Here is a 72,089-nt window from a genome sequence, read left to right on the forward strand (position 1 = left end):
TGGCTCTTACGTTCTGTGGACAGTGAAATTGACACACCTGGGAAGATAAACTCCTTTACTGTCAGCATTGTCAAACGGGAGGTGTGAAAAGACCTTGCTCAAGCAAAGATTTCAATCTGAATGAAAACAGAAAGGTGGCTGATAAGCCACTGTGCCATATGATTTCTTAATCTGATGCCCTCCAGCCAGCACATCAGCTGTGTTTTAAGACAGAGCCTTTCTGAACACAGGACAATTTCTTGTAACAAATATGTGTTGCCAACATAAATTCATCTACAGAACTTGGCATGCTAAGATAAGGCTGATATTCCTAGCCACTGAGCAGCCATGAGAGGAAAAAATGACGATGCTGTTTTTCAGGCATGCTGGCAGAGATGAGACGAGCTGGTGACCCAGACACTGGCTTCCTGGCTGCTGGAGCTGAATTACCACCAGATGTGTCACTGCGGGAACAACTGGACCAGATTCTGCTCTTGCCTACAGCCCTGTGAATTGGTGCAGTTACTTTAGGTTTACAGCAATGTACGTGAGAGCAGAAGCTGTTGCATTGTGTACAATGTATCCTGCAGGAGTTGTGAACTCCTCTGTTTTCTCTACTGTATATAGTGGGTGAATTTAGACTGGGATTCTCAAAAAGCCTAGGGAATTTAGGTACCCAAATCCAAATGGATTTCAATGGGCACTTAGACTCCTGCCACAGAGAGATGGATTTTAAAGCCAGAAGGGACCCTGGTGAACATCTAGTCTGACCTTCTGCATAACAGAGATCTCAGAATTTCACCCGGTGATTCCTGCATCGAGCCCATATCTTGTAATTGAGCTAGAGCTTTTAGAAAGACATCCAATCTTCATTTAAAGGCTCCAAATGGTGGAAAATCCACACTATACCTTTGTAATTGCCCCAACGGTTAATCACCCTCACAATCAGTGCCTTATCTCTACTCTGAATTAGTCTAGCTTCAGCTTCCAGCCATTAGAGCTCATTATGCCTTTGTCTGATAGACTGAAGAGCCCTCTGCTCTCCAGTCATTCAGAATGTAAACTAGGGAATATAAACTAGGGAGAAAACCACAGCCAGAGTCAGCAAGGCCTTTTCCTTAACAGGGACAGCATGTTAATAGAAATTCTGAGTTACCATACACAGCAGGAAACACATACACACCATACACAGCAGGAAACAGGAAACCTTTGCCCAGCCCTATGATGCTATGTATAGAACCCAGCTTTTCCAAAGGCTTTCACGCCATAAATATGCCTTTCGCCTGCTGAGCGCCTTGAAGAGGAGGAGTACGTTGAGCTGAGGATAACCCCTCAGTCACTTGGGACCAGGTGCTACTGTTTCCCCATTTGACGCTGCCAGTGCATTCCTGCCATTCACCACCCCTGCTTTTCTAACCCAGAGCTGCCCTCCCCGCCCCACTGTTCTGCCATCACTCCGCAGCTGTGAGCTTGCATCTCTTTCCTGTGTCCCTGCCGTTCCACCACACCTGTACCAATGTCTGTAAAGTGCTTAGAGATCTCAGGAGCACAAAGTATTATCATTAAAATCCATCACTCTGTGGAAGGAGTAAAGGGACGGGCCTTACACACTGCATGCTGGAACCACTCATTTTGCTCTTTGTGCATGCATAATAGGCTGGTTCTGGGTAAGCAATGTTCCCCCAGAAAGATAAGAGACTTGTTAAAAACATTAAAGGAGATCTCCACTAGTTCAAGTGGAAGAGGCCTATCTGGAGCTGAATGAGTAGGGTTCTGGCCCAAGACCACAGCAGACTGTATAGTTTTTCTGTCATCTGGTGTACATGGAGGAGGCTGTTCTTCGCTCTTAGATGAGCTTTGTGACTGGAAGGTGACACAGTTCTCCAGGGTAAATGTGAAGACAAACTGAGAAAATCAATACTTCAATAAGGTAAATGTTTCCTTCTGAGTCACCAGCTGAAGGTCATGTAGTCTTTCCCCAGCTCCTGCCAGCAAAGGATAATACCATAGATAGTTAAATAGTTGTTCACTAATTCTGAATTAAAGTATACAGGGAAAGGTCTGACGAATTAAAGCTCTGACAAAGAGTTGCTGTGCTCCAGATGTTTGGGGCAGTTTCTTATGCCACAGGATGGTCTCTTGCACTCCATGCATCTGAAGAAGTGGGTTTTTTATCCATGAAAGCTTCTGCCCAAATAAATCTGTTCATCTTTAAGGTGCCACCAGACTTCTTGTTGTTTTTGTGGCTACAGACTAACATGGCTACCCCTCTGATACTTGATCTCTTACACAGGTTTCTCTTATATTTTAAAAACCTGGGTTCAGATATCTCTCTCATTGTTTCACCAGCCTTGTGACCGTGAGCAGAAGTAGGACTCTGGTCAGCTGCTAGGAGGAGCACAGCTCATAACTTAATTAACATCCAAGGCCTCAATGCTGCAAGGACTTGCAGATGTGCTTAACTCTGAATACCCCCAAATTTCCATTGAAATCAATAGGACTACTCTACTTGTGTGCTCAAAGTTAAGCACATTTGTAAGTCTCTGCAGGATTGGACCAGAGAAGGCAAATTTTGAGTTGCTATATGACATGCTCTATTATTCTTTAGGTGTAATACTGCTCTAAATGTCTCCGCCTTTATCATGTATTGGAATTAGGGGGCGGGCCTTTCCCAAAACCCTCAATCTAAACACCTTTCAAAATCAGTGAAAATTCAAATACAGTTGTGAATTTCACAGCTGGCCATTACCATGTAAAGTAGACACCAAAACCGAGACCCAAATGTACCTTTCAAACCACCCACCTCCCCAGCCCACTAAATGTAACGTTTAGATCTAAGTCTGAACTTCATGGCCACCGCTTAAATAATTCAAAAGAGCATTGAATTGCCATGTCATAATCCACGTTGATGGAGTATCATGATGGCAGTTTCCACTTTTTTTGTAACAATTAAAGGTAGGATTAGCACTAAAAATGTTTTTAGTGATTTACTCTTCTTTGTTAATTAAATGTCACAACTGGAAAATCTCTCATACCATGGTGAGGTTTCCCTTTAAATCAGGCTGGTTCCATCACCCCTGGCATTGACTGAGATGGTGAGGTCATTCCACATGGTGATTTGCGGCTGGAGAAACCATTTTCAGCAGCACACCTCCATTTTTCTTGGAGCATTTCTCCATTATATTTAGCAGCACGGCCGAGGCAAAGCACCATTTAACTTGTCACATTGCTCACCTCCTTGGTAAGGGGACATCAATAATGAACCTGCACCGGAATTAGTTAGCTCTAAACTCAGTGAGCTCTCTATTAACTAATGCAGCATTATGACAAAAAGTCATCCAGCAACATCATGCAATTCACCATGCTTTTGTGTCAGGTCATTTTTGTGGGAGTTCGTGCACAGTTAGGAAATACATTACAGCATCACTTATTAGGGAATGAGGAAACTCTGGGGCATTGCTTAATATGAGAGCGATAGTGTTGTATTTATTATTATTAATACAATGGTAAAGGTGGCATGTGGCTTTACAGACAAATGAAATACACTGTCCCTTCCCTGAAAGGCTTACAATCTAGAAATAATATAGGGAAACATGGCAACAGCTCTAGAGGAAACTTATGCCCTTAGACTCAAAAAACTACCACTTGAGCTAAAGAACCAGGTGCATTAGCAGACTCAAATGACTACACAGGGTCTAAAAGACACACTGTGTTGGCATAGGCTACACATGAACAACCCTGACCCTTCCTCTGTGTTCTCACTTGCTGAGCTTTGCATCACCTCCCTGGTGGCCCTACACTGCAACCCTCATCTGCTCTTTGTGAGCTTACACAATTGCCCCATCCCTCTTTCTGCACAATCCTCTATGCATAGCACCACCTCCCAGAGATCATCAGCAGAGCCCCTCTCCTGTCTACATTCAAGTCCCTCAAACCCACTTCTGCCATCGAGCTTGACCAGTCTGGAGCAGGCCAGGAACCAAAACCACACAGGCTGGTTCAGATTTGAAGGTTCAGTTCAAAGCACTCTGGAGGCCCTTTAGCGGTACTAGTCAAGTCAGGGATGTGCTGGCCCCATGTGGGTTTGGAATGCTGAAGTCATCCTGGCCTCTCAGGGAAAATTTAGAATCATGCTCAGTTAGGGGGAATAAATACAGGTCATTCACCAGATGGATAAAAAGGACAGTGGGGGATCTGCATTATGGAACAGGATGGCTGGGAAGATGGAGAGGGTGAGGGAAATCAGCATGGGTTGGGTATCTGTGCTTGGGGAATGAAGCTTTATTGACTCTGGCTTGTGCTTGTATCATGGCAAGTGACCAGCCAAGATGGTCCCTTCCCTCTGGTTGTTCTCCTTCTCTCATCTTTCTCCATGGTATTGTAGTTAGTAATGTATCAGAGCAGATACTTTCACTCTGGGGGAGGGGGTAGGGGGCGGGGAGGGTGCGTGTAACTTTGATACAGCAACTATTGAAACCAGGGCATTTCCAATGTGGTGAAATGACTGCAGAAAAAAAGTCACTGCAGGAGAGCTCCAGCTTCAGTGGCATGGCTTCCTGAGGAAACAGTATGCACAATCCACATGCACGGGGAGCATCTCCTTTGCTGGCAGGCCCGGCCCTGCTTAATTTACACAGCTACAAAGATCTAATGAGACGTTTTGGAAAGTCATTAATACTATGGGGCTTTCACATTGTCATAAGGCATTGGATTTGCTAACATGTGATGAGAGTGTGGATTAGCGGATGGTGCATCCCATTAACCATCTCACCGGAATAAGTGAGCCATATCTGGCTGACTGCCAGGGGCCTCTTCTCCCAGCCTGGGCTCTGCCACCCTAATTAATTGCTTTAGACAGGCTCCGAAGCCACAAGGAAGTTTTAACTTCTCTCAGAAGCAACTTAGAGTTTGAATGGCCATGAGAAGTTCAAGTAATGATTCCAAACCAACAAGCAGTAGATAGACCTTTCTCTTTCCCCTTTAGGGTCCTCCCCTTCCAGGCCTATTCTTGCCCCGCTCTTCTCCTGAAGTGACCCTGTCTGAAAAGTCCTCCCATGCCACCCTGCCTCCCCTTCTGCCAAGCAGGCAGAGAGCCCCTTGATTCCTACCCTATTCTCATTGCCTGCCTGCCACACCTGGTTCCATACCTGCCCTTCTTCCACATCCCCCTGTCTGCCATCTTGATGAAGGGATTAGGAGCTAGCCGTGGGAGGTGGGGAAAGATAAATCACTTAGATAGCATAGTCAGGGGTTGAAGGATAGAGCAGAGACAAGTTAGGATTAGCCCCTTTTAAGAGCATCTCCACGCTGCAGTCATGGGGTGTGACTGCAGCTCAGGCAGACATACCCCAACTAGCTTTAATCTAGCTTGCTCGGGTCCCGGAGGAGTGAAGCTGTAGCAGTATGCATGGTATTGTAATTACCCCTCCTCGTAATTACCAGGGTTATTGGTGGGCTTGTACAGCCCGTGCTGCCACAGCTTGACTCCTCTTGTACCTGAGCTAGTTCCTTCATGTACGTGTACCGGAGCTGCAATCACATCCCATGACTGTGGTGTCGACATGCCTTAAGACTCCCAACTTACTCCCACCACTTGAAAGCCAGAAACCTTGCCTTCTGCTCAGAACGATGCATCTATATGTCAGAGACAGACACTCGGGGGATAATTTGACTCTGAACAAAATACCATGATGCAGTCTTCCCTTGTAGAAGTGCAAAGTATTACCGTCTAGCACAGTGCACTGGTGGCTTACCTGCTTCCACTGGGCCTTACGGAGAATAAGGCAACGTTCAACAGTACTGCCTAGGACAGGTGTCCATTCTGACTGCTGCATTAGGGTTTCTAAAGTAAACAGGCTCCTTTGGGACAGGCTTCGTCACAATCACTGGGCTTATAAATGATAACTGACATGTCTCTGTAATACATCACAAATTACTGATTCCTATAGAAACATGTATGCAAACACACACAGCATGTATGCTATAAACATACTAAAGCTGGTTGAAATTTTCCACTGAAGTGTTTTTTGATGAAAAATGGCTCCCCCCCAAAAAAAAACCAAATAATTTGCTATTTTATTTCTGCATTTTCGACAAAAAATGTTCAGATTGTTATTTGAAAATATTGCCCCCAGTTTTGTCAACTGAAAACAATGTTTTGGTTTTCAGAACAATATTTCTAATGCTGAAACCCCCCCGTCCCCCTGCAAAAAAAAAAACGCATCAGTTTTTGGGATGCAGGGGATCTGCCATAAACAAAAATTTAAGAAAATTTTGACAAAAATGCAAATGTTTGTTTTCATTGCATTTTTTGTGGGTAAAAAATAATCCTACTGACCCGCTCCAAAACACAATACACCTTAATTAATGTTTTCACCACACATATGAGCCGTTGCTGGGACAAAAGGCAGCCACAAATTAATATCATTTAATCTTCATGCCACAACAAAAAGTGAAGACTACTCAACACAAATTCTCCCCCTTAACCATTGAAAATCCAGGGAACTGTAGGAGTTACAGTGTGTCTACATTCCTGCATGGACACTTGATTGGACTCACTTCCCATATCTTTTTTAAAAGTTCCATTTGATCTTTAATGAGCCAAATCTGAAGGATGACCCTTCCAGCAGCCTGCAACTTTGCACCTGGGACATCGGTTCCACAATGGAAGACCACTTACCTTTTGACTCACCAGGATCACTTTGTTTGGTATGCAGGTGTCCCGTTGAGGGCTTCCATCCAGTCTGAGGTGGCCTGATGCTGCTTAACGTGAATGAGGATGGAAAGCAATCAGAGCTCAAGGTGATATATCTACAAGTGAAATTCACCTTCCTAGAGGAAGTGTTGGATGTTCCACTATGTCTTCAAACTTCTTGCCTTCCTTCAAACACCAGGGGCGCAGATATTTCTAGTTACACTCTAAACTCCTTGCTGTGCTGCCTGCTGATTTACAAAGACAAAGCTTGATGTTAGGATTTAAGGAGACATTTGACATAAAGTTTCTAACTTAATTAAGCCATTAAGATTTTTTTAGGGGGTTTTAAGTACAGGCAATTTGAATGTATAATTCAGCTTGCACACTAGCTCGCCTTGTGCTTCGCTCATTCTGTTGTGAAACAGATTGTGAGGGGGGGGAAGACAGCTGCGACGGCACCCTGTAGCGTCTGACTGAGCCTGTTCCTCATTTACATTGTGGCCTTCGAGATGAATTAATGAGGCTTTCCCAGCTTGAAGCTGGCATTAAACTCACAGCCCCATGCTGGGCAGGTGCACCTCCTTTGTCCAAGGACTGGCCCTAGAGGTCATGATCTATCCATAGGCTTGCTCAGGATTGCCCTGATTACAGAGGGATTGGACAATATTGCCTGCAATTAACTGATCCACTGGGACGCGCTATGATGTTTGGGCTGTTTTTTAATTTTTTAACTGAAGTTCTCTTTGTTTAGGAAAAACCAGATCAGCAGAACCTACAGAATGCTTGACTCATCATTACTTTAAGTAAAGGTCAGATGGGAGATTGAATGACTAGGGGATCAAGAACTGAATATGAAGCTTGCATTTTACCATGTCATCAATCTGAAACCAGCCCAGGCTTGCAATGCTCAAAAGTAGGTTTTCCGACGGCTATTTGGTGGCTTTCAATTAACTATGCAAGTGGTCTCAGTGCAGTTGCAGATCCCATAACAACCAGTGAATGCTGACATTCTGCTGAGACTAAGGAGTGGAAGCATATGGGGAAAATTTCCTTTTCACTGCTAGAACCATCTCCTGAAATTAAGAGAGGAGGCAAATGGGTAGTTGGAATTAGACCAAAAATGTACACAGATGTTTTTCCCTTTAAAAAACAAAGGAAACAAAAAAATGTTTTTTGATTAAATGGAATTTTTTGCTGAAATCTCTTGCACTGTTCATTGTCAGAGACAGGCCATTGGGGTTTGGGTCGGGGCCTGTGTTCCTACATAAAACAATCTCCATGTTCAGCTTGCAGAAGAAAAAAAAAGGAAAACAAAAATTTCAGGTGCTGAAAACGGGTTTTGCTTTGTTTGACAAAAATCACACACATTTAAAATAATACAGGGTGACAATGAATTCTGTTTTGTTTTTGTTGAAAAGGGAAAAAATATATTTGCCCAGTCACTCGTGGGGTGTTGTGATGCCTGAGAAGTTTGTCCATCTGGTGCCTACATTGTGGATAAAGGTGTTTGGTTGTCAGGGCTGTAATGTCGGCACATTTCATCAACACTAAACAACGAAATGCTTTCACTCCTGCTTCAGTGCATCATCAGATGCATTTAAGTAGGTCTAAAAATGATAGTGTCCTTTAAAAGACTAACAGACATTTCTTCAAATCTTTTAAAAACAAGAAGAGATTTGCCAATTCTGTTCTGCTTCCCATCAGTCAAACCCTGACCTGCCTCATCTCTGTCTTCTGTGCCGGCCTCACAAAGTACAGAAATAAGGGCAAATATTCACTCCAAAGTTCGTCTTGCTCACCAAAAGAAGTTGGTCCATTAAAAGATATACCTCACCCACCTTGTCTCTCTAATACACACACATTATTGGGCTCCATGCAGGAGTAAACTGGATGAAATTCTCTGCCCTGTGTTGTACAGGAGGTCAGACTAGATTATCATAATGGTCTTTTCTGGCCTTAAACTCTAAAGCTCTGAGCCAGCATGTCACACAAGGGATGGGCAAACCAGCCTAGATAGAGCAAGCTTCCTAGCTGCTTTCTGCTCCAAACTTCACCATGATCCTTCAGCCAAAGTCAGCATTCCAGTTCTGTGCGGCCAAAAAAGTTTATTTTATTTCATTCTTTCTATTTTTTATTTTTATTTATTATTGGTATTTATTTTATTTTAATTTTATTTTTCTAATGTATTTAATTTATGTATTATTTTTATTTATTTTATTTATTTTATTTGTTTCATTTGTTTCATGGCCAGTAACAAAATTAGTTCCTTTTTAAAAGGACACCCTCTACCAATTTTTTGTTCTAAGGTAATTGCTGAACTCATCAGGGGCTTCAACCCTTGGGAAGCGCCCAGGCTGGTGTGCTCAGTGATGGATAGCAACAGCAACTGGTTGTTCTGAGGCATCTGGCCAAATGGTTTCCATTCACAAGCTTAGAGATACTCAACTCTAATTATTTTGCCACACACATCTCTCAGAAATAGCTGTGTGGGTGAGGCATGCGGTGTGTGTGTGTGGGGGGGGGAGAATATTGAAGGAGAAGAGGTTATAAAGTCAAGCATATTAGATTTCCACTGTTTTCCTTTGAAGAAATCTATGAATGCCAGCAGTTGGACTGGAGCTCAGGGAGCCAGACTGAAGTGGCCTCCTAGGGCATTCTGGTGGCTGGGGAGGTCATTAAGCTTTTAAAGCTTGATGTCCGTTGCCTTGAAGATGTAATGCTAACAGACTCTGGTTGTCGGTGAGCAGCATTGAACCTGCAACTTCTGGAGCTAAGTGCATGAGCCTCTATTGCATGAGCTAAAAGCCATCCGGCTCTTAGCCAAGGCTGCTGCAGACTCATCAATTGCTAGCTGAATTAGATGCCACTAGAAGGGGACATTGCACCACACTGCACAGGCCTGGGTTACAAAAGCAGAATTCAAATGACCAAGCTGCTTGAGATGAAAAGAACATCAGCCTCTTCATTTCCTCCAGTCAGCGCTGTCCAGAAGCTTTGAATATGCTGGATGTAACCAGGTCTCAGCATGAGGGAAGAATTCTGCAGCTCTCAATATAATAAGCTGGCGGGTTCACTATATCTAGGAGAATAGGATCCCAAGGGCAGGGGAAGTTCTTCTGGTTAAAGTATTTGCCATTCCAACCCTGAGCATAACCCTCCAAAACCTCTTCAACCAAAAGGAAAGTGATGTGATCAATGCAATTATTAGTATAAATATATTGCACTTCTGCAGTACAGTTAGTGAGGCAGGATGGGCTTGGCATTAATAACCTAGATCAGGGCTCAGGTGATCTGGGAGTCAATTCCTGGCTCTGCCATGAATGCCATATGTGACCTTGGGCAAGTTACTTCATTTCACCATGCCTGAATACCCATCTGTAAAATGCATAGAATACTTTCTTTCTCATACCCTTTATCTTGTGTATTTAGAATGTAAACTCTCCAAGGAAAGGATTGTCAATGTCTATGTGTCTATACACTGCCTAGGGCCACAGAGTCCTGATCATGGTGGGGTACCTCCAGATGCTGCACTTCTCCTAATGCCAGCTAGTGAATAGACTGTGCTCCTCAGATGAGGACCTTGTGTCAGGAGACGGGCTGTAGGCAGTCACACCTAGTGGTCAGAGCAAGTGTCAGGCCTTGTGGTGGAGTCCGAATGCCAGAGCCCAAGGTCAAGGCAGAGTCAGAACCAGGGATCAGAGCTAAAGGTCCGAACTGAAGACAGCGTCAGAACCAGGAGCCAAGGCTGAGTGGCAGAACCCTCGTCAGAGTCCGAATGCTCCAGCCAAGGGTCAAGACAGAGTCAGAGCAGGAATCAGGGCCAGAGATCAGAACCAGATTACCTGGAGTCAGAGAAGGCAGCAGCAATGCTGGTTCCAAAGCAGGAGCGAGGCTGGCATGGGACTGGAACAAGAGAATCCCTGAATGAGTGCATTGAACAACCACTGATCCACTGCAGCTGCTGCGCTTAAGAGTGAGCTACCTAATTGCTGTAGCCAATCAGGTGGCTCTGCTGTGGCCCAGCTGCACTCATTGGCTGCCTGACGAGTGGGAAGCTGCAGCTGCAGGCCCTCAGTCCTGACACCTTGCCATCTTCACAACCAGACTAGACCCATGAAAGATCTCCTATCTGGGCGTGTGTGAGAGCACCACGCAAAAGCTATAACTTATTCAGCACACACCTGCCTGCTTTTTAAACAAGAGTGAATGTGTATCACGTGTCACTGCTCCAGGCACGCCACTAAATCCCTCTTCACTTCCAGAGGAAATCCAACATCCTGATACTAATCTTCAAGGTCCTAAACAGGTTAGGACCAGACTGTTTTAGAAGATGTATTGCCAGCCATGACTCATCCCCTCTACTCTTCATGAGGAGAGACCATGGTGCATCACAGGAGATGTAGTCTAACTTGGGAGACTAACCAATGAAGGAGCATGGAAGCATAAGGCATGCAAATTGCAACTTCCCAGAGGCGCCGCAATATTTCAGTCTAGTTTTGGGCTGAAATATTTAAGGTTTTCATTTTTTTACCGAAAAGTCAAAACTTTCTATGGGGGAAAAAAAATCCAATTTTCTGATCAGCTCTGTTTTTTAGGCTGGGATTTCCAAAGGCAATGGAGGGAGATGATGAGAAATTCAATAAGATTTGGGGAAATAAAAGCTGTAGGCTCTTTGAAAATCCCACCCAAAATGTCTAAAATTCCCTGATCCTCCTTGTCTGCTTTGTCTTTCTCAACTGCTGCTCCTCCCTCGGGTAGTTAAACCAATTTTAACTCATCTCACTGCTGGGACACTGCATCCAGAGTACAAAACACTCACAGCAAACTGCTCATGCTCAAGTCATAAAACACAAATGCACTAGCAAAAGAAAGAAAGAAATGAATTGTCTACATTTGAAATAAGAAATCTGAGAAAAATGCAATCTGCCCAAGGCTATTTTGAAATCAAGGAAACATATTCGCTGGTTGAAATTGCGAAACATAGCAAGAATTTTTTTTTAAGTACAAAAATATTGGTTTTTGACCAGCTCTAGTTAAATTTATTTGCTAAATAACTAGGCTCTATTTAGAAGTCTAGAGGCCAAATTGCATCAGCCACGATTTGAACTTGTATTTCCATTATAGTCCAGCTATTATAAACGTAGAGTGAAATCCTGGCTTTATTAAAATATACAGAAGTTTTGCCATCGGCTTCCATAGGGCCATGATTTCACCCCTGTTGCTTAGTTATGCATAGAAACAGCAACTGTGTGTTAATATAATATTTGTTTTCTTTAACAAGAAAATAAAAAAAAATTCTTTCATGAAGCCGGAGCATGAAATGCCACTTGTTAAATATAACAAATTAGACATAGAAGACCATCCATCATTGTGAAGGCTGCCAGTGGCTTGCTGGGCATAAAGAAACTCTACACTTTTTGGCTTTGTTTGTCTCCATACTTATTGAATTTTATTTTCTTAATAATCAAGTTACAGCTGCTGCAAACAAAGCTCCCCAGTGGCCACTCTGAAGCTATATTGCCACTCAACGACATATTGTACATAAATACTCATCTTCTGAATGATCTTTTATGGAAATGGGAATCTTACTCTGAGCACGAGCCAGGGAGCATGTGGACTCTTGGGAGTTTTTTAAACCAAAGTGTTGCAGGTTAATGATCCAGGGATTTCTGAGGTGGACAGTGCTGCTTTCTTTGAAGTCCCGGGTACGCGGGGATTGCACGCTTCCCCCTGGAGTCATATACCACGACTAGATTGGCCAATGGTCTGATCTAGATATGTGATTACACCTGTCATATGTCAGAATGTGGCCTCCTTAGAAAAGGAGTGAATTCTGGAAGACACTTCACATGGGGTAATATTAACTTTCCAGGGTAAACTGAAATCCTTTAATCATGATTTGAGGACTTCGGTAACTCAGGCAGACGTTAGGGGGTCTATACAGGAGTGGGTAGGGGAGGTTCTGTTGCCTGCAATGTGCAGGAGGTCAGACTAGGTGATCATGGTGATCCTTTCTATCCTTAAAGTCTAAGAGACATTTTACAAAATCAGGGATGGTTTAAAGCCATCAAAAGCAATTCTGGCACATTGCAAAGGAATGTAGTAGATAGCATGTGAGAGGTTCCTCCCAACTTACAGACAGGATTCGGATACTCTTACTCGAGTTGAATAGTATCTTTCTGCACAAGCAGCTCACCAAAGTCAGCGGGCTACTTGGAAAATAAGGTGCAATTCCATCGGAATAAGGAGTTCAGAATCTGGCCCTAAGTGGTCTCATGCTTCATTTCCTTTCTGGTTGATTTTAAATGATCCAACAACAAAGGACAGATGTATTTATTGGAAAGTATAACATGGGGTTTGAACCTTAACCCGATCAAGAAGCATTTAGTTGCTCCAAAATGAATCCTCGGTATGGAGCATGACTCTGGTTGCTGATTGTCCAAAGCCACATTCATAGATTCATAGATATTTAGGTCAGAAGGGACCATTATGATCATCTAGTCTGACCTCCTGAACAATGCAGTCCACCGAATTTCACCCACCACTCCTGGGAAAAACCTCTCACCTATGTCTCACCTAACTTGCTGCTTGGGGGTATTTTGTTGATGGCACATTCATGCACCAACACTTGCTACTGCACACCTGGGACCTCACCACTTACCTAAACATACAAAGTCTCACTGTCATTGTGCCAGGCTCTGATCTCTGGTGCCCTCCCAGCTGTAAATGCAGAATATCACTAGTGTCTTTAACAGAGTTTCCTTGGATTTAAGCCCATGAGACTGAGATCAAAAATTGTCCTGTAACCCTTTATAGGTGTGGGAAAGAGAAAACTCTCTCCATGCTCCCCTTTTTCCTCTGAGCCCTCGACTTCCTCTTTGCCCCCTCCTCTCCTCTCCTCTTTTACTCTTATTCAGTAAGCCTTAAACAGCTCTTAACATACGCCAGATTAAGTCAATGGAAGGACTCCCACTAAGTGTCCTGGGCTTTGGATCAGATCCATAGGGTTGGATCCTGCAAAGTACTGATCGCCCTCAGCTCTCACTGCCTTTGATAGGAATTGCAGATGCTCAGCAGCACCTTGCCGTGTCAGACTCTCATTTGAATCAGAAGGAGCCAAGCTCCTGGAAAGCAGGCTATAGAAAGCAACGGGAGCTAGAGAAAATAAGAGGTGGGTCAGGAGACCTGAGTGCTTGCTACTGAAGACAGAAGCGGCTCAATGCTAGATCATCCTAGTGAATATATCTCTCCAGGCTGTAATGCCTCCAAGGTCTTCAGCAGTTCAGGTATCAGTCATGTAGATTATACCTCCCCAGGACAAGTACGACACTGTGACTTGTACACTTGATGATGCAAATTGTATTATGGGTTCTTTGCCCAGACTGGCTTATTCTTAGCTAGTTTCATTCCGTTTCCTTCATCCCTGGTTCCCATTTGTTTGTAAGTTTCCCCTCCATCTCCACTCTTCATCCTTATCTCAACACTAAAAGAGGAAGGCTGGCCTGGAATTCAGGGCTTTAGTTTAGCACTTGGGAGACCTGCTCCACCCCAGACTTCCTCTCTTATGAAGGGGACTGCAGATAGACTGCCATAGGAGTTGGCTGTACCAACTCTAGTCTCAGTGGAGAACCTCTGAGATGCAGTAAACCGCCAGCAGGGAACATGCATTTTGGAAAGGAGCTTTGTAAAGTTTAAGTAGGGTGCGATAGAGAAATCTGACACAGTTCCAGTTATTTTGGCAGAGGTTCTATGTTGAGCTTCTCAAAAAATGATCCCCATAATAAGGAACTGATTTATGTGGTGCCAGTCTATTGTAAATTAAAGCAAACTCACGAGGAAGCGGTTGTGCTTTGGATAGCTAAGAGAGTTTGCTAAGCCCATAAAACATGTAAATCTTTGCTTAAGTCTTGCGTATGTCCATTAATTAAACATTTTTATTGTGTGGCTGATAAAAATCTTCCATTAAGTTAACATAGCAATAAATAATGAATGGAGCATCCAGTTTCAGTGTGACATCAACAAATCTTCTAGTCAACTCTTACAGAAATACAGTGTATTGTTTTACTGCCTCTCATTAGAGCTACTTGCCAGAAACGGTGCTTTTGCACTGCAGTTTCAGCTTCAACATACTGAAAACAGGCAGGAAGTAATGATTCCAGCAGGTTATGGTAAAGTCAGCTATTGCCTTGGTTTGAGTCTTAGCAGACAGACCTCCAGCTGGGGTAAATCAGTATCACTCCATTGCTTTGTGGTCATGAAAGTGAGGCATTAAAAGCATTTGCTAGAGCACGATCTGAGAGGAAGGTCTTGGGAAAACCTTTCTTTCACACTTATAGCAACACCTGTCAGTCTCCAAACTTCAGCAAACACATATTGCATTTAAAAAAAACAAACAAGCATCAGAAGCAGGAAGCTTGCCAAACAGGCAGTGGAGCCATTGGCCGATCAAGGCTAAGGGAGCACTCAAGGAAGACAAGGCCATTGCAGAGAAGCTAAATTAATTTTTTGCATTTGTCTCTACTAAAGAAGATGCGGGGGAGATCCTCACACCCCAGCCATACTTGTGAAGTGATATTTTGAGGAACTGTCCCAGGTGAGGTGGCTGTCAAGGAGGTTTTGAAACAAATTGATAAATGAAACAGTAAGAAGTCATCCAAGAGTTATGAAGGAACTCAAATATTCAACTGCAGAATAACTAACTGGTACATAACCTATCCCCTAAATCAGCCTCTGCACCAGAAGACTGGAGGGTAGCTAATGCAACTAAGGTTTTTTTTAAAAAGGCTCCAGAGTCAATCCTGGCAATTACATGCTAGTAAACCTATCCTCAATACTAGGAAAAATGGTTGAAACTATAGTGAAGAACAGAATTATCAGACGCATAGATGAACACAATATGTTGGGGAAGAGTCAACACGGCTTTTGTAAAGGAAAATCATGCCTCACCAATCTACTAGAATTCTTTGAGGGTGTCAACAGGCGTGTAGACAAGGGTGATCCAGCTGATGTAGTGTATTTGGAATTTCAGAAGGCCTTTGACAAGATCCCTCACCAAAGGCTCTTAAGCGAAGTAAGCTTAAATAAGAAGGAAGGTCCTCTCCTGGATCTGTAACTGGTTAAAAGATAGGGAAAAAGGGATAGGAATACATGGTCAGTTTTCACAATGGAGACAACTAAATAGTGGGATTCCCCCAGTAATCTGTACTGGGTCCTGTGCTGTTCAACATATTCATAAATGATCTGGAAAAGGATGTGAACAGAAAGGCAGCAAAATTTGCTGACAATATAAAATTTATCAAAATAGTTAAGTCCAAAGGTGACTGCGAAGAGTTACAAAGTGATCTCACTAAACTGAGTTATTGGGAAAGAAGATGACAGATGAAATTCAATGTTAATAAGTGCAAAGTAATGAACATTGGAAAAAATCATGTCAATTATACATGGGAAATGATGGGATCTAAATTAGCTGCTGCCACTCAAGAAAGAGATCTTGGAGTCCTTGTGGATTGTTCTCTGGAAAAACAAATTAAAAGCCATTAGGAAAAGGATAGATCATAAGACAGAAAATATCATAATGCCACTGTATAAATCCATGGTATGCCCACACTTTGGATACTGTGTGCAGTTCTGGTCAACCCATCTCAAAAAATCTATGTTAGAATTGGAAAAGGTACAGAGAGGGGCCAAAACAATGATTAGGAGTCTGGAGCAGCTTCCAGATGAAGAGAAATTAAAAAGACTAGGACAGTTCAGCTTGGAAAAGCAATAACTAAAGAGAGAGATGATAGAGTCCTGAGCAGCGTGGAGAAAGCGAGTAGGGGAGTGTTATTTACCCCTTCGCATTACACAAGAACGAGAGGGCACCCGATAAAAGTAATAGGCAGCAGATTTCAAACAAACAAAAGGAAGCACTTCTTTATACAATGCACAATCAACCTGTGGAATTCATTTCCATGGGATGTTGTGAAGGCCAAAAATATAACTGGGTTAGAAAAGAATTAGATAAATTCATGGAGAATAGGTTCATCAATGACTATTAGCCAAAATGGTCAGGGACACAACCCCCATGATGCTGGTGTCCCTAAACCTCCACCTGCCAAAAACTGGGACAGGATGATGGGACAGATTACTCAAAATTGCCCTGTTCTGATCATTCCTTCTGAAACATCTGGCACTAGCCACTGCTGGAAGACAGGATACTGGGCTAGATGGACCATTGGTCTGATCCAGTATGGCCGTTCTTATGTGTATGTTTTTATTGGGGAAAATATTTAGCGGTCACAGAATACTTTTGGATATCTGGATACTGTGATGAGTTGTTTATCCCACACAAGTAACCAAAGGGTTAACAGGAGTCAGAAAGTTCAATTGCCTTGTCTGATTGGACCTGAAGGATGTGCCACATCGAATTGATGATGGAACCCAGCTGGGAAAGGGCTGGGTGGTGTTGCAAACAGAGGAAGTTTGGAGCAGAAGCCATCTGCAGGGAGAAGCTCTGTAGCCACTCTTCTAATAGCTGGAGTAAAGGAGCTTGTAGGGAACAGGAAAGCTCTTGCACTGTGAGGAGAAAGCCCAGGAGAAGGGTTTGGTCAGAAGTATTCCAGGGAGGTGGCTGCAAAGAATTGAGTGGAGTGAACCTTGACTGCCTGAGCTAGGGTCCCTGGACTGGAACCCAGTGTAGAGGGTAGGCCTGGGTTCTCCTACCAGCCACTGGAAAGGTGAAGCCCTTTAGAAGGTGACGTGGACCACTAGAAACCCTGAGAAAAGGTATGTGAATCTCTGGGCCAAGAACTGAGAGCAGCAGGCTGGCCAGATGCATCAGACATTTGTGGCTGTTGTGTTTTTGGTTACTTCCGCCTGGACTTTCTGTTACCCTGGAAGGGGTGAAGACTAAAACACAGCCTGGCTGGAGGGCTGAGTCATAGGGGAAATGACAAAAGGCAAAACTACCATGGCACTGGAGCAACCATGAGCAGAGGGCACTACACTGGAAAGAACTGCGATGCCCACTCGTAAGGGGGCACTCTAGGCATTCTTCTATAGATGCTATGGTGATAGACACTGTGGAAGTATCTTAGACATACAAATAGACACAACTGTCATAACAAGGGCCTGATCTTGTTCCCATAGAAGCTAATGCCTAACCCCACCATTCCTTCCAGTAGTTACAGGATCAATCTTGAAATGAGCAATGTATATTCAGTGGTGGAGATCCTTATGTATTGTTGGTTCAGTGACTTGCAGATAGAACTGGTTGCAAGAGGAGGTGGTGGGGTTTTTTTTTTAATTGTAACAAAATTTCCTTTTTATTTTGCACTGAAATTTTGTTTTTACTGAAATCCTCAACTTGCTTTATTCATAAACTTGCAAAATGCAGCTGTTCTTTTAGCTCTAGGTGAAAATTAACAAAGTTCTTATATCATTTTGAGTCCCTCCATTCTTCCTGATTCACCTTTGATGTGTTCTGCCATATCTAAAGAATATTTCTCCCTTTAGGGATAGTAGTGATGCTTAATATTATGCAACATTAAACTCATATTGTTTTCCAAACATACCATCTGCAGAATAATAATTTCCTATATGTGAAGCATGGAAGCCGATGCAGTGAGTTAAACAAATTGCTGAGGAAGTAGAATTGAACTGATCTCTTTATGTCTATTTGCTTCTTTCTATTATGGCCCCCCATGACTATTAAAATGTTTACTATATATGAACTGTAGCTGTTCCTCCTTTGACCTTGTTCAAAGTCAAGTGTCTGCAGCTGGACCAGGATGTGTGTGATAAGCTTTGTGATCACAACACAATTGATCTTGCCTCAACCAATATTGTTCTTGTGTAGCTCAAACTCGAATAAAAAAAATCTAAATATTGTAGTACTTCAAGGGCTATGTCTCATTTCTTTTAGAATGTATTAAAAGTAGGGTAGTTGACAGACCAAACTATGAGATCAGGGCCTAGAATGAGGTGAGTTTTCATAGTTTTTACATCTAATATGCAACAATGGCAGGCACCTTAGAAATACTGGACTCCACTAAATTCAGTAGAGTTACCCAGATTTACACCAGATGAAGATCTGATGCTGTAGCTGCATAGAATGGATAAAGTGAACCAGAATCCACATAGTCAAGGCTTATCCTCCGCTCATATGCGGTGTAAGCTGGGTTTGCAATACCTCGGGCCTGATTCTCCTTTCACTTCCCCTGGTGTGAATCAGAAGTCACTCCACTGCAGCTGTCCCAGTGTACCGCCATTGTAAGGTGGAAGAGAATCAGGCTCATTAATAACTTTTAACACTTGTAACAGAACAGAAATAAGTGGAGTTCAGAAAAGACTGACAAACTTTTGTGCCCTGCGTTTGCTGTTGTTCTTAATTCCAGGACAATTTGTCTCTGTCCCTCTACAGGAGTCAGCCGCAAATGTCACTGCTTCAGCAGAACAGCAGGCACTCTGCACGATCCCAATTATCACATCCCAGCTTTGGCTTCTTGGTCCTTGATGCAACTCAATACCAGACTGGTTGGCTTGCAAACAGAGCCCTGGAGACCTTCATGACACCTTGTCAGTAAACCACCTTCTCACTTAAAACTCTTGTGCACCTTGCATTTTTATTGGCTGTTTGCTAATTGCTTCCTTTCCACGTAGCTTCTGACCATAAAATATTGACCCTCAAGTTGTTTTTCCAGTGTGTGTGAAATGACTGATAATGACCTGTTATTGTAAGTTGCACCCAGTGAGCAGCAGGTGTTTTTTGTTCCTGGTGGTGGGTTTTTTTGTTTTTGTTTCTTTGTTTTTTGGGTAGTCTAAAGGTTTAAATTGGTTTTGTCATCTTTAGCCTTGAATGCTGTGTATATTTCCAGGCCTCATGGTTTGCCTTCATATGGACCAAATCTTGCACATATTCTTATGTGAGGAGTCCCAAATGACTTCAGTGGTGTCGGGTTACAAATAAAGTCAGCAGGATTTTGCTCAACAGTGGACCACATCCCCTGCTGGTGTAAATTGGTGTTGTTCTGTGGACTTCACAGAGCTTTAGGAATATCTGTCCCATACTCTTGACAATTTCTGTTTCTTAGGGAAAACTTGAATGTTTTCTCCTTGATCATAAGTGAGATCCAGATTCCCCTCTCACTTCACACGAGTTTTCCACTTTGTAACTCTATTTACTTCAATTCAATTACTCCTGATTTGCAGGGGTATCAGAGGAGAATCGGCAATGAGTAGTTTTCCCTTGAAATAAGAGAACGAACCAAACCAAACTCCAGGGGGGAAAAAACACTCTGACATTGGGAAACCCTTGGATCCAGAGCTGGATTCAAGCTTTGTAGGTTAGGTTTATCCTCCACTAAAATAGCCCGTTGAAGTCTTTTAATTCTTTAGATGAGGCCAATCATGCATAGTTACCAAAAAATCTAGAGAATGAAACATTTAAATCTGGATTTAAACAATCCCAGATATTAAGTGTGGTTTGGGTCTTTTGTGGGTTAAGTGTGGGTTTTTTGGGGGTTAAGTGTGGGGTTTTTTGTTTCAGACCATTCTACAAGCAACACAATACTGTGGCTTTCCTACACAAGCTGTGATGGAGCCTACGGAAGCCACCTCAGTTGTCAAATATACTCCAAGCTGGATGGATACTCCAAAATAATTTCAGTGAATACTTGTGCACATTTAAAAACAACTTTCCATTTCCCCTGTTCATCCCCCTTCTGTGGGGACTTTTTGGGGCGTGTCACTCACATGAATGTTTAGGGTAAGTAGATTTTCAATTTGCTCATTTGAGTAAATGCCCCAGACATGGTATGTTTTTGATACTGGCTGGAACTGCATGATAAGAGTTCCCTTGCCTGAGCCCTCACTCCAGGTGAGGAGGTTTGGGATGTGTGGTTCAGAAATGAAAATCTTTACCATTTTCTAAGATTTCCTACTCAAGGTATCTTTCCCCAATTTTGTACAAGATTCTTGGGGTCAAATCTTCCTACCCTTACGGAGTAGTCCCTTAGTAGTCCCAATAGGCCAGATGTGAAATTTTACTCATCTTGGTGAGCACTTACTCATGAGGCAGTGCCATTGATTTCAGTATGGGAATGATGTTCACTAATGTAAGGATTATTGAGTCCGGCCCATGGATTCAGTGGGGCTGTTTGCAAAGCAAGATACTCTATTGCATGAGCAAGGGTTGCAGAATGTATCCCCAAATGAAGGCAATCCATACCCTGAAAAATGTACAATCAAGTCCCTGATTGTGGGGTCCTTATTCACACTGGCGAGCACCAACTTATGCATGAAGTGCCATTGAAATCAGTGGGACTGGAGTGCACAATCTGTCCCCTTAAGGAATACAAACTGCCAAGACAGGATGCACTGGAAAGCACAGAGGAAGGAGTAACTTGAGTCGTTTCTTGTAGGCAGATATTTTTTGGCTTGTTTTAGTGATATTTGGTTTGGATCAATTAATAACCATATGCACAAACATACTATACCACTGTATTTGTATTCCCTCCACGCCCCCAAAGACGGGCACTACATAACATTCAAAAATACCCAAGATAAAATACAAAACTGTGACTCCACTACCCAGCTCACAGACCCAATAAGGCACACATGAGAATGTATCATCATTTCTTATAGCCAGCATCTGTTTGTTCATGTTTCCCTCTGGATCACACGACACCACTGCTCTTGGGCCTGTCTGCAAATGGATCAGAACCCTTCTTCAGGATTGGCAGCCAAAACAGGTTTGTTCAGCAAAAGGGATTCTTCTCTCTGCTCCAAGAGTTGCAAGGACAAGAACCCATGAGAAGATAGTGATGTCTGACCAGTTCTACAAGTGCTCCACTCAGCTCTTTCTTTAGGCAGCATAAAAGGGTCACTTAGTTATTCTGTCCATTTAAATAAACAAAATGAAACACCTGCATGGCTGCTGTAAGAAAGCTATTTCCTCGGCATTCTCCATTAGCTGGGCAGCTTCTTTAGGATCCTGATCAGCGGCATGGGAGGTACTGAGACTGTAGTTAGCTGGATAGAAGGGGAGAAAAATTGTCCATGTCAAATGTAAGTCTTTCCCAATGTGCCTACTTAGCAGGACTTATATCCTTTAAGATTTATCCACAAGCCCCATCAAAGGAGACACCAGCTTAATAGTTTAAAAGGCCTCATTAGTACCAGCTGTTTACTAGCTGGTTGTGCTTGGCTGACATCCCAGCCCTTCCCCCTTCGCACACAAAAACTGGGATAAAAGATCTGGGTTGATGAAGAATAGCCCTAAACCAGAGACAGACTGTAACTGTTTGGGGAGCATCAATCAAGCACTGACTTAAAAACTATATACAACTAATAGGTAAGCAGTTTTACCCACCCCCTCCCAACAAAAAATAGCAGAAAGAATACAAGGAAGAGACTCCGGGGCAGATATCAGAGCTTCGCTGCCTGAGCTCCCCTCCTTTTGCTACTTTCCTTTCTACATTAACCTTCATGGGCTGCGGTGTTCAGCAGGGAGTATTTAATTGAATGACCTTCCACTGAACTATAGAACAATTTATTAATGAAAGTTGTTTTCCCAAAGACATGCCATATGTAGGAAGACACTACAGTAGTTTAAAGGCAGGAGACACAACCAAGTTGGGATGTGGGTTTTCTTTTTTTCCTTTTTAACTTTCTCTGCTGACATGAAATTAATTTATTATTTAAACAAGGCTTTTTAAAAAATGCCCCCTTTCATCCTCACTAACTGTAATCTTTCCCAGGGATCTGAATGCCTTGTCAATTGCCATTTAGCTCTCTGTAATGACTCCCTGTTTAACAGCAAGGCCCCCTCCTTTGCCAGCAACTTGGTGAACAAAGTACTGTTTCAGAGTAGCAGCCGTGTTAGTCTGTATCCGCAAAAAGAAAAGGCACCTTAGAGACTAATAAATTTATTTGAGCATAAGTTTTTGTGAGCTACAGCTCACTTCATCGGACGCATGCAGTTGAAAATACAGGGAGGAGATTTTATATTCACAGAGAACATGAAACAATGGGTGTTGCCATACACACTGTAAGGAGAGTGATCAGGTAAGGTGAGCTATTACCAGCAGGAGAGAGAAAAAAAAAAAAACTTTTGTAGTGATAATCAAGGTGGGCCATTTCCAGCAGTTGACAAGAACTTCTGAGGAACAGTGGTGGGAGGAGGAATAAACATGGGGAAATATTTTGTGTAATGACACATCCACTCCCAATCTTTATTCAAGCCTAAGTTAATGGTGTCCAGTTTGCAAATTAATTCCAATTCAGCAGTCTCTCATTGGAGTCTGTTTCTGAAGTTTTTTTTCTTGAAGAATTGCCACTTTCAGGTCTGTAATCGAGTGACCAGAGAGATTGAAGTGTTCTCCGACTGGTTTTTGAATGTTATAATTCTTGACATCTGATTTGTATCCATTTATTCTTTTACGTAGAGACTGTCTGGTTTGGCCAATGTACAGAGGGGCATTGCAGAGGGGCATTGCTGGCACATGATGGCATATAACACATTGGTAGATGTTGAACAAGGTGAACAAGGCTCTGGTGCCCCAAATTCAAACTAAATTTTTCAGGTTGGATTTAAGTAGCTAGATCTCCACCTGTCCTCACCATTTTGCCTCTGGGGCTGATGTGTAACACACAGAGGTTCAATTCTGGACCTGGTTCAGATCCCAGTCACTAGGAGAGAAGCGGCAACCAGCCCTTCCTCCTGCCCAACAAGTTCCCCCAAATTCCCCTCTCACTTCCCCAGTGGACAGGCACTAAGGGAAGGTCTACACTTAAAGATGCCGTGCACCACTGTAGTGCTTCAGTGAAGACACTACTATGCTGACGGGAGAGCTTCTCCTGTCAACGTAGTTAATCTACCTCCATGAGAGGCAGTAGCTACATTGACAGGAGAAGCTCCCCCATGGACCTAGCGCTGTCTAAACCGGGGGTTAGGTCGGTATAACTGCATCGCGCACAGGTGTGGATTTTTCACACCCCTGAGAGACGTAGTTATACTGATGTACGTTTGTAGTGTAAACCTAAAAAATCCCCCCAGATCCCTCAGCACCTCTGTTGTTACCCAGAAGAGGACTTCCTTACGGCAACAAGGTGAAGTGTATATATCTGTGACTACTTCGGGAGTCTTGGGCCATGCCTACACTGGAGAGCTTGCAGCGTCACAGCCGCACCGCTGTAAGATCGCTCGTGTAGCCGCTCTATGCCGATGGGAGAGAGCTCTCCCATCGACATAATAAAACCACCTCCATGAGTGGCGGTAGCTCTCCTACCACCATAGCGCTGCCCACACTGGCTCTTGTGTCAGCACACCTTATGTTGCTCAGAGATGTGTGTGTGGGGGGGGTTTACACCCCTGAGTGACATAAGTTATATCAGCAAAAGAGGCAGCATACACATGGCCTGGTGTACAATGTGCCAAAGGGCTAGCACTGAGGCTGAACAAGTTCTCTGGGGCAGCCTGTTGTGCTGGCCTACTTGGGAAAAGTGTTAGACACCTCACTGAAAGACCATAATGGAGAGCAATCAAGACCTTCGTCTGAGGGACTCTGAATGATTGTTAACTACTGGTCCCATCTCCATGGAACAATGGACTCTCTATACACGGGCCTCAGGCCTGCAAGGGAGGGAGAGGCAAGCAGGACCATTTGGGATGGGAAATGACAATGCGGATTTGGCGTTTGAGTACATGGCACAGAGACAGGGGGCGAATTTAGGAGGGGGACCCTGCTTTGTCTGTGCTGAGTTGGCTAACCATTGTAAGAAGCACTTGCAGGAGGGATTCTACCCAGTCTGAAATCCTGACGAAGTTCAGACTGGAGGAAAGGGATGAGCTCAGATGAGGGGAGAGGGTGCCTCAGGTCTTCTGTTATTTTCAATGATCTGTAACTCTCAAGTGCTTGAATGCAAAGCCAGTGCTGTTAAGAATATCCTCTCCTGAGCCTCTGTTCCTTGCTTTCTTGTGTCTCTGAAAGGGTTAAACAAGAAGCCCAGAGTGACCACGGCAGGGATGGAGCTCTGACTGAGTGCGTTTAGAAGGAGGGGTCTCAGACGCTGTTTTCAGGGTCTACGGCAGGTGGATAGCAGCATCCCATGTCCCAAGGAAGGGTGTCAGGCAAGAGGTCTGCACCCAGACATGTACCTAAGGGTACGTCTACTCTGTGATAAAAAATCCATGTCTCTGCGCTTGATCAGTTGACTCAGGCTCATGGGGCTTGGGCTGTGGGGCTATAAAATTGCAGTGTAGATGTGTGGGATCCGGCTGGAGCTCCGGCTCTGGGACCCTTCCTTATCACAGGGTCTCACAGTCATGGCTCCAGCCTGAGCCCAACCATCTACTCTGAAATTCATAGAATCATAGAATCATAGAATATCAGGGTTGGAAGGGACCTCAGGAGGTCATCTAGTCCAACCCCCTGCTCAAAAGCAGGACCCATACCCAATTAAATCATCCCAGCCAGGGCTTTGTCAAGCCTGACCTTAAAAATGTCTAAGGAAGGAGATTCCACCACCTCCCTAGGCAACGCATTCCAGTGTTTCACCACCCTCCTAGTGAAAAAGTTTTTCCTAATATCCAACCTGAACCTCCCCCACTGCAACTTGAGACCATTACTCCTTGTCCTGTCCTCTTCCACCACTGATAATAGTCTAGAACCATCCTCTCTGGAACCACCTCTCAGGTAGTTGAAAGCAGCTATCAAATCCCCCCTCATTCTTCTCTTCTGCAGACTAAACAATCCCAGTTCCCTCAGCCTCTCCTCATAAGTCATGTGTTCCAGACCCCTAATCATTCTTGTTGCCCTTCGCTGGACTCTCTCCAATTTATCCACATCCTTCTTGTAGTGTGGGGCCCAAAACTGGACACAGTACTCCAGATGAGGCCTCACCAATGTCGTATAGAGGGGGACGATCACGTCCCTCGATCTGCTCGCTATGCCCCTACTTATACATCCCAAAATGCCATTGGCCTTCTCGGCAACAAGGGCACACTGCTGGCTTATATCCAGCTTCTCGTCCACTGTCACCCCTAGGTCCTTTTCCACAGAACTGCTGCCTAGCCATTCGGTCCCTAGTCTGTAGCTGTGCATTGGGTTCTTCCGTCCTAAGTGCAGGACCCTGCACTTATCCTTATTGAACCTCATCAGATTTCTTTTGGCCCAATCCTCCAATTTGTCTAGGTCCCTCTGTATCCTATCCCTGCCCTCCAGTGTATCTACCACTCCTCCCAGTTTAGTATCATCCGCAAATTTGCTGAGAGTGCAATCCACACCATCCTCCAGATCATTTATGAAGATATTGAACAAAACCGACCCCAGGACCGACCCCTGGGCCACTCCACTTGACACCGGCTGCCAACTAGACATGGAGCCATTGATCACTACCCGTTGAGCCCGACAATCTAGCCAACTTTCTACCCACCTTATGGTGCATTCATCCAGCCCATACTTCCTTAACTTGCTGACAAGAATACTGTGGGAGACCGTGTCAAAAGCTTTGCTAAAGTCAAGATACAATACATCCACTGCTTTCCCTTCATCCACAGAACCAGTAATCTCATCATAAAAGGCGATTAGATTAGTCAGGCATGACCTTCCCTTGGTGAATCCATGCTGGCTGTTCCTGATCACTTTCCTCTCATGCAAGTGCTTCAGGATTGATTCTTTGAGGACCTGCTCCATGATTTTTCCAGGGACTGAGGTGAGGCTGACTGGCCTGTAGTTCCCAGGATCTTCCTTCTTCCCTTTTTTAAAGATTGGCACTACATTAGCCTTTTTCCAGTCATCCGGGACTTCCCCGGTTCGCCACGAGTTTTCAAAGATAATGGCCAATGGCTCTGCAATCACAGCCGCCAGTTCCTTTAGCACTCTCAGATGCAACTCATCTGGCCCCATGGACTTGTGCACGTCCAGTTTTTCTAAATTGTATAGCCCCTGCAGCCTGAGCCCTAGTCAGCTGACCCAGGCCAGCCACAGGCCTGTTACTGCAGTGTACGCATACCCACAGAGACCCAGAGCTGCAAACTTTAGACTAGACCAGTGGTGTCCAATACGTTCACCACGAGCCACATGTGCCTAATAGGCTATTGAATTGTGGCTAACGCATGTGGCTTTTTTATAATGTGGCTTAATGTGGCTTTTTTATAATGTGGTTAATAAGAAAAATTCAAAACCACAAGTGTGGCTAGCAGTGTGGCTAGCATCGAATTTCTATTGGACAGCTCTGGACTAGACACTGCCCAAGCTCAGTTGGCTATGTGAGACTCTGCGATTGAGTCTGCTCACATCACACAGGTGACCATACAGAGGGATACCAGCCCAGTTTCCAAGGCTACCACAAAGTGCATTCCTAGCATTCCCCAACCCACCCTGGTTCCCCCTTAGCACTAAGTCCCTAACCCTACAGTATCATCCCCTGGCTCCTCCAACCTCTTTCGACTCCCCATGCTTGTCCAGTCTCTCCAGCTACCCCATGAACCTTGGAGTCCCCTTTTCCCCTAATCACCCCTGACCTGAGCTACATATTTGCACTGCTATCGGCTTTCCCAGTCCTCTTCCTCCCGCTAGCACTGAGGTCCTCACCCCTTAGATCTGTGACATATTCCGCTGGATTAAAGGCTTCATATGACCACAAGGCACCATTATTATTAGGTAACTCCTATTTGTTGAGCCCCATTATGTACAAAGAAGCATGTGGTGCCATCCCTAATGCATGACTTGGCTGCACCCCCAAACTTTCTGGCGCGCCCAAGTTCAGCCCTGGAAAAGTTCCTTAATGGCCTTAAGTGGTGGAGAAACATTCTTTTGTTTACATTTTGTTGTTTCTGTCACCTCCTCCTGCTCCAACAATGCTAAGCAGTTCAGCGTCTTGCCAAGAAATGGAATGGCAACGCTCCTATATTGAATATGCAGAAAATGCCCCGTTCTTACAAATCTCAATGGGAAATAAGATTTATCATGAGCCTTTTTAAGCCCAGTCAGTTTCATCAGCGACGGTCTTTATACAATATTTGTTTCACTGATGCTGTAGAATATGGATTTTCTGAACACTGATGATGCTGGAACTAGGACCCAGGTCAGAGTCCTATCTCACTTTCTGGAGTGCAGTTGATTGTGAAGGTAGAAAATCAATATACAATAAAGGTGGTCCATGTTGAAACTAAATTGGAATGATTGATTTTTTTTTTCCTCAGGATCACTTAGATTCCTCTCCAAAATCTCTGTCTGGTTATAGAGCAATGCTTACTCTTCATTTAAGGTTTTACAGTGTAGTAAAAAGAGATAAAAATCCAAATTTTATCTGAGGGGAAAAAAACAAAATGCATCAAAACACTGCATTTTAGATGCACTTTAAGGGATCATTGCAGATACAATGTAATAAACTAAGGGTATTATTCTCTGCCCTTGTAACAACTAGAAGTCAATGTAAATCTCTAAAGACACTGGGCCAGATCCTCAGCTGGTGTAAATCAGCACAAACCCAGTCTGGCCCACGGAGGCTAAGCAACACAGCAGACTAGTGCAGCAACCTTTGACTTCAGGAAACCTGGGTGAAAATCCTTCCTTGAGTCTGTCAGACTGACCGTCTGGGAGAGTGAGATATTCTCTATACACAGGACAAGTAGAGCACAGGAAGCCACAATGCTGGGGATAAACAGCCTTTGCCACCCTGCCCTACTCATGTGCCTCAACATTCTGGTGGGGGGCCCCTCTTTTGGGGTAGGAGTGTAGTTAAATTTCCCATGATCCATGAGGGCTAGGTTATGAGCTGGACTATTTTCCCTCAATTACAGCGCACATCATCTGCCTGTGTCACAGAATCATAGAATCATAGAATATCAGGGTTGGAAGGGACCTCAGGAGGTCGTCTAGTCCAACCCCCTGCTCAAAGCAGGACCAATCCCCAAGTAAATCATCATTTCCAAGTGTGAATTTAATTTGACTTGTAGTTATAGTATACTTGTTTACCTCAGAAAATTAATCCACTTTGCTGCCTTTTCCTTATCTAGTTTCATACTTGTTTTTCAAGGTACAAAGACATCTGTACAATAACATTCTAAGTGTTAGTGGACCAAAGCGTACAAATAGCATTAGACTGCAGTGACATGAACTGTTCTGTGCTAAAGGTACCCAACAATTCATATCTCACACTCTTAAGAAGAATATACATCTCGTTTCTGACGGTAGCTACATGTGGATGGAACAGGAGTTACCGATAGTTTACCTATTAGTATATATCCACAGTAAAGCACAACATAAGTGCAAGGCATCCTGGGCATATGGTTCATAGTTATACAACTTAACATGCATACAAAGTCTTCAAAAAATATGATAGTGCCTTATGCCTTGATTGCCATAATCTTTGTCCTCTCTGGCCTCCCAGATTTGCCCTTCTTTATTCTATCCAAATCCATGCTCATGAAATCCTTTCTTTCACTAATTAAAACGAATCAGCCACTCTCAAATTAAGATTCCACAGACAACCTTAACTCTGGTCTCATTCAACACCCATCCTCTATCTAGTAAGTAACAATCCCATGGTACCAAAAATAACCCAACTTTCCATGCCTCATTCATTTTTTTCCATATAGGCCCTAAATCATCAACACAATACTGGAAATCAAACAGTCAATATTTTCTTATGACAAGGTTCTAATCATGTGGTTTTAATTTAACTAAAATCTATATGCAATCTTAATATTTTAAGTAACTTATGCTTTCCACCTACAAGTAAAAAAAAGTTACCAAGCCAAAGTCTGTAGTGGGTAAACCCTGTGTCACGCCATTGCAAAAGGTCCCGAGGCATCCCGCTGATAATCAGAGGCGGTTGAAATTTTACCAACAAAAAGTCTTCTAATCCAAAGACGGCCTTTTAAAAAAACCCAATTTTCAGAAAAGCTTGTTTTTCAAAATGTTTTTGTTTTCAGTGAAGCACACTTCTCTTTCCATTTCTCTCTTTCCCCCCTCCCCTTTCCCTTCCTTTTTCAGTGGTAAAATGTGGAGAGAAGAAGAAATAATTATGGCAGAGAAGTGGCAGCGGGAGTGAAAACTAACTCCCTGCTCAAAAAAAAAATGCCCAAACTAATTCTTGGGGGAGGGGGGATTTGGTATAAAAAAAAGTTGTGGGGGTGGCGGGGGGCAGGAATTAATGAACAAAAGTTTGACCATTTTCAAAACCTGCAGAATGGAAATTATGTTGAAAATGTCAACATTTTTCATGAAAAAGCTTTGATTTTTCCGCCCAGCCATCTCTATAGGTAGCAGCTGTCTTTGAAAACAAAAATGATGGATGGATACATGGATGTTTACCTCTTTTAGTAACTCCGCAAAGAAGTCAGTAGCGTTGCACTGTGGTAACACAGCACAGCTTTCCAGACCACTGCCTCTTTGGCATATGGGAAGATTGAAAATAGAGGTTAGATTATTTTTTTTAAACTCTTTGTGTGTGTATTTCTCTAAAGAAAAAGATGGTCTCACAGTCGGTACGATCACAGCATGACCTGCAAATAGGAAAAAATTGGAACAGGAGATGTTAACCCATTGAGCCAGATCCTTACCTGGTGTAACTCAGCATAGCTCTATTGAAATGCAGGTGAAGTCAACAGAGCTATGCAGATTTACACCAGTGAAGGATCTGGCTGTTGAAATGTAAAATGTTTGGAAATTTTCCATTTTATAGATTGGATGAAGTAAAAGGGCCTTCAAAAGTGCTCAGATGTAGTGTTTTGTTAGAATAACTTCTTGTTTAATGCCCTATAAATCATTTCAAGACAAACTTGACTGAGAATAATAACGTTATTTACTAAACAAAGTCCACCATGGCATCTCTCTTGCTGTGCTCTGTATTCCAAGAGATGTTTCAGGACAGTGGGGCCCAGTGGTTAGGGTACTAACAGGGGACTCAGAAGACCTGGATTCTATTCCCAGCTGTACATCTAACCTGCCATGTTATACCAGGCAAGTTACTCATTGTCTGTTTTCCTTTTTTCTGTCTTGTACATTAAGATTTGTCAGCTCTTTGGTACAAAATCTGTCTCTTACTATGTTTATACGACGTCTAGCAGAGTAGGGTCCTGATCTTGTTTTGTGATTCTAGCTGTAATTGTAAAATAAATAATATTTGATTCTGACTTCAGTTTGCCTAGAATATCAAGCATCTTTAGACACTGTTGTTTTATATTTGAGCAGTAGGAGGTAGTGTTCTCCAGTGATACTAACCTGGAACTGGGCATTGGTACCCATAGGTTCTCTCTTGGTCTGCCAGTGGCTCAGTGTATGACCCTGTACAAAGTCAGTAATCTCCCTCTGTTTCAGTGTATCCATCTTTGGAATGGGTATTTTAATACCTAACTACATCCTAAGGGTGTTATGATGCTGTGCTAATTAATGGTTGTAAAGTGCTTTCAGATTCCCAGAAGAAAGGAGCTTGATGACTTCCCAGCAGAATGCTAACAACCTACCACTGTGACAAAGCTCCCATGGTGTATGGCTTGGCAGAGAATGTATGATGATTATTTTAAGATAATTAGCTGATCAGATATCTAGCGCAGTTGGTAATTCTTATTTAACATGACCAATTTGCAAACATACACACTTCAGTGCGTGCACAGCTCTAATTGAAACATGTCTAGAAGGAAGACTTCTGAAGCAGGAACACGGTAGTGGTGCTGAGATCGCTATGAAACAAACGCTAATTGATTAGAAATTAAATGATCCTGGGAAATAGAAAATTATCATTTGTTCGGTCCCAGAATGGCCTGACCATGAACCAAGAGAGGCGGGTAAAAACATATGTTCCCAAGAACTATGATCTGGATGTACGAATATGCAGAAAAGCAATAAATAAACAGTCCCATTAATTCTAGAGAATGCCGTCACTCCTTCACGCCTGGTGATCCAGCTATATAGAGCATAGCGTAAGACGCAGTTCAGACAAAATTGGAAGTAACTTCTGCATTAGGGCTTTTTTGAGGCTGTTTTTCTCCCATGAGTAATTATTTCAAATACATCTTTTTCCATTAAAGAGACATTGCCAAGCAGTTAAATAATGTAGTTCTAGTTCTCTTAAACCAAAAACTGGGATTGGGATGTTAAAAAGCCAAATGGGACTAGGAAGACATGATTCAGAAAAATCAGGACCCTACACTTTCAAAAGTCCTGATGGGCTTTGTATGCTCAACCTCCTGCACCGTACAGGCACATGATTCTCAGAAGGTGTTGTACATCCTCTCTCTGAAAACCAGGCCTCTTTAAGGAGTCTTGAGCTAGGCACCCCAAACTCACTAGTAGCTTTTTTAAAAATTAGGTCAGGGTTTTTTTTATAATTATTGGTATAGTTTAAAACATCCCCATGGAGTTACAGAAAGCAAGGCTCAAAAGGAATCAAGCTAGTACATGAGAATGAGAAAATGAAAGTGACTAGAAATCAAAAGTGAAGCTGATCAATCTGATTTCATTGTGTAAACTGAGTGAAAGGCAAAAATGGTAAAAATTAAATTAGATTCTCAAAATTCTTCCAATAACCTAAGGGATAGTTTTGGTAACAGAAAAGAGAAATATTAGTCTATATAAATAAATCACTTTCGTATGGAGAGAATCCCTAATTAAAATAATAGTAAAAATCCCATGGCATTAATGTTGGTGGATGATCCTGGTAGGGGGTCAACGGGGAAACATGTGGTTGCTAACTCAGCTGGACCAGTTTCAAGCAGCCCAACTGGACCAGTGTCCGCTTTCCTTGGGCTGCTTACTACCAGCTCCTGCAGATGTTGTTCTGTCGCAGCTGGGCTCTGGCTCGCAGGCTCGCGGTCAGGTGGCCCTTCCTCCAGCCTCTCCTTGGAGTCTTCTGTTTCCTCAGGCAGTAGATTTTTGATCTTGTCTCTGTGGTGGGTTTCTGGACCTCCATGAGGGCTCAGCTCTCTGGGAGAGACATCTGCCTCCTTCCCCAGTCCACCCACAATGGATTAGCTGGGCCTTACTCTTAAACTTCCTGCCCACCCCTGCGCTTCATGTGAGGTGGGCAGGGTGGGGGTTAGCTGTGTCTCCCAAGGGAAGTTAACCCCCTCTCCACTGGAGGGAGGCCACTTTGCTTTACTACAATGTGACAAATCAAAGGGTAAGAGACTAATTTTTAGTTCCTAGCCCAATATTACCAAACCCAAATGTTCAAAAACCATGAGTCAGACCTGAAAAACTCAAGAGATTTTTCTGGGTAAAAATATAATACATGTGGGGTTCTTTTTATTAGTCTTTGAGTCTTTGGCCCTCATGTTTTCTCTGCAGTCATGAGGCTGGAAATGTCTTTTTGTTTAAATTAAAATTGTGATTCTCATGTAATTACATCATTCCAACAGCAGGGGTTTTAAGAAAACACCAAATATTGAAAGTCACAAGAGTTAGCAACTCTGCTTGCTCCAGCCACGTGATATGAATTAGGGTTAAAATACCCCCATCACACTGGAGTTTAGACCATTGTCAGCCCTTCTATTCACCTTTCGGGCAAGGATAACAAACACCTTATCTATCTATCTTAGGTACTTATATGGCCCCGATCACCACAGTATTTGAAGCACCTCATAATAAATAATGTATTTATCCTCCCAACATCCCTGTGAGGAAAGAAAGTGCATTATCCTCATTTTACAGATGGGGAACCAGGGAAGAGGGGGCAATTGTACTGGAGCCCCAAGCTCAGAAGCCCCCCCCCCACAATGTCTGTGTAAATACAATGAAATGAGCAGGGATGGGGCCCCAGCAAGCATGATGTACTCAAATGTCTCAAGAGGAACACAAAGGTTAAGAGACTCATGCAAGATGTCACATGCAGTCTGTGGTGGAGCAGGGAATTGATGTTGGGTTTCTCAAGTCCTCAGCTAATACACAAACCGCTGGGCCATTCTTCTACTTACAGTCAGTTATGAACTAAACCACATTGTGTTTTTTGCAGTAGGTAAGTCTTGTCTTGTGGCTCAGCTAGAGATTATGGCATATGACCAGGAATTGGAGATTTGGGTTCTGTTTCCAGCTCTACCTCTGATTTCCCTGGAGTCTGTGACAATGTCAGAATGGCTGGGGTCAATGAGATTCCCATCTACTGAGCTAATGCTATGCTTTTAAAAATAGACAGCATATTCGATGATTACCATTTTGACAGTGTCCGTACAAGTACCTTCACAGCGGCGACATACCAGGCTCTTCAATCTTGCAAACAAATGCATAACAAGAACCGATGGCTAGAAATTAAAGCCAGACCAATTCAAATGAGACATGAGGCACAAAGTTCTACCAGTGAGGGTGATTAATCATTGGAACAGGAAGTGGTGGATTCTCCATCTCATGAAGTCTTCATATCAAGGCTAGGTGCCGTTTTGGTTGATATATTTTAGCCAAACTCAAGTTTGGGGTAAATGGGTGAAATACTCTGGCCTGCATTACACAGGCAGTCAGACTAGATGATCTCATGGTTCCTTTTGGCCTTAGTGCCTCTCTGAGATTCATAGATTCTTTATGTGGTAGAGAAAAAAATAAATAATTTCTAAACAGTAAATATCCTTGTGGGCTGTGAATCAAAATAACACCTTCCTTTGTTTTCACAAGGGTCCTCCTCATGCAAAACCTTAATCGCGTGAACCCTTTCACTTACTTCAATGCGAGCACTCATGTGAGGAAAACCTGTTTCTATGAATTATGAGGATTAATTATTTAGGACTCTTTCCCCTTTTCGGTGGACAAAGATTATCCCCTTTAAAATGAAAGACGAGTGTTACGTGCTGATTACAAGTCCACATGGCTGCCATGTGTGTGTACTTTGCTGCCCTTAAAAAGAGTTCTGCTTTTGCCATTGAAGGCCCATCTTTATATTCAAGGCATGGACTCAGAAAAGAAACATCATTGCCTGTGATGAAGGACTTCCAAGAACACCAATTCTGTTTTGATTGGTAGAATCTGAGCTGCAATTATTGATCCTACCAAGCCTCAGAGCTCCATCAAGTACAATATGACTAGGATAAATGGAGCCAGAAGTAAGAAATCTTAGCTCTAAAACAATGGTAAGCTCTGTACTGATCAAATGGTCATTTAGCAGAGATTTGCTTGTATCCCCTGTAATGAGTCTGTCTTTAAGGTTCCCTTTCATTGATCTAGGCTATGTCTTTCCTTATCAGAAACACAGCAAGAGGGAGGGCTCACACATATATAGCACAATTTATCTAAGGAGGTATTTTTTTTTAATACAGGGAAGCAGAACAATCTGACTGATAGCCAGATAGGGCTTCTAATCTTTCTTTTATGTGACCTTGGACAAGTCACTTCACTGCTTGACTAAGAGATGACTAATGGGGGGTGGGGATATGATAGAGGTCTATAAAATCAGGAGTGGTGTGGAGAAAGTAAATTAAGGAAGTTACTTCTTCTCATAACACAACAACTAGGGGTCACCAAATGAAATTAATAGGCAGCAGGTTTAAAACAAACAAAAGGAAGTCTTTTTTCATAACGCCAAGTCAATCTGTGGAACTCCTTGCCAGAGGATGTTGTGAAGGCCAAGACTATAACAGGGTTCAAAAAAGAACTAGATAAATTCATGGAGGATAGCTATGGCTATTAGCCAAATGGACAGGGATGGTGCCCCTAGCCTCTGTTTGCCAGAAGCTGGAAATGGGTGAAGGGATGGATCACTTGATGAATACCTGTTCTGTTCATTGCCTCTGGGGCACGAGGCATTGGCCACTGTTGGAAGACAGGATACTGGGCTAGATGGACTTTTGGTCTGACCCAGTATGACTGTTCTTATGTTATCTCTCTACCTCTTTCCCCTTCACGCACTGAGTCTGTGCTGTCTATTTAGGCCTGGTCTACGCTCAGAAATTAGGTCAGTATAATCACGTTGCTCAGAGGTGTGAAAAATCCACCACACCTGAATGATGCCGTGAAACCAGCCTAACCGCCAGTGTAGACAGCGGTAGGTCAATGGGAGAATTCCGCTATTGATGTAGCAACTGCTCCTCAAGGAGGTGGATGACCTACGTCGACAGGAGAAATCTTCCTGTTGGCGTAGGTAATGTCGTCACTCAAGACAAGCCCTTACAGCTCTTAGCACAAAAACTCAATCTCAGCTGAGGCTTTTTTTGGTGCTACTACAATACAAATAACAAATATTTCACCCATTTTCATACTATTGTATAGTCACTTGCACCGGTGCAACGTGAGTATAAAGCAGGTGCAAAAGCATAAGCGTTTTGATATAGTGGCATTACCGCCCGCTTTGCACTGGTGTAAATAACACAGGTTATAGAGCAGCAGTGAAACAGTGGCAGAGAAGTTGTCATTTGCCCAAACTCATACAGAAAGGGATGGTAGAACAAGAAATAGAATCCATGTGTTTTGACTAGCGGGGGAGGGGTGTAAATTCTGTGAAATTCTTCAGCTAATAGTTGATTTGATGAAAAATGCAGTTTGCAGCCTGAAGCTATTTGTGAATTTGACAAACATAGTTTTGTCCATTCACAAAACAGAGGAGGAGATGCTGGTGGTTCTTTTTGCCTTCCTACATTTAACCTTTAGCCCAGTGGTTTGGCTATTCAGCTAGGCTATGAAGACCCAGGTTCAAATCACCGTCCTTGAACAGACCCAGAAGGACTTTTTTAATTCACCGAAAATTCAGATTTAGTTCAATCCAAACTATTTCCCCCCACCACCAAGTTATAGGAACTGCCACTGAACCAAAAAATCAATTATTCATCCAGCTGTAGTCTTGACTTCCATTCTGTTACTTTCTTACCACTAGAATCGACACCCATGTGCCATCTCTAATGGCAGAGTCCTCCAGGTATAGGACATTTTGGAATCTGACCATATGTGCAATCATAACAAGTGATTTAAGGCAGTTGGGAGCCAAACTGGACATGAAAAATGGTGCCTCCAAAGTTTAGAGGCTGCATGTGGAAAGGTGGTCCTTAACCTAGGCTAAACAATTATTTTCAAGATCATTTGACCTTTTTAGGTGCCATTATCCCTCACTGTTCATGGCTTTCATCCTCCTCTGTCCTTTGCTAAACAGCGAAGTGACATCTTATGAAAGTTCCAGCAGACCATGAAATATTAACTAACAGGAAAAGACACATGCCTGTAAAAGATGATATGGGAATTCAGCAGCTCCTGGAGAAGAACTAAGCATCGTTTGTCATCTTTTAAAGGCTGCTGAAAATCTCAGGCAGCCACCTGTTATTTTTGGAATTATCAGTGTACATTAGCAGGGCCAATTTTCAGTCTTTTAAAGTCATTTCACAGCTCTGACTTGTAGTGAATATTAATGCACTGACAGTAACTCATGAACATCAATGAGCTCTGAGCGTGGCAATGAAGGGTCAAAATTTGGAGTCCCTTTGAATTGTACCTGTTTCCGGGCTGGCTTTAGAGCATCCAGTGCACCATGAGAGAAAGGATTAATGGAATGAAGGGTGGAAGATGGTTTTTCAATGGGGATTTTCTACCTGAGATGGAAGAACATGTTCCATCTAACTTTGCACCCATTGGAACATCATGAGCCAGATTGTGTCGCATCTTACAGCTAGCATAGTAGGGGCAGCCTAGGTTGGGGAGAGCAAAGGATGGTTTCTGCCACCATTATGCCCTCCAAATTATGGGTCTTGCCGAGACCTTGTTTACTGTCCAAGTAGAATCTAGAGCAGCCCCACAGGCTCCTTTCCTCTAATCAGCCTTGCCCAATGATCTGGCCCAATGTAGGTAGGCAGAATGCAGAGGGGGAAGCCATGTGATCAACAGGACTTGTTTGGGAAGTGTGCGCATGTGCATGGGGGAGACTCGGAGTGAGATTCCTGCATCTTTGCAGCCATGCTCACAAATTGCCCCAAGTGGCTGGGACAACAATGCAGATGTACTTCCTGGAATTTGGCCACCAGCTCATGCATCATATCCCTTCTCTGCTGAAACATGCCCTGTGATCTTGATTAGCCACGCAGGGACAAGACAGCTTCTGCTTCATGCCTCATCCACATGACTGCACCCCAGCAGCCCAGTGCCCCTCAAGACATTATTTGATTCAGTACCAAAAAAAGGGAAAAGTGATATCCCGAGAACTACCACCACTATTTTCTAAAGTCCCTGGATGTACCCGGTAGAGCTTCTCAGCACTCAGCTGCCCTGGCCCTATTGGGCTTGTTTCACTATCAGAGGGGTGTCTAGTGACAGGAAAATTAAGTTTGCAGGCTTGACAAGCTGATGGACACAACACCTTGGTGCAAGCACCCCAGCAATGCAAAGTGATCCAATACATGTGGCACATGCTGTCACGACTGAACCAGGAACCCCTAGAACTAAAAGCATGAGCTGCCAATGCTCTATCACTGGACTCCTCCTCTCCAGATCAGCACAGAGGGGAACCCCCTAATGCCCACTTTCCAGTGGGTTACACACTTCCTCTGCTCAAAGGAAGCTCATCTCTAGCATCAGAGGCACACAGCAGTTTGAATTTCAACAGGGGATGGACCACGTGATGATTACCTTTTCTGTGGCAGTCATCTGATCATGGAGAAGCCTTAGGACCTTAATAAATTTTGGACAGCAGCCATATCTGGCCAGCACCCTTCACAGAGCTTCGTGACAAAAGACTTTGTCAAATCGATGAAAGCTATGTACAAGTCCTGATTTTGCTCCCAAGACTTTTCCTGGATTTGGCGGGCAATGAAGATCATGTTGGTTGTTCCGTGGGATGGTCTAAAACTGCACTGAGATTCCGGCATGGTTCTCTGTACACGTTTTTCTGTAATAGCCTTGAGACGGAACCTTTCATCATCAAAACTGAGGTTAAGCAAGGATGCTTTACTGCCCCAACCCTGTTTTCCATCTATTTATCAGTCATTTTGGTCCTTGTTAAAGATCATTTCCCCAGTGGAGTTGACATTCAATATAGAATGGATGAGTGGCTCTTTAATCTTCAACCGTGTCCGCTCAAAGTCAAAAGTCTTCAGGGTGTCCATTACTGATCTTCAGTATGCTGATGATTGTGTCATCCTCGCACACACTGAGAGTGACCTTCAGTCCAAACTGGATTTTCTTGCACAAGCTTACCGAAGCCTAGGACTTTCACTCAATATTGAGAAGACAAAAGTGCTCCAGCAATGTGCTTCCACAAGCCACCACAAATCACCATCAAGTGTCAGTCTTTGGAGATAGTTGAACACTTTTCCTACCTTGGTAGCCAACTTTCTCAAAATGCAAAAATCGACAATGAGATCCAGCAGAGGATTCAGTGTGCAAGTGCTTCCTTTGGGAAATTGCTCTGACACAGTTTCAAGGACTGTGACCTATGGCAGAACACCAAGATCCAGGTCTATAAGACAATTGTTGTTCCTACACTCCTCAATGGATGTGAAAGCTGGGTGACCTATCAACAGCACCGCAAGAGTTTGGAGAGGTATCACCAATGTTGCCTCCGGAAGATCCTTCGCATCAAGTGGCAAGATCACCGCACTAACGCCAGCATCCTCACTGAAGCCAATAACACCAGCATTGAAGCAATGATGCTCATGCACCAACTTCGCTGGGCTGCACATTGTGCATGGATGCCAGAGTTGTGCTATCACAAAACAAGTCCTCTACTCTCAGCTCACCCATGATCAGAGATCCCATGGTGGTCAGAGGAAACGCTACAAAGACAAACTGAAAGCGTATTTTAAGACAACTGATGTGGACATCGCAAGCTGGGAGGAGCAAGCCGTCAACTGCCCCGAATTGCGCCATATCCTCCATCAGGCAGTGGCCCACTTTGAGGAGAAGCGCCTTGCCCTCAAAGCTGAAAAGAGAGAGAGAAGGAAGGAAAAAGAAATAACTTTCTCCCAGCAGGCAGCTGGCCTGCCAAAAAATGTCTGTACCTACTGCAGGTGGATTTGTGGTTCCAGGATCCGACTCATGAGTCATCTCAGGACCCATATGTAAATCTGTGGTAGAGATCATCCTCGAATCGAGGGATCGCCAATCATCAATCACCTGTTCTGTTCATTCCCACTGAAGCACCTGGCACCAGCCACTGTCAGAAGACAGGATACTGAGCTAGATGGACCTTTGGTCTGACCCAGCATGGCTGTTCTTATGTTCCAGACAAGCTCCTGCTTGATGGATGTCTTTTTACCTGCCACACCAGGTATGGAACCAGAGAAGTTAGCAGCTAAAAGGACAAGGTGCTGCAGTTTGAGTTAAAGAGACAAACCTTTATAGGGGAGGTCTGTAACAACTTGTATCAGCTGTGGATTAGCACAGCAGGGGCCATGTCACACACTCCCAGTGGTAGCGTTCAACTCTTCAGGCCTCCTTCTGTCTCTGTGGCATTGGGTTCCTTTAGAATGCCTCCCCATCAAACCACCTGGCATTCTCCAAGGTATGCCCTAACTTCTTATCATTCATAATGTGGATTTATCTCCCGTCTCTTGTTTAATTTAACCTCTTGAAATAAACATAAAGTAAAACAATGATGTGCCAGGAAGAGGACATTATTAAGAGATACCATACGTAACTGACTCAGCAGGCTCTTTCCAGTGCTTAGAAAAAAGGCTTGGGGCACCAAAAACCCTCCAGGATAATTATCTCAAGATAATCCTTAGTGCTCAGATGGATTATTACAATTGACAGGAGATGTTAAAATAAATAGATTTCTGAAAACTAAGTAGCCACTTTTCCTGTGCTGCTCTCAACACCTGTGAGGCTTGTACAGGTTTCTTCACTTACACTGGTGAAAAAACGAGGGATGGTAGGTGAGAGGAGACTCAAGCCTGGCGGCTTTTAAAGATCCTGGGACCAGATCCATAAATCGTGCAAACAGGTGTAATTTCACCTATTTTTAAACACAGACTAAGGGGGGCAGATTCTGCTCTGATTTAGCCTGCTTTAAATCAGGAGTAACTCCGCTGAAAGGACTCCTGATTTACAGGGGGTGGCTCCGCTGATTTCAATGGAGCTATGCTGATTTGCACTTGTGGATGATTAAATGCCTAGACAAATCCTGCACTCATTTTCACAGTGGTAACTCTTTAAATCAGCAGGTAAATCAGGAATAAGTTCAGTGGAATTACTCCTGATTTACACCAGTGTAAATGAAAGCAGAATACAGCCCCTTTAGTCTGTTTTAAAAATAAGCAAAACAGCTGTAGTCCCCAAGCTGCATATCAAATCCCCTTCTTTCATTTTTAATCTCTCCTTTTAAAAAAAGAGTAAGAACATTGACAAGTAGTCAAATGTTCAAACACTGCTAGGGGAGAAAGGATCCTTCACTCATGGTGAGCTCACCCTGATAAGCCCTTTTTAATTAGCCTGAGTGCGAACATTGTATAAAGCACGGAGGGGTGCATGTCTCCACGCTGCACATGTGGGGAGGAAATGTAGGAAAGGCAACAGAAAGCAGGACCCCAAACACAGCTTCTTTCTACGGCAGAAGGCAGTATATGATTATGAATTGGCTACATCCACAATAAGTAAAACATAGGCTATGTTCCCCAGCACTTTATGACAATGTCTAAGCGGTAATAAACCGATACGGCAGGCATTTCCTGGCAGGCAATGACAGGGGCATTAGCAGTGATGGCCCTTCCATCAAAGCATTGCCTGACTCAGCAAAAGGAGAAAATAAAATCAGCGTATAACAAATGTACCTTCTTCTTCATTTGAGGTGCCATTCACAGCTGTTAAGTTAACAGAACAGCTCTTCCACAGGAGGGGCTGATGCAGAGAAAGCAGTTCGGGGCACCAAGCTTGTATTTTCCATTGAAGGGTTGCCTTAGTGTTTGGACTACAACAGCACTCACAGTGTGTGTGCAGTTCCCATACTAAGGGAAGGGGAGCCATAGATGTAGCTGGATAGACAGAGAGCCAGCAACTCCTCATGTCTTATCCCTACATTGGGTCACTTCACACATCTGTGGCTCAGTCTAGTTGCTTAATCTCTCTCTGATTCAGTTCCCCTATCACATACAGAGTTTAATTATACCAGTATTGCCACCCCAAAGTGTTCAAAATAATTAATTATGCCCCCATTCAAATCATAAGATTAGCTTAAAAAACATGCAATTTAAAAAAGAATAATGTATTTGGGGTTTTCATTTTCCTTCTGATTTTTAGCCTTTAAGGTTGGCATTTTCAAGCTTTCCTCCACAACCACAAGGACTAAAAGTGTATTTTTAAATGAAAACTGAGATTCTTAGAAAAAATAACATGACTCCAGAAGCTGAAACTTCAGAAAAACTACCAAATATCATGACACTCTTGATAAAATTGTGAGAGGTGGCAACACTGCAAGACCTCTTACACCTCACAGGGGTGGTGTTGTGATAACTGGGCTGACAAATGTACCCTAATTGTCAGCTCAGAGTCCGTAAGATATCAGAACAAATGTTGATGGGAAAAGGTACACAAATAAGACAAACTGAATTAGCCTAAACAAAAAGGTTTACTACTATACCTCCAGGATTGTGTTAATCTCATGCTTGGTAAATGAGAAAATGTGGGTCCAGAAATCCAATATTGGTGTGTTGGAAATTAGGCCCAATGGGTGGACAAAATAATGAGGGGATAGGCTATTTCACCCACCCTTCCATTTGTGGCTCCTTAAAGAGACTTTTGTGGAGAAAGAATGGAAGAACAGACAGAGGCTACTGGAACAAGCTTCATCATCATGGCTGCCACCCTGACTGTCTCCTGGGACCCTGGACCTTCTTTGGTAGAATCCTGAGAGATGCCTTGACCAGCTTGGGCCGGAGAGAGGGATCCAGATGACATTGCCTGGCTCCAGCTGAATCCCGAATAGCACCTGGGATGAAATGGGATTGGACTTTTGCAGCAGCAGCAGCAGCAGCTCCAACCCATCTCAGATATGTCTTCTCTTTCCCTTGAAAGGACACTTACTGCCATCTTTGCTGCCATCTAAGACTGTCAAACAAGGGAGGGTTTCCCTTCTAAATCTCTCTCCATCTAAAGAGAACAAGGGATGTTGTTAAAATGAACACCTTATTTAATACTTTAATTGTTTTCCCTTCTTTTCTGTATCTTTAACAAAAGGTTTAAAAGAGTTTTTAATGGTGTGTTTACCAGGGTACTAAGCAGATTGAGGTTTTGATATACCAAACCCCGAACCTTGTTTAACACTGTTTAATTTTGGACATATTCTGGGTTCTGATAACACCTTTGGCCCATATTTGCCGTCTAAATTAATACAAGAGTGGGCATAGGAACTAACAGGAGAAACAGCAGGATTCTTTGCTGGTGTAAATCTGCATAGCTCCATTGACTTTACTGGAGCTCCGCTGATTAACACAGCAGCTAAGGATGTGGCCAAGTTGTGTAATGGTCATAGGCATTGATGATAGGGGATCATGCTGTTTAGAAAGCTTTATCGTTTTTTAACATTAAATCCTTTCTACAGGGGTGAGGACATCAGTTGAATTGGTCCAGTCCATTATCTATCACTGAAGGTGGGACTTAGCATCACATCTTTTGGTTACTAATTAATGGTCTTGGTAGTGTCTTTCATCTCTAAAGAAATCAGTGTGTTTAAGTTCTTCTTATTATTTTATACACAGGTTGTGCCTTCCGGGGGAGGAGGGCAAAGCATTTCACAGCATTTATTTTCTGAGCCTCACTCACAAGCCTGGGAGGATGTTACAGCACATGTTATTAGAGCTGGAATGATACTTCCCAGGAAAGAATAATCTGAGCATTCACCCACATTTTAAAATGGAGGTTCTTTGGGGTGGGCTCATGACCCTTTCATATTTATTCCGTCACATGGTTGAGCTTTGCTCATGCATAGCCATTTTTAAAATGATGTACTTGAGTATTTGTTCCAGAAAGGGTCTATTTTATAGTATTCAGACCAGAGGGATGTTTTTTTTGGAATACTGCATCCAATTCTCATGACCCATGTTCCTGACAGAGGAATTTAAATTGGGACAGGTGCAAAGAAGTGCTGCTAGGGGGCTCAGGGGAACAGAGAGCCTGTCTTCTATGAGGAGATAAAAGAATGTGGGTTGTTTAGCCTAGCAAAATGGTGATCTGATTGCTTTCTGTAAGGACATGGGGTGTGTGTGTGTGGGGGGGGTAAACTCCAGGGAGAAGAGCTAACAAAGCAAAAGGACAGTGTTGGAACAAGGACAAATGGGTGTCAACTGGCCATGAATAAACTCTGGCTGACAATTAGAAGAAAAGCTTCTAATCATTACAGGAAAGAGGTTCTCGAACAACCTCCAGTCGGAGCAGTGCGGGCAAACAATCTAACAAGTTTCAACGTGGAGCTTGGTAAATTTCTGAATGGGATTATGTGACGGGTTGCCTGGGTTAGCAGGGGACTGGATTTGATGACCTAGGAGGACCCTTTGTGATGCCTACACTGTGTCCTATCCTTATGCTTTACCATGTCCCAAATTTTATATGGGATGGGAGAAAAGCTTGACACAGCCTAGCAAAGGAATTCTCCAACCCCTTTCTAGAGCCCTGACACACAGGCTGGTAAGCAAGCCAGACAAATAGCTGATTGCACCCTTCACAGACAGGATCAGATGCTTTAACTTTGTGTCAATGACACCAGTGATTACAGACCAGTAAATGCACATGGCACATTTTATATGGGATGGGACACTGATGTCGCAGGAGCATGGGGTTCTCCAAACCTCTCACCAGAAGCCAGGCAAAAAGACATTTACATGAACAAGACAAGGATTGGACTGTACCCTTCTCAGCTAGGACAAAGCACACACATGTGGTTATTTTGTGTGTAGATGTGTCAAGAGAAAAATTTAAACCCTGTACTCAGTCTATGAATCCTACAGGAGCCTAAATTCTTTAGTTGTGATGTCTTTTGCATGGGCCTATATGGCCCTGTAGTGAGGCGGTGTGGCTCCCTGCCACCCCAGAGAGGGATGAGCCCTTCCAGATGCCAGAGTGGGCAGAGCGAGGGAACTCTGAGCCCACCCCTCAGAGGGTCAAGCGGGGCCCCAGAAGTACAAAGGCTCAACCTCCAAACTCACTGGAGAGAGAGCCGCCGGGGAGGCCAGACGCCTCCGTCCTAGCCCGCAACTGAGAAGCCCCTGTGGCCCTAGTTGCACCCAAGGACTGGCCTGACCTGCCCCACGCCAGCTACCCGGAGGAGTTGCCGGGCCTGTCCCGCGCCAGCTACCCGGAGGAACCCGTGGTGCTGGACCCCCCAGAGGACACCACCGGGACCCAGGTACTACCCGAGGGAGAGTTAGGAAGTAGCTCGGGGGCAGCCGACCCTAGTCTGGCTGTAACACGGCCAGTGCCTATGTCAGTGTGTTGCGGTCTTCTGCCACTGCTAGGGCCCCGGGCTGGGATGCAGTGGAGTGGGTGGGCCTGCGTCCCCCCTGCCACCCGACTCGTGGGTGGCCATCTCCCCCTCTCCTAGGGCCTTTGGGGGCCTGGGTTTAGGGCTACATTCGCACTGCTGCTACTCACCCCTGCCTGAGGGGCCTGAGGGCTGACCCATTGTTGCCCCGCCCTGACCCAGGGCCTGGGCTTGTTTCTATTGCACTACTGCTGCTCAGCCCCTGCCTGAGGGCCTGAGCGCCTGATTCACTGTTGCCCCGCCCCGCCCTGGGGCCCAGGCTTACGGTGCTTATTTCAGTTACTGCAAGGGCTGCTGAGGGAGACTCCCGCGGCCGAACTAATTCCCCAAACCTCAACTGTGTGTAGGGAGTCGGTGTGGCTCCCCGCCGCCCCGGAGAGGGTCGAGCCGCGGCTCGCCCCTTTACAGGCCCAAAAAGAAAAAGCTTTAAAACCTGCTAAAATTCCCTAATCCTTTGTATCCTTTACCTCCCACCGAATGCTTCCTCTCTCTGAGAAAGTCAAATCCACAGTTGTTTGTTCCAGCCTTCCTCCAGTTTATAAATATTAAACCAACCCAGCTCAAATTGTGGCTATGGAGGATCTGGTGCTGTAAACTGTTCACAATGGATCCACACAGCAGAAAACCTGTAACAAAATTCAGGGAATAAATTGTGATCTACACACAAAGAAGAGGCTAATTTTATTGGGCCAAATTATTTGCTGGTGCAAATGGATACACTGACACATTTACACTAGGGGAAAATGTGGCCTATTTCGTGAATTATTCACTCATCTTCGATGATTAAAATATAGTTTGATGACCTGATAAACAGAGAAGTTAAGGACTATAACTGGGACTAGAATCCAACGGTCCTTAGCTTCATGTTGCAACCAGTGGACAACACTTTTCTTCTCACACCTGCAACTGTTAGTTGGAGGAGCTGGTGCTTTTTAACAAAAATCCAAGTTGGTCCATACTTTGAAAATTCAGAAAGAATTACGGATCTGATTCTGAATTAAACTAAGGCTCCTTTACACTTTGGCAGTGTAATGAAATGAATACATGCACTTGATACCCATTACGTATGAGGGAGTAGTTGAAAAAAGAATCAAACCATGTATATCAGGCTGTTAAATGGAATATTTAACAGATATAGTAATGCCCCATGTTTTGAAACTTGACAGTGCTTGAGAAGAAAGAGTTGAAAGAAGATCATTTAATGCTTTTTTATACCTTCACAGCAACTGAGATGTCTTTTCTTCCCCCTTCTGGGTCATAACCTATTCTATTATCTTCATGCAGTTACACTTTAAGTTAATGACCTAGTTAATTAACATTGAATCGAAGCTGAAATTCTATAGAAGTACGTTTGACAACTACATGAATAACAGAGTGGTTCATCAGAATTAGTGTTATGACAGTACATACCAAGAAAAAGAACCATGATTAGGTGATTATTCTACATTGTCCCCCATTCTGCATTCAGCTCTTCTAGACAGGAGTATTTCGTGAGGAATAGGTATGTCGTTGCTTCATGACTTAAGATCTCACTGCCTTAGATTCTTTGAATCCCAGAAAACAATAAGGAAATGCTACAAGATAGGACTTAGTTTTCACTCAGACATTTTATCACCACAGAATCAGATGCGAGAGGGTGGTAAAAGATGTCTGGGTACATATATCCCTCATTTCCTTGTCTAACATATTTGTGAAAAGAGCTGAGCGAACAACAGATTTTTCAGTCACCAGCAATTAAAAAAAAAATTATTTGAGTCAAACCAAAAATCAAATTTTTGAACATGGCAGTGACTTAAATAATAATTTTAGTAATAATTTCAGGTGGAAAAAAACATGATTTGCCACAAAATTGTTTAATTTTTTAATGTTTTTTTAAAAAATAAAATGAAAGGAAATTCCCAAATGCATGATTTCAAATAAAAACTTCAAAATCTTTCACTTCCAAAATATCAAAATGAAATATGTCAATTTTCTTCAGAGTGAAACAATGTGGTGAAATCTACATGAATTCACAAAACATTTCAGTGTCGTTGGGTTTGCATTTTTCACCCCCAAAAAAGTTTGGGTCCAAAAGGGTCACCCAGCTCTGTCTGTGAATATTTTGTTATTAATTATTTGTACTATGACAGTGCCTATGGGCTCAAACATGGAGCAAGACCCCAATGTCCTTTGCACTGTACAAACTTATAGTAAGAGAGAGTTTCTGCCTGGAATAGCTCACAGTCTAAATAGACAAAGGGTGGGAGGGAAAACAAAGGCACAAAGACATCAAGTGCGTTGCCCGCAATCACTCAACAGGTAATTCTAGGAATAGAACTTATGTCTTCTGCCTCTTGAGCCAATATTTCATCCGGTGCAGTTTGCTGCCTACTTGTGAGTCCCAATTTTGCCTTGTAGGGACCACCTTGCAGAATGAAAGGAGGACTCCCTGAGTTCTCTGAGTCTGCTAGGAAAAGGAGGCACGTAAAAATGACTGTGTTTTGTGATGTGAATACTGGATACTAGACTAAGGACCTGCGTTTTCTTTGCCAGCATGGTGAAATTTTATCATTTTAGGTGGATTTTTGAGGCAAGGAGGACCGACCCAAGCTTCAAAGTGCCCTAAAGAGATCAGACTGTGGGATCTGACAGACTGAGTGAGATGCAGTTCAGCAGGTCCATAAAATATAAGGACATCCATTAGAATAACCTTCCCCTCAACACATATCAGTGCAACACCACCAGCAAGATGTCTGGAGACATCTTCATCAAAGCAAACTCATGAATTTGTAAATCCTTCTTTCTCCAGGGCAGCTTTGTGAACTTTCTACTCGCACAAAACCAAACACCCTTGCCCTGCCCCTCCTCCGGGGCCCTGCCCCCTGCTCATTCCATCCTCCCTTCCTCTGTCACTTGCTGTCCCCACCCTCACTCACTCGCTTATTTTCACCTGTCTGGCTCAGGGGGTTGGGGAAGTGTGAGAGCTCTGGCTGGGGTGCAGGCTCTGGGGTGGGGCCAGGGATGAGGGGTTTGGGGTGCAGGAGGGGGCTCCAGGCTGGGGCCGAGGGGTTCAGAGCATGGGAGGGGGCTCCAGGCTGAGGCAGAGAGTTGGGGTATGGGAGGGATACGGGCTCTGGGCTGGGGGTGCGGGTTCTGGGATGGGGCCAGAAATGACGGGTCCAGGGTGTGGGGGGGCTCCAGGCTGGGGGAGGGGGTTGGGGTGCAGGGAGTGAGGGCTCTGGCTGGGGGTTGCAGGCTCTGGTGCGGGGCTGTGGATGAGGGATGAGGGATTTGGGGTGCAGGAGGGTGCTCCGGCCTCGGACCAAAGTGTTTGGTGGGCGGGAGGCAGTCAGGGGTGATGGTCTCTGGGCAGTGCTTACCTCAAGCAGCTCCCAGAAGCAGTGGCATGTCCCCCCTTCAGCTACTACACCAAGTCATGTCCAGGTGGCGCTGCGCACTGCCCTGACTGCAGGCCCTGCCCCCGCAGCTCTTATTGGCTGCAGTTCCTGGCCAATGGGAGCTGCAGGGCTGGCACTTGGGGTGGGGGCAGCATGCGGATCCCCAGGTTGCCCCTAAGCGTAGGAGCTAGAGGGGGGACATGCCGCTGCTTCCGGGAGCCACATGGAGCCACAGCAGACAGGAAGCCTGCCTTAGCCCTGCTGTGCCACCGACCAAACTTTTAATGGCATGGTCAGCAATGCTGACTGGAATCACCAGGGTCCTTTTTTGACTGGGTGGTCTGGTCAAAAACCAGATACCTGGCAACCCTATCCCCAGAGCCGCTCACTTGCTGTCCCCCACTTCTCTAGCCTTTATTTAAAGTGTAAGGGCCAGATGGGGCAAGACTACTTATCACAGGGTATACTCACCACTGGGCACCTTCTGTTGGCCCCCTTTGAGGATTAGCTCCACTCAGGTCTGTTGCCCCCCACCCGCAATGGTTGCTCACACTGAACACCCCCCTCCCAGAACTCACCGTGACTCAGCCCTCTGGTCAGCTCACTATGTTGTCTTCCCCTTCTGGGGTATGAAATTCCCACTTGATTGATTTTCCTCATGCTTTTCCAGTCCAAGGCCATGTCCCATGCCATTTTCCCGGAAGCTGGTAGGGAACCTGGGCCCACCCACTACCCCAGGTTCCAGTCCAGGTACCCTATATCCAGCAACTATGATTTGCTTGCTCCCAGATCCTGTGGCTATTTCATTTGACTCCTTACCTTCCTGCTTTATCCCCTGTTCCCCCCCACCTCCTCCCGGCCCTTCTGGATTTTCCTGTCCAGACTCCATCCTCCTAGGGAGTAATTGCAGATGACTTAATTCATAGCCCCAAACACACCTTACTTCTCCCAGGGAGAGACTGCAGATTACTTCTCCTGCAGCCCTCTTTTCTCCTTTTTCTGGCAAAGCAGACTTGATAATAGTCTATCACTGCCACCAGCTATAATTCCTCAATACTTAGTGGTTTATATCCTCACACTCTTCCCTGTGACTTTCAGGTAATGTAACAGCACTATTTAAATAACATTCCATTTCCCTGATGTTTTTACTAGCTAATAATGCAATTTCTTTTTTAGCTTAAGTTGTTTGAATGCCTCAAAAAGCTTTTCTCTTTCTTCATCAAAGCCCTTACATGCCCATAAAAGGTGATGAATTGTTTCTTCCACCTCACAGAGTGCACAAAGTTCATCTCTATGTCTATTTATTCAAAAAAGATATTTGGATATCCAAACAAAAGATATCCAAACAAAACTGCTTCCGTAGTCCTATCCAGGCCTTGAAGTATGTTGTAATCCTCAACTCTAGGGCCCAATTCAGAAAAATCTTCCTCTTTTTTCATTAATCCAAATTTGATGCCCTTCCTCTTTTAAATTCAACCTTTTTCTGTTCTCAGCTTGCTGGCTTTGTACAAGCTCAGCCTATCCCTGCCCAGCTGGGCTTCATCATTACTTCAAGCCCTGGATCTCCCCAAGGTGAAGCCTATTGGGGTAATTGACCAAATTAACCTGCACTTTATCACACTTCATCATATGTAAATCATTGTAGCTCTGGTGGCTTCACTGGAACTATGTAAATTTACCATCACTGAGAACCTGGTCCTTTCAGCACTATACACATAATACATATAATAAAATAATTATAATAAAATAATTGATAGTTAGTGTGATGTTCCCCTCTGGTGTTATATGGACCGGTGATCTGCTAGGTCACTCCAATCCTTGACTCTGGGAGCCAGCCTTACCTTGCTCTGCTGTGAGAACCCCCACTCCTGGGCTGTTCACGCACAGCCTCTGGCAAGTAAGCTGCTCCTTGGACTGTGCAACCAAACAACACTAGCGAATATCTCCGGTCCCAGACACAACCCTAGGAACCTCCGTCTTGCAGTGTCCAGTTGTATCCCAAGCAGGATCTCTGACATGCTTTAAACCAGACGCACTGCTTCAGGTAGAATAAAACAAATTTATTAACTATAAAAGATAGATTTTGAGTGATTATAAGTCAAAGCACAACAAGTCAAATGAAACAAAAGCAAAACACATTCTAAGCTTATCTTAACACTTTCAATGCTCTTACAAACTTAGATGCTTCTAACCACAGGCTGGCTGGTTGCCCTTCAGCCAGGCTCTCCCCTTTGATCAGTGCTTCAGTCGCTTGGTGGTGATGTCTGTAGATGGAGGTGGAAGAGAGAGGAAGAGCATGGCAAACGTCTCTCCCTTTTACCATGTCCTTTCTTCTCTCTTGGTTTTGTCCCCCACCCTTCAGAGTCAAGTGAGCATTACCTCATTACAGTCCCAAACTGACCAAAGAAAGGGGGGCGACTCACTCGAGAGTCCAACAGGTCCTTTGTTGTTGCCTAGGCCAGTGTCCTTTGTTCCTGTGAGGCTGGGCTGGGTTTGTCCTATACATGCCCTGATGAGGTGTGAACTGCCCCAATGCTTCTGGAGAGTTTTTGCCTGGGCTTGCTTTAAGCCATGAGGACACATTTTCAGCCTCATAACTATATACAAGAAGTTACAACCTATAACATTACTATAAGATTACTATAACAACGATTACTATAACATTACCATAACAACAATGCTCAGTACATTACGAGCCTTCCAAAGACACCCAACATAACAAACTTTGCATTAGGTACCACACAAACATATTATAAGGATGAATATGGAGATGTAGGGTGTTCTCCTGAGCTACAGAATATCACAGTTAACACTTACAGGGTGCTTTAAATGTTCAATGTGCATACAAGTATTAATAATTAAGGTACAATTATACACCAAGAGGAAATTAACCAACTAAATATTAGTCCTTAGTGTAAAAACATTGCGAAAAGGCCAGTGTATTTCATCTGTATAACCAAAAAACAAAAAGGCTCTGGTGATCAATACAGCATAGATTTAGCATCACTGGATAAACCAGGTGTCAGGAATCAGGGCCTGTAAGAGAGCTAGTCTCCAGCAAGCCTCCCCTGTATAGCTAGCCTGCAGCCTGATTGGCCATGCCACCGAATTGAATGGAGGGATGAGTTTGACATACCGTGGTACAATCCAGTGCGGGCACTGTGTCACCCCTGCCCTGCAACCTTAGGTGCTTAACAATGCCTTTCTGGTAGGAGCTCCTACATGTGCTCCTCACAAACAGCCTTTCTGAATGCAACCCACACTCTGAGTGTCAGTGTGTAACTGCAATCTGCCAGCCACACTTGGGTTACATGCTGGCTTTTACCAGCCTGGGTTACTTCTGCAGAATGACCCCAGCACACTCCCAGTTCCAGATTTCCACCCTAAAATGTATGTCTTGTACTGCCCAGCCCTCCACACAATGGTTCAAATGTATTAAGTCCTTTAAGGGAATAACATACATGAGCTTGTTATCTCAAATAGTTACCCAGACAGTTTAACTTAAACACACTGGATTAATTAAAACATTAAAACAAGTTTATTAACTACAAAGAGATAGATGTCAAGTGAATCAGAGCCGGGCGCTAGGCATAAGCAGACTAAGCAATTGCTTAGAGCCAGGAGAAGCTCAAGGGGGCCCCCTATTCACTTTTTTAGAATGCCTGGGGCGGGAGCAAAAATATTGCTGCTTAGGGCTCCCACAGGGCTAGTACCAGCAATGAAGTGAGTACCAAGTAATGAGGCATTAAAGTCAGAAACGGTTAAAAGAAAAATAAAGATAAGACACTTTCTAGTGCCTGACTTAAATTAGATTAGATTCAAGCAAAATTTCTCACCACATGTTTCTAGCAGCATTACTGACCAAACTGTTCAGATCAGGCCCCCTCCTCCAGACTCTAACAACTGTTACCTTTGTGTTAGCTGGTGCAGAGAATGAGGTGGGCAGGGAGAAAGAGAGAGGGGTCACTTGAGCTGTTTGCCCCTCCTTTTTATAGTTTCAGTCCCCTTCTTGAGAAGCATTTCCAGCTGAGAACCAGCAAACAGGCAGTCTGCTGAAGGAAGGGTGTTCCCTGCTGCATTTTTTCACCTGTGTGAGCTTTCTTTGTTTTCTCCCTTCCTCTTTTCTGCTTGATGACTTTGTTTACTGCTTAAATGCAAATTAAGACAAGCATACACTCCACTGTTCCAGACCGGTCAGGTTGGTGCTACATGAGTCTGAATCTGAACCTGTATTTTTAACATCATACAGGGGAAATGTAAAACTTTATACATTAAAGTTTCTATGCATGTTTTACCATGATATGATTGATCAGTAAGTTATGAGTTTTCAAATGACACCTCACAAGACATACTTTGTGCAAAGATTATTACAATAGTGTCTAGGGTGTGAGTGTGGGTGTGTTCCGTCACAGCCGCAGGCTGGTTCTTAAGTCAGCAGCAGCAGTTCAGTGACTGCCAAATGCTCATGTCAACCTTTGTGACTGTTCCTGTGTTACCTTGTTCCTGCTGCTCCTGACTTGCACCCAACCTTGCCTTGGTCCTGCCCCTGCCTTGAACCCCTCCTTGCTCCAGTTCCTGACCTCTGGTGTGTCCCTTGGCTCCAGCTACTGACTCTGGCTCTGAGCCTAGTCCCTGATTCCAATGCCTGGTTTCTGATGCCTGCTCTGACCACTAGGACAGACTGCCCTCATCCTGGTTGCCTGACACCAGGGACTTAATAATTCTTCACTAAATAAGATGGACTACACTGAACATTGTACTCAGTTCTGCAAAACAAGGAAGAGCAACGAGAATGGTACAAAGCTTAGAGGAGAAGACACATGAGGAGAGACTGAGGGAGCTAAACCTATATGGTGTGGAGGACTTGAGGAGACATGATCACAGTCTATATATACCTTCATGGCAACAGCATAAATGAAGGAAATGAATTGTTCACAGCTTCAGAAGATGGTGGGAAAAAGAAGCAATGGCCTGGAGCTGAGTAAGGAAAAGTTTAGGCTAGACTATAGGAAAAATTATTTGCACTCAGATATGAGAGGAGAGCGATGAAGGCACGTTCATCGCAGGGATATTAAGGAACTGGATATACACCATGAGCCAGCTTCTCAACAGTAGTAGATTCATGTCATTTCATTGACTTGAATGGAGCTATTCTGACTTACACCACTGGAAGATCTGACGTACAACCTCCACGAAAGTCTATGGAGCTACACTGGTCTACATCAGCTGAGAATCTGGGCCAGTAAGTAAGTCAATGGAGCTTCCCTGACTCACACCAGCTGAGGATTTATCCCGGTAGCTCTACTGAAATCCATGGAACAACCCTGATTTACATCAGCTGAGAATCTGCCCCACCACTGGTGGGTGGTGTAGGATGCAATTATTAAGCCATGAACTTTCCTGTGGTAGCCTGAGGCTGACCTTTTACCATCTTTGCAGAGCAATGTCTCCATTTGTTGTTTTTCCACCAGCAGAAATGGTTGAGGGGAACAGCTTGTCTGGGCTGCCCAATGCTACATTTGTCAATATCCTTCTGGGCTTAATCTGGGAAGCTGGAAGTGTACAGCAAAATACACCCAGGTTTTTGTATTTATGAAAATAAATGCATAGACCATGACACTTTCCCCCATTATCTACTGGAGTGGCATGCAGATGAAAAAAGCTAATGTGTGAACTTACCAGTAATGGCCCTAAAGCCAAACATAACTCTCTAAATACATAACATGGATTAACTCTCTCTTGCCATTGTCCATTTCAAAATCAAAATAATGTCCTGTCCCTTTGAGGACTTGTCTCTGGCAGTGACTGTTGTTGACTAGTTACAACAAGGAACTAAATTTAGGCTATTTTTAATAAGCAATTGAGTTATACAATGTGGTCCAATGGGTAGTTGATTTAGTTGGGGATTGGTCCTGCTTTGAGCAGGGGGTTGGACAAGATGACCTCCTGAGGTCCCTTCCAACCCTGATATTCTATGATTCTATGTAGGACATTGGACTGGGAGCCAAAAGACCTGTTTTGTCATCCCCACTCTGCCACTCACTCCCTGCGTGACAGTGGCAATTCATTTAACCGGTCCATGCCTCCATTTACCTGTCTATACAATGGGGATTGAAATACTTCTGTATCTCAGAGGGGGAGGAAGAGCTTTGATAAATCATTAACATTCATAAAAAATACTGTAAAATCCTCAAAAAAGAATACTGTCCATTGCAAAACACATTCCTGTGGGTGTCAAATTAATATGCCACAGTAAATGACTATGCTGTACATTTTTGGCATATGTCGTCTGTAAAATGATGTGCAGAGACGAAATATTTTTTGAGGAATCTCTCTTTAGTAACGTCTATTAATTTTTTAAAAATGCTTTTGGGATGGCATACGGAGAAAGCAGCCAATTTGCAGCTCTCCGTTCTAACAATATAATTTCTTTGTCTTTGTTTCTTGCTGGATTGCCAAAGAGAATGGGATCTCGTACTGTGATTTAACCTACAAAAATATGACACTCACCAGGATAGAGAATGGCAAAGTTGTTCCAAGAAATGCAAGATGTATATACACGCCTGTAGAAATACATGTCAAAAATCATCTTCAAATTGCCGGCAGGGCTACCAATATCAAAGTGACCTTTATATCTTAGTAATATGCTAAACCTCATAAATTGTCTGGTTGCCTTAAGAAAGAAAAGAAAAAGGAAAAAAAGGAACATGAGGGAGACTCCTTGTGCTGATTTAAAAAAAAATATTTCAAAAATGGTTAAGAGCCCTATGCTCAGCTGATGTAAATTGGCAGAGCTCCATTGCCTTCAACGGACATTGCCTTCAGTGGAGCTAACCTAGTTTCCATCAGGTAAATGGTACAATGGACTTTGGCAGCATGTCTCTATCTTTGCACCCTTGCCTTCAGTCATTTCGAGTTTTATCCTGGGAGTAGGCACTCGGCACCCTCACCCTTGAGCTTAGCACCCTGCAGGACTGAGCCCCTAAACACTGAACTGAAATGACAGTGTTAATGTAGGGGGAAAACCCATATAAAAAAGCACATCCAACATTTTCTGCCACTAGCCATGGGTTCAGAATGTTTTTTTGGGGCATATGGAGTTTCCATTGCCTTCAGCCTCACTGCTACAGGGCATGGCAACCCGTGTTTGATAGAAGCCACATCCATGAATGTAAACCAGGCCAAGAGGAGATGAATCCATGTGCTGCGGACAACAGACACCATTACTTTGTACAACAACACCGGGGAGGTCACCCTTGGCCTTTTGCTTTCACATGAATGAAAGGAGAATACTCCTAGTTAAAAGTAGCAGCAGGTCTCTTGTTAACTTCGTTGTCCACCCATCGGGGTGTCAATGTCATACGTATATATGCACCTGGTACAGGGGTGTGGATCAAAGTCTGCTCAGCAAGTGACATTTCAAGTTTCATTAGTGATTGTGGACCTGAGTCAATTGACTTCAACTTGACTTAACAAGACTTTGGGTCACACCCTAGAGAAGCAAAGAAAACATCACTAAAATGGCTTCTATATTTCCAGATTAACGGGTCTGCTACAGCCTTAGCTAAGAGCCATGTGGCTTGTAGCTAATGCAGTAGAGGCTCATGCATTTAGCTCCTCCCAGATTCAATCCCACCCGCCGATACCCAGGGTCTGTCGGCGTTACATATAGAGGTGCACACCCTTTTTTTAGTACAGTGCAGTGCAGCCATGTAATGTTTCATATCACAGTCAGCCTAACTATGAAAGAAATTAGTGTCTAGGAAGACTGTCTAATGCGAGAAAAGTTAATTCTCCAGAGGTAGAAATCAGATAAAGAAATGTAAATTGCTGGTTGGTACGGTATATACAGACTTGCCCTTTAAAAATCTTTCCTGTAAAAAGGGACTATCTTTATTTACAGGAATTCAGTGTTGTTAAATGCAAGACAAAAAGAATTTTGCAAGGTTAAGTCTGTTAGCCTAAGTGACTGTGTCTGTCTTGAAAAGATGTTTCTGCCATGTAAAGAAGTCCTGTAACACACTATTTTGGCTTGAACTGCATAGGAGATTGACCACACGTGATGGAACAGGTGCATCACTTTCCTGAATTTCTCTGATTCCAGGTAGAGCGAATTACAATAGTCCAGTCTGGTGGTGATAGCCAGATGGCCCGCCATAGCCAGGTCACTGTTAGAGGGGAATGGGTGCACCACCATTGACTCCTACTGGATGGAGTCAGAACTGTCATTGGCCCGTTTCTGCTCACAGTTGGGGTGAATCTCCTTCAGTTCAACTGACAGGAGGCCTGTGATTTGGGAGCAGACAGGTCTAAATTCTAACCCCGCTGCTGACACAAAGTTCCGAGTTCCCTTGATGAGTAGTCCTATGTGACTATGGATATGTTAAACCTAATTTTTCTGTTCCCTAGTTCACACATCCATAATGTAGGGATGACGCTTTCCACATAGGGTGTTCGGAGACTTGGTGTTTGTAAGGTTCCACCTGACCTTTGGTGCTATTGAGTTGTTGTTGTTTTAAAAAGTGCTTCTGCAAGTGTAAAAGGGCACTGTCATTCAAATCTCTGAGAAACCTGCCCCTCTGTGTATACTAATATCACGCAACAACCTTCCCAGTGGGTATGCTTCCAGTGTTGTCAGAGTAAGTGTCACTCCAAGAGATCATTGCTTGCTCCTTCTTTTCTAAGGCTTCTCCGGCCTGTCTGAAAATATCTCCAAACTCTCACTCTGAAATCTGGGTCTAGTGAAAGATTTGCTTGTCTCAGCAACAACCAATGTCATTGTGACTCGAACAGCCCCACCAAGACAATATTATACTGAAATGCCTTTTCCTGCCATGCATCTTGTGAATGAAGCATTTTACTTCTAGATCACTGAGGGGTTTGTAATCTTGCGAAGACAGGGAAGAAGCCCCTGCTGGCTTCAGGAGATGAAACCCTGGATCTGAAGTTATGCACATCATGGTCTTTGGGTTCTTGTATTATTTCCCATGGCTGTTTGGATTGTTAAACTCTGTAAGGGCCTGGATTAGTCTTCCTTGTCAGTCCAGGATCTGGATTGGTGACTAATATGGAAAAGCCAGGACAAGAAGGGGTTGTGTCCTTTGTGAACAAGAGATAAGAGAGGTTGTTATCAACGAAATAGCCAATGGCAGGACCCAGTGCCTCTTAGGGCTGGTGAATAAAGCTGTGTGGGAACTAAATTTTTGGTTTGGAGGGAATTTCTCAGTTCTGAAGTTTTTTCCATTCCGGCACGGAACAAAAACAAAGTTGTGACATTTCTTGCAAAATGAACTTCTGAAAAATGCCAAGCCACTTTGGGTTGATCCATATGTTTCATTCTAATTTTCTTTTAAATTTAAAATGTTATAATATAATAAACAAATTGAATGAAACATTGTGATGGGGTGCCTGCCCCACACTGGGCTCTAAGGGGTTAATAGAGCCCTAGGGAGGCTGTGCAGAAGGCAGCCAGTCAGAGAAGGACTCAGGGGAGCAGCCAATCAGGGCCTGGCAGACCCCTATAAGAAGAGCTGCAGGGCAGAGCAGGTTCATACCCTGAAGCTTGAGGAGGGAGGAGGACTGGCTGCCTTGCAGGCTGAAGGCAGATAGGACCCTGGACAGAGCAGTGCTGCAGGCAGAGACCTAGGGAGCTAAAGGCAGCTCCTGGAGGGCTGCAGGGATTGGCAGGCTGTGGCCCTGCAGCAAGGGCAAAGAGGGTGCCGGGGCCATGAGGAAGTGTTCCAGGGAAATGTACTGAGGAGTCGGAGTGGGGCGCGGCAAGCAGCTGCCTTCTACAGAGTCCCTGGGCTGGGACCCAGAGTAGTGGGCAGGCCTGGAGTCCCATCCTCCACGTGGAAGTGTCTAGACAGTAGACTGCAGTGGCCACTGAGAGAAGTGGCTGGACAGGGATTGCAGAGACGTCCCCTGGAAGGGGGGAGCACCAAGTGTGGCACAGCCGAAGGGATAGTCACTGAAGAGGACACTGCAGTCCTTGGAGGGGCCTGGGTCCAGGAGCAGAAGAGGTGATGGGCGGAGCACCACCAGAGCAAGGCGCACTGGCTGCCTGAGCTAATTCCCGTATCGACCACGAGAAGGTGCCAGAGTGGTGAGTGAACCCATTTCCACCTTACCGAAGTGCTTTCTTCCCATTTTCGTTTCAAAACAAATTTTTGACACAGGGGACACCTTTTCACAAAGTGTTTTGCTTTCATCAAATTGGCATTTTCCGATGGAAAAATTCTGATCAGCTGTTCTAGTAAGGAAGGATCAAATATGAAAATATGGCCAGCAGTACTAATCCTGCATTATTTGTGGCTCTTCAAGCTGGGGGCAGGAGGTGACAATGGAAAAGGCACTCTCTCCCCTGTGTAATATGCAGTGTTCTAGTGGCCAGATCATCCAGTAGCTGCAATAGCAGGCAAGAGACTTATGTCTGTAAACGCTACCGCAGATTGAATCAGAGATGGGAATGACCTATAGGGACAACTTGTCCTCCACCCCCACCACTGAAGGACTGTCCCATCCAATGCTTTTTCAGTGACTCGAATGATGGGGCTTCTACCACTTCCTCTGGGAAACTAATAGACCTTTCTGAGCCATTTAATTGAATCATGGAAATTAGTTCATCTAGTCTGTTCCCCTCTCTGGCACAGCATTACCTCCCACAGCAGCTTTCTTAGTGCTCTGTCTCCTCTTGTTTTGTATGTCTCAACCAAAGGTCAACCAACACTTCCCTTTGGAAACTAGGCCATAGGCTAAGAAGTTATGAGTCAAATAGAAGCATGAAGTGGTCAAAATCTTGGCCACACTAAGGACTGAACCAGGGACTTCTAAAGCTGAAATTATGAGCTGCTACATTTTGAGTTTAAAGAGCCAGGCTTTGTCGTGGGTGGCTGCAACAGCCCCACATCCTCTGTGAGCTGGGCACTGTGTGGGGACACGTAATACATACAGGCCAGTGGATTACAATTACCTTGAGCTATCACTCCAAGCTGCAGGATGGAATATTCATTGTTTTGAATCATAGATCTTTATTGCTGACCTAAAGCTTGCTTAGCCTCACACTAACTCAATAAATAACCCATGTCACCACAGTGTCTTAACTCGGGTCTGCTGCTCATTCATGAAGCAGAGTCAAGGCTGGCTCATCCCTTCTTTGAGCATAAGAAAAACTGTTGCCTATTAGATAGAATTAGATAGAAAACTCTGAGAATTCAACTGTGATGCTGGCAGACCAGATGCTAGCTCATACCAAGGTCCCCATATCCTCAACTGAACACTGACAAACACATGACAGAAGACAATCTGGCTCACCTGTGTGTTAGCAGGTATTCGAATGATGAGAATGTGTTTAGACTTTGTTGAATGTCTGTGAGTTGCTACATGCACTGATCTCACTTAGATATCTGTAATCCACATTGTAAGGTCATATTTGAATGTTGGTATTGTAAGCCTCTGTAACTGTGTGTAACCAGAGAGGAGAGAGACATGAACTAGTGTGAAATGCCAATCTCTAACTGAAGGAGTCATGTCCTGTCCAGCAGCAAAGGTCTATCAATATCAGATGGACTATTGTGGAACATTAAAGAGAACAAAAGGCCTTGTTGTTCTACTCTTCCCCCTCATGAAGACAAGTCATGTGTAGCTCCCCCTCCCCTGTTCACTGGCCCCAGTATGAGGCTGTTTCAGAGAGGGGAAGCCTGCCTTGAGACTTTTTACACAACTTTGAGAAACTGGGCGTGAGGCTCCTTTGTGTGCTCTGCGTTGTATGTCAGTGTGTGTTCACCTCAGACCAGATCCTCTCAGACAAACCACCAGGAACAAGGCTTTATTCTGTAAAGAACATAGAACAGGATTACAGTCCAGCAGCTTCCTCTCTGCTTGCCTGCTACAAAAGTATAGGATTGGCTACAAGCCAGTTGTCTTTGGTGTGAGATCTAAAGTGCAATTGACCTGGGGTAAGTGACTGGTTTGTGGGGATTGGGATTAACCTGAATATTGCTGTGATTCTTGGTGTAAGGGACCATCTATCACAAAGATAGGCTCGCCAAGGTGGCAAGACAGATTGGAGTACCCCAAGGGATGTCTGTGAGTCCATGTTAAGGCTGTCCTAGTGCCTCAGGAGTTTTAATTGGTTGGTGAAATCTAAGTATAGAACTCACAACCCATTTTAGGTTTGTGCTCTGTTTCCTAATAGTCTGCCCTGAGGCTAGTACTCACGCTCTTGAGTCGCTGTAGACAGCTTGACATCAACTTTGCACTGTCAATAGTCAGCAGTGACTAGTAGGCCTGTTTCTACATGCCTGGAGACAAGAAACTGAGAAAGATACATTACAAATGCTATAGAAATATGCACCTTCTGGGATAGATATTTCAGTCTAAAAGGCACATCAAATGATTAATTGCAAATCTCAAGCCTCTATGATGAACTTTGCTTAGAATATGGGTGTTATGAACAGAAGAATCCAACTGACAAAGGTGTTAGCTGAGCCATTAGCCATGATAATTGCTTGATTTCATTAGCCAACAGTACAAACAACCAGCAGTAATGTTTGTTTGAAATAAGAACAGGTCTTTAAGAAGTTCTGTTATCTTGAAGGCTGCTGCTTGGCTAATTAAGACCTTTTGACTTCAGCCTGGATGCAAGATGTGTGAGTAACCACTATAATTACACACACAAGTGCTTTGTTCTGTGTCATGTAACCTCGCCTGTTCTCCCCAGCTGGTCATACGCTATCTTATTATGTTTTAGCTAGGGGACATGAGTCTGGGGCTGTGTTTTTGGATGTGAAGAGCACAGTTGGTGCGGTCTACTCCTATAAGCTCTGCACTAAATGATAGTGTCCCAGATGTGTGTGTTCCTGCAATTTAGTGGCCTGAATCTTTTAATTATGGCTTTGGAAATAGACAACTGGAGGGTAAATGAGGCTGAAATTGGTGTGGCCGTAGGGGTCAGTTCTTGGAATGTTTCTTTGTTTGTTCACTTCTGTGTTCTGGGAGCAGTTTTGCAATCAGAGAGCTCTGTCTGTATGGAACACGTCTCTCCTTTGTTCACACAGGTCCCTGCCATGAGGAAGATAAAGTAGCCATAATAATTAGTGGCTTGGTTTTTAAAAGAATTTAAGAAACAAAATAAACAAGCTTAACCCTCAACTCTCTCATGAGACTCTGGTGTCCTGAGGGCCGGATTTACACCTTACAGGGCCCTATGCAGAGCACATTCAGCAACCCTCGGCCTACAGCTGACCTTTATGTTTTCTGTAAAAAAAAATAATAATAATGAAAAGAAATATAAACATACCCTTCCCGGGAAGGCATGAGACCCTCCACCACTCACGGTGCTCCCAGTCCGAGCCAGGACACAGCCCACCTGCCCCAGGTGGGGTGCAAGATGGGGGACTGTACCTCTTCCCATGGCAAGCGGTCCCTGGGTATCTTCCATTCCTTCCACAGCCCTTCCGACTCTGCCCATGCATGTGAATGGGGCGTCAGCCACGTCCCTCCCACTCCCTCCCCAGCATGGGGTGGAGGCAGCAGGGCGGCCAAGATTGGGAAGGGGCTGGGATACTCCCAGCTCCTTCAGCAACCACCCCACCAGGCCGTGGCTCACAGCGCCCCCAGGTGGCCTGACTCAGACGCTCCCCCTGCTCCAGCCACACATGCTGGGCAGCCAACCCACGCCAGGAGCCTGGCTGACCGTAGGGGAGCTGTATGTATTAACTTTTTAACTTTGAACCCACTTTTCACTTTTAGGCAACCCTAGAACACCAGCACCCCTAGGCATGAGCCTACTTGCCTAATTAGAAATCCGGCCCTGGCTGTCTTTAAAGGAGCATTGACCAGTAGTGAGAGCAGAGCAGTGGGACAGGGTTGTGATCCTGATCATGGTTCTGACACTGATTCATTGCGATGGAGCCTCAGCTAGTGTAAACCACCAATGCTTCATTAAGGTCCCTGGAGTGATGACAGTATACACCGGCTGAGCAGACACTGCCCTGGGTCAGCTGCTCGGTGCCCCCCTATAAAACTAGTCTAGTGATACTGATCTGCCTCCTGGGGAGGAATTGTGAGGGTTTAATGTATGTTTGCAAAGCAAAGGTGTAGGTTGGTTTCACTCGTGTCTCACAGAACGGTGCTACCTTGACAGCCCAAGAGAATGTGGTAGAACCCATGGGAGGTGGGCGCCTCCTTTAGCGCCTAAGGAATTGCCCTTCATGTCCTTTGATAGTCACAGAACTAGTGCAGTGTAGGTAAACGTCGGGTGAGCATACCCCACATTGCTCCACCCAACTGCCTCACCAGCATGGTCAAGATTGCCAGCAGGGGAGCTAACTTTGGTGGTGATGAATTCGCAACCTGGATAACTCACATCCACTGGGAACTTAGTTGAGTCCACAAATTCGTTTCATATGAGTCCACGAAAGGACCATCGAAAAGCAATGATTCTTTGCGACTCTTCACCTTCTCTGGGTATGTGAAGTTGCTGGCTTAGGCTTGGCCTTCTCCCTCCTCCGGGTCCCAACTAGTCCATCCCCTGTAACTACATTTCAGAAAATGATCTGGGCATATTTTATGAAAATCGTATCTAGCAACTGAAACCACCATCACATTCAGCATTGACGTGCTTTACTGTGTACTTACCTTGTACAGCGCTGTAACTGGGTTGTCCTGTTACGTGCATTGTGTGATGGTTTCAGGTTCTCCTTGGGAAAAGACTTCATAATTAATAAGCTGTCAAGCTTAACTGGGACATCATGTACATGTATCATTAAAAAATAACAAAGAACTCTTCCTCATGACTTCACTGTACCATGTTATATGAAAGAGGAAGTAATCCAGTGAATTTAGGAGTTGGCTGTATTAGCCTGGCATTTGGAGTTCAAGGCCTGGCTCTCATGAGAATCACAGTAAAACACAGAGCATTGATGCCTCGTGTGTCAGAAGGGCTTATGAGCCCCCAGGAGCGGTGGAACCAGGTGGGGGTGGAGAAGGCCAACAGCACCCTGCCAATGGCAATATCAAGGGGGTGGAACTATGTTTCCAACCCCACAACATCTGGTGAAGGTGAGAGCGGGACCTGGAGAAGAAGCTGGAGCAGCTGCCATAGGATGCAAAATCAGGTCAGCCGCCGGGGAGCAGTTAGGACTGCCCGGCCCAGCCTGATCCCACCTTCCAGTCACTGAGGATTCTGGGAGGGGCAGAAGCACGTGCACCAGCTGGCAGGGTGGGGCGGGGGGACAGAACAGGACACAGGCACTTGAAGCTTAGCACACGGAAGCCATCTGCCAAGGGAAGGGGGAGAGGCTCACAGGTCACCAGCTGCCAAGGAATTGCCATAGGAATGACAGGAGGAACAACTAGGATTTCCCTCCCCAGGCAGGAACTGGTTCCCCCCCCCCGAGTCTCAATAGCCCCCCTCCCTCCCCGTCCTATCCCTCCACCCCACATTCACAGGGAGCTTCCGCCCCACCCCACAAGCACAAATGAGCCTGGGGCCACGTTGTGCTTAGTGATATACAAGCACATGGGAAAAGAACGTCCCCGCTCCAAAAAGCGTATAAACACTAGGGCCCGGAAGGAGGAGCCAGTGGTTAAAGGAGCTGACTGAGGTTTCAGAAGATCTGGTTTCAATGCCCAGATTTCATCTCTCTGTGCCTTAGTGAGCCCTCTTTCAAATTCAAGGTGTGGATTAAAGCCAGAAGGGACCATTACATCACCAGGTCTGCTCTCCTGTATGCCGCAGGCCATAGAATAACCCTCAGTTACTCATGCACTGAGCCCAGTGATTTGTGTTTGTTTAATGATACATCTGCCTAGCATCTATTTAGACTATAAGCTTTTGACGGATCAGATCTGTTGCTTGTTATGTGTTTGTACAGGGCCTAGCACAGTGGGGTCCTGGTCTCAGTTGTGGCCTTTAGCAGCGAGTGTAATAGTACACAATAGTGACAGAGTGTGAGCCCCTCACTCACACTGAGCACCCGTTACTCACGCCCACGGAGTCCCACTGTCTTCATTGATTTACAAGCTGTCCCTCACTATTTTAAGAACCGTCAGACCAGCAGCCCACGTGCATTTCTGCCTGCAGCCGTATTTCCTCGGGCTGTGATCTTCTCTTGTCAAGCTTTCTTACAACTACAATACCCACCTGCAGAAGTAAAGAAACAGATTGATAGAGCCAGAAGAGTTCCCAGAAGTTACCTACTACAGGACAGGCCTAACAAAGAAAATAACAGAACGCCACTAGCCGTCACCTTCAGCCCCCAACTAAAACCCCTCCAACGCATTATTAAGGATCTACAACCAATCCTAAAGGATGACCCAACACTCTCTCAAATCTTGGGAGACAGGCCAGTCCTTGCCTACAGACAGCCCCGCAACCTGAAGCAAATACTCACCAACAACCACATACCACACAACAGAACCACTAACCCAGGAACTTATCCTTGCAACAAAGCCCGTTGCCAATTGTGCCCACATATCTATTCAGGGGACACCATCACAGGGCCTAATAACATCAGCCACACTATCAGAGGCTCGTTCACCTGCACATCCACCAATGTGATATATGCCATCATGTGCCAGCAATGCCCCTTTGCCATGTACATTGGTCAAACTGGACAGTCTCTGCGTAAAAGAATAAATGGACACAAATCAGATGTCAAGAATTATAACATTCATAAACCAGTCGGAGAACACTTCAATCTCTCTGGTCACGCAATCACAGACATGAAGGTCGCTATCTTAAAACAAAAAAACTTCAAATCCAGACTCCAGCGAGAAACTGCTGAATTGGAATTCATTTGCAAATTGGATACTATTAATTTAGGCTTAAATAGAGACTTGGAGTGGCTAAGTCATTATGCAAGGTAGCCTGTTTCCTCTTGTTTTTTCCTACCCCCCCCCCAGATGTTCTGGTTTAACTTGGATTTAAACTTGAAGAGTGGTCAGTTTGGATGAGCTATTACCAGCAGGAGAGTGAGTTTATGTGTGTATGGGGGTGGGGGGGATGTGAGAACCTGGATTTGTGCAGGAAATAGCCCAACTTGATTGTCATGCACATTGTGTAAAGAGTTGTCACTTTGGATGGGCTATCACCAGCAGGAGAGTGAATTTGTGTGGGGGGGTGGAGGGTGAGAAAACCTGGATTTGTGCTGGAAATGGCCCACCTGATGATCACTTTAGATAAGCTATTACCAGCAGGACAGTGGGGTGGGAGGAGGTATTGGTTCATATTCTCTGTGTATATATAACGTCTGCTGCAGTTTCCACGATATGCATCTGATGAAGTGAGCTGTAGCTCACGAAAGCTTATGCTCTAATAAATTGGTTAGTCTCTAAGGTGCCACAAGTACTCCTTTTCTTTTTGCGAATACAGACTAACACGGCTGTTACTCTGAAACCTCTCAGATTTCAGACACCGAGAAAGGTCAGGACTGGGAGAAGAGAACTCCCCGGGAACCCCAGGGTGCTGCCGGAATTGATATGAACTATTCACTCTTGTGAAGCAGGGTGGCAGTGATGCCTCGGCCTGCTGCTCAGGGGCACTCTGCTGGTGGATGGGCTGTCCCTCTTCCGATGGGGAAAAGCACAGGCCTAACTGGTCAAATCCAGTCAAATCCCAGTCTTGTGGTATTTCATTCCCCTGCTGGACATGGTACTCTTCTTCCCTTCTTCTCCTAACCCGTTCTCCAGGTGTGACTTTGGCCCATCTGGAAGAACTCAACCCAGGAGCGCTGGATCTAAAAGCATGAGCCTCGACGGCCAGGGCCGCCTCTAGACACCAGCAAAACAAGCAGGTGCTTGGGGTGGCACATTTCCAGGGCGGTGCTCTGGCGCCGGCCATGCCACCCCTCGAAATGTGCCCCAGCTCGCCTCCGCCTGCTCCCCTGAGCGCGCCGTCCCGCTCCACTTCTCCCCCCTCCCTCCCAGGCACGAAACGCTGATTCGGATGAGAGTTTGGCGGTTGCCTTCAGCGGGGCCAGGCTTTCACCCCATGCAGAAGCAGGCTCGTATCACGGACTAGGCCCTCGGAGGGAGACAAAAAGTGTTAGTGTTCCAGCGTGAGCTATGCAGAGTTTGCTGGCCAGTGTCCAGCAGGTGCTATATTCCATCCCAGAACTAGGTTCCTTTCCCTGGTGGATCAAGTGATCTCTACTCAGAGCTCTATATAGAGCTAGGCTGTGACCCTTGGTGCCCTCAGGGGTGCTGAATGGCAGCACCATATTGCAGACAGAGTCCCCAGGAGGAATTCTGCTCAGGCTTCTCCCACAGGTAAGCCACCACCCCACCCCATCCCTTTCAGGTATCTAGCATCCATACAGGTGCTGTGAGGGGACAGGGAGTGAGTTCCCCTACCACACTGAGCATGTCTATACTGCACACTAAGCCCAGGTGTGTGGGACCTGGACTTGTGGGCTTGGTGTTCCCATGCCTGACCTAGAGAGGAAATACAATTGCTGGACCCGGGTCTCACAGCCATGCTAATGTGTCCAGACTGCACCGTGCTGACTTTCTGACTCAGGTCTGTGGCTTGTTCTGTGTCCACACTGCAAAATGACAGGGCTTGGACCTAAGTCTCAATGAGACTTGGGCTCTGACCCATCCGACTTAGCAGGGTCCTGGGTCCTGAGTGCTTGCTGACCCAAGTCAGCCTGATTTGTGTGTGGATGGAAAACAGGGCTTAGGCTCAAACCTGAGTTAGAGCCTAGGCTTACTGTGCGATGTAGACATACCCATTTTGGCTGCTCGCTGTGCAAGGGGCGGGGTTGGAGGGGCCCTTCTTACCTCCCTCTCTTCCTCCCTTTGTGTATTTGCCCAGGGATTGGTCACTGTCAGGGGCAGAGCGCATCATCAGTGCAAAAGCCACTGCTTCAGTCCAGTCAGTCCCTTAGTTACAACCTTGTCAGGTTAGTTCTGAATGCCCAATGAGGCTGCCCTAACAGCGATGGGATGAGGATTTCAAATTCAATGGGCCAAGTGGCAGAAAACCTTGGCTGTCACTGTTGTAAAATTAGAACTTGGGTAAACTGAGTCACCAGTCAAACCCAGTCTTGGGAAACAGCTAAGGATACAAGGCAGAAGATGATGGGTTAAAGCAGAAAAGGGGCAGAGGTCAGCTAGATGATCATAACAGTCCCTCCGGGCCTTAAAATCTGCAAAACTATGAACTTGAGGAGTGGGGCGGGACATACTGAGCCTCATTTTGAGCCCAAAGGTTTGAAAATTGAACTCAAATGTTTCTGGGTTTGCAGCCTGTTTAGGGGTTAATGACACATGACCAGGGCATGGGCTGTCATGACTAGTGGTCAGAACAGGAGTCACGCCTAGTGGTTAGAGCAGGAAATGGTGCCCAGGGTCAGAGCCAGAGCCAAGGGTCAGAAGAAGGTTACCTACAGTGGGGCAGGACTGGGGCTAAGGCAAGCATGAGAGCTATTGCAGATTTGAGTAGGGTGACCAGATGTCCTGATTTTATAGGGATAGCCCCAATTTTGGGGTCTTTTTCTTGTAGAGGCTCCTATCACCCCCACAACCCCGTCCCGATTTCTCACATTTCCTGTCTGGTCACCCAAGTTTTGAGCAGCCACTGAACTGCCGCTACTGCTGGATTTAAGAGCTGGCCTGCTGAGTCTTCCAGCCAATCACATGCCTACTGCTCATTAGGTAGCCCAGAGATTGGCTCTGCTGCAGGCTCTGATTCCTGACAGTCAGTGCACTATGGAAAGATACCCAGATAAAACACCAATGGGACTGTGCTAAGAACCAGACTAGAATAGAGGGAGGATGTTCTTTGTACAGCACCTAACACAATGGTGTCATGCTCCATGACAAAAGGTGCTACAGTAATATGAATAATTAGTAATAGTAATTAATAATGTGATTTATCCTATTCCCCTGGTGCAAGAGAGAGGAGAATCAGGCCCAAGAATGCAAATTACAATGAATTTTTGAGCCTGGCTTAGGAGGATTTGCTAAAGCTCCCAGTCTTTGAGGTTCACTTTTCCTTTCCTTTTCAGATCAATTTGAAATTGAGCAGAGCTAGCACAGAAGTTTTAACGTGGGAATGACTCGCTGGGACAGCGGCATCCCGGTGGGGATGGGAGCTGCTGCATTTCTAAATATACTAAAACCCTCCATTAGTAACAGTGAAAGGCCTGAGTGCAATGTGCAAATGCCTAGGACAGTGGGAGCAAAACCAAAAGATCTCAATGTGCAGGGCTTACATTACCTTCAAGCGGTAGAAAAAAAGGGATTTTAATCAGCAAAATATTTCTGTTGTTGCAAAAGAGCCACATAACCATCCCAACTTAGTAAACATAAGGCCTCTTTTATCTCAAGGGCTGGTCTCTGTCAAATAAATGGGTCTGGAAAATTGTCAGGCCTGATCCTCCTCCTGGGGGATTTTGCCATTGATTGCAATGGGAAAAGGCTCAAGTCGTTTATTATTGCTCCTTTAATGCCTGTTTTTGCTTCAGACCTCACTAAAAAGGTTAATAGTGACCAGATACTGAACACAATTAAGAACAAGGGCCGGAGCGTGCACAGGACCTGTGGCTGGAGAAGCAGACTCTCCCCAGCGATGGAGGACCTGGTTCTCCCCGGTACAGCTTCAGGGTAGTGGAGTTCACTTTCTCCCAGACAGCCGGAGGAGCTGGATCTCCTCCGTGTGGTCCCATGGCTGGAGGAACTGTCATTTCCCGCCCTGGCTCTCCTCGGCCCAGCCCCAGAGGAGTTCTGTGCCCCCACTGATGGAGGGGGCATGCCCCTGCTTTCCCCCCCCCCGCCCCGTGCATGTCCCTGAACAAGGGGAAAGAACACACAAGCCAAAATAAGGTCTAACTCAGGGAAACATACGGCATTTACTGTCTTTATTACTGGGGATGTTGAGCAAGGCAAGAAGAACCAACTTAATTTTAAGATCCCAGGGTGAGTTTCCAGGGCTAGGGGAAGAATAACATCATGTTTCCCTGTAAAATAAGCAAATTTGACCTGGAAACTACTGAGAGACAATCAACATGGAACTTGTAATAGCCTCATTTAAGTGTCATGTTTCAGAGCTTAATATATTGAAAAGGAGAGAGATGCAGGACATGACTGGGCCAGGTTCTAAACTGGCATCAGTCAGGGTAGCGCTACTGAATTACACCGGTGGAGAACCTGGCTTCAGTTGTGCATCATGCTTTCACCAGATTGAATCAAGGTTTTCACCCTTACCCCTTAAATCCCCTTCCCCCCAACTCTTTGTAGATGGAATTGATTTCCCCGCTTCATCATGCAGAATATACCATGGTATTAAACCAAACACCCAGTGCATCTGTGATTGGCTAAGCCGCTCCTGCTTTCTCTACCTCTCCGATGTGGCAGTTTCATACAGAGCCAATTCTAGGTTTTCATTTTCTATCTGAAAAAGCTCAATTCACTTAAAATTGAAATAAATAAAACCTCACATAGTGTAAATTGCATTCAAAGAGTCCCCAGTGCCTGGACGGTGGCCAATATTGAGAGATTATTTTATCAACCTTGAAAGGAATATTCATCACCATTTTGGCAGCTTTGTCACTCAAATGGCAGAAGAATGCAGCTTGCCTTCAGTAAGAGGCAATGAAGTGATATCAAATCCTCCGCATGGGGGGGAAAACATACATGCGGCACTTTCTCCCTTAACCTCTTAAATATAAACAATTGAACAGTTCTGACCTGAAAATGTCATGGCCAAGTTGTTATTTTGTGCCCTATAAACATGTGGGTGGTGACTGCATTTTTCCTTCAGGCAGGAGAGGGAAAATATCAGGTCAGAACTGTTAACAAAGTTGGGGACTAGCTGAATTTCTCACTTTAAACTCCCAGACTGCCAGCTCACATCTAGGAAGTTTTGCCCACGTTCCATTCCATTCTCCTGCATCAGCAACTTAGACTCCAACGGCTTTGGGTGTTAGGAGAATGAGACCTCTAAAGGCACATCTACCCTGCAATAAAAACACACACCAAAACGTGGCTCCAAGTCTCAGAGCCAGGTTCGACTGACTCAGGCTTGCAGAGCTCAGGCTGCAGGGCTAAAAACTGCAATTTGGGCAGGCTCTGAGACCCCCAACCCCAGGCACGGTTTCAGAGCCCAGGCTCCCGCCCGAGCCCGTATGTTTACACTGCAATTATTAGCCCCGCAGCCCAAGCTCCCTGAGTCCCCTGCGTCAACCATGACCATCATGCAAGTCTTTATTGCAGTGTAGACATATCCAAAGAGGGACAAGGGTCGAATCTGACATCAAGGAGCATTGACTAAAGTGAGGGAGAATAAGTAGTCTCTTCAAAGGCCTGGCTACTGATGTTTTCATGATGTGCTATGTTCCTGCCTCCCATTAGAAGACCACAGGCATGGGGCATGTTTGCTGGCCAGGAAATCTCTCTGCGTTGGACTTAACAGCATGAGCATTTTGTTCTGAGTTCCAAAACAGTGCTGCCCTTTCAAATTCCTCCTGTGCTGCAGAGTCTCAGACACAGCAAATTCCACAGTGTAACAGGGTGTCTTGCCTCTTTAAGGGTTAGAGGCCTAGGGCCAGCCAACCCTAGTTACTCAGGTGGCATACCTGAGCAGGGATCAGCTGACTCCCCTAGAAAGAGGAGCAGGAAGCTGCAGAAAGAGGATCTCCAGGGAGACCAGAATGGGGGATAGAGCAGGACAGAGAGTCTGCTGGGAGTTTGGAGGCTTCAGGAAAGGCCCGGGAGAGGCCTGGTAAGGAGGTGACCGGATGGACTTGAGAACTCTAGTTTGAATCTTTGTTAATTTACCAACTCAGAACTGGAAAGGGGCTGCGAATAGGCAAAAGGGTTTGTGAGTTATTGAAGAGGCCCCTTGAAGGGGCAAACTGAGGCAGGAGCTGCTTGAAGGGCCACCTGGAGGCCACAAGGGTGTGTTCCAGAGGAGGTCACACTATGACACACTCAAGAATGTGGAGCTTCTATGTGGAAAAGAAAGATACCTGATGTACAGGAAGAATTTGAAAGGGCCTGGTCTGTATCTGTGCCTCAACGTGATACACTGGGTATCTACCCACATCAGATATGGAGATGCACTCCAGGACTCCTAGGATAAGTTAATCCCCTAGCTCCAGAAATATGGGTGGGGAAAGTTTGTAAGCATGAATTAGCAAGTGTTGGGGGATGACAGAGTTAACATGAACCATACCAGCTTTCTGTCTGAGGAAGTATGTAGTACCCTACCAGCAGAGATTCAGAAAGGGCCCATCCAAACTCAGAGCCCCTTACTTATCATGGAGGCTTGACTGATGAACATACCACCTCCTGTTAAATCACCACATCCATGAATGTCATTACCAAAAGCAGCCACTCCATTTTGAACTATGCATGTGTTTGGATGAGTGGAACCCACAAATCTATGAAAGGCCCAACCCCTCCAGTGTGGGAGAGGTCAAAAAGCCCAGAATTTAACACATTACAGAGGACAAAAAAATGAAAAATCAGGGAGTAGGATGCAGGTCACTGGTGGATGGCTCTTGAGACTGAATTTCTCTATGCACAGAACAAGCATGTTTCCTCCATCAAAGAGGCACCTCCATCTGAGTATGCAGATTACTGCTAGGGATGAGAAGATAGCTCAGTCTTCCTTACCCCTTCAGGTCATGGCATCTCTGATGTAACCAACCCACAGCAATTTCTCTCATGAATTT

This window comes from Lepidochelys kempii, chromosome 7 (genome assembly GCF_965140285.1).
Source record: "Lepidochelys kempii isolate rLepKem1 chromosome 7, rLepKem1.hap1, whole genome shotgun sequence".
NCBI classification, from domain to species: Eukaryota; Metazoa; Chordata; order Testudines; family Cheloniidae; genus Lepidochelys; species Lepidochelys kempii.